The sequence below is a fragment of the Diadema setosum genome, chromosome 5, assembly GCF_964275005.1.
Source record: "Diadema setosum chromosome 5, eeDiaSeto1, whole genome shotgun sequence".
Lineage (NCBI taxonomy): Eukaryota > Metazoa > Echinodermata > Echinoidea > Diadematoida > Diadematidae > Diadema > Diadema setosum.
The window spans coordinates 10,660,269-10,732,357 of record NC_092689.1 but is presented as its reverse complement, the minus strand read 5'-3'; the positions used below and the strand labels follow the sequence as shown (position 1 = coordinate 10,732,357).

The window sequence follows — 72,089 nt, the reverse complement described above, 5'->3', positions numbered from 1 at the left end:
AGAATACAGTAGATTAGATTTGTGTTCAGGTCACTGGGACACTTCAGAAAAGATAACATTATCATCTCATCTATACCAGTTTGATTGTGATTATGATTATAGGATTGTGTTTATGACCGGCATCATTGTCGCTAAGTGAGTGAAAAAGAATATCGGGCAAAGTGAGCTGTTTTGTTTTGTTTTGTTTCGTTTCGTTTTGTTTTGTTTTGTTTTTTGTTTTGTTTTGTTTTGGGTAATTTTAGCTTTTGCTCTAGAGACTATTTTTCTTTTTTCCCTCGGTTTTTTTTTTTTTTTTTTTGTATAGGATTCTAGATTGTATCGATGTCAACGCACGTTAGAAGGTATAGTCTAAATGGATCAGACGTCTTGTATTTTTGCTGGCATTGACTGCTGTTAAGAATGTTTTTTTTTTTTTTTTTTTTTTAGTGATGTCGAAATATGCCATATGACTTATGAAAAAGACAATGTTTTGTTCTGATCAATAAAATCCAGGAATAAAAAAGAAGCAGCTGCGCTGTATAACACTGTAGAAACAGAACTTAAAGAACAGTTTATTCTTGGTTGTACTTGACTGTTATAAGCAAACTGTAAATTCTTAGGAGCTTTTTAGAGAGTTGTGGCAGATGGGGGGGGGGGGGTAAGAAGAGGAAGGGGGTGGTAGAATGTGGTCATTTCGTTTTCCGTTTCCTTATTACACGTTTACCTCTATCAAGTTACTTGACAGTGGTCTGCACGACATCACCCAGTTTTAGCATTCGTGGTCACTGATATGTGGAGCCTTCGTCTATATTCTCATGGGATGAATCGGAGGTTGCTGGTTAAACAACGCTCGATTTCATCCACCTCTCAACCGACATCATTAACTGGAGGGGCGGGACTGGGAGGGAACCGTTCATTGCAACATAATCCGCCGGGGAAGTCCTGTACATGTCATGGTTCATTTGCATGGATGATTCTCCTTCAAAAAAACCTCCTCCCCGACCTTGTATACTCTTGATATTGATCTAACTGAACTCGTAAAACATCTTACAGAATTACCGAAGGGCGAGATGTGAGGTATATTTGGTAGAGTTTGGAAGAAGCAGGTCATGGGAGGAAATGTCTGTAATTTCATTTCGTCCAAAAACAACTTCGGCTGAGTATTGGCGACTCTAATTTCAAATATTGAGGTAATAAAGTGTGGTTTGTCGCGGACAAAGAGAATATGATATGTGTTTGTTGTCATTAACTGTCGCAAAACGTTATGATCCAAGGCTCTGACAAATCACAGATAACTTATTATTAATATCAACAGGTATATAAGATATCATGTATGTATGATTATATGTTTATATAGATGTATATATTGTATGTGTGTGTGTGTCTGTGTAATCTGATGAGTTATATTACTTACATAATTGTCATTCTTATCATAATTGTTATAATATCACATTTAGGATGCATAAACACTTGCCATAAATGGCAAAAGAAAGATAAAATGGGGCATATATTACAGTAATGTAAATAAAACATGAGAGTTCGAAAATCCTTTATAAAGGGGTTCCCTTGGGAGTGGTCATCGGAGGTATCGTCTCCGCTAACGATTATATGAATAAACAACCATCATACAACTGCCAACAACCAGCTGCTCACGTAGGCCTACATGATCACATCTTTCTTCAGCTAAGATGACAACAAAATAGATCATATCCCACGCGGCGCGAGCGTCCTATAATTTCTCTCAATTACGTCCAATCGACGACCCCCTTCGTCTTTTAATTCAGTAGAATCACCGTGACATGAGGATTACTAAAGGGTCTGATTTGAGGAGAGGAAATGTCCCGGCTAGACAACAACTTCCTGCTCTGGCCCACCAAAACTGACAACATTTGTCAGTGCATGGATATTCTCCGCCCTTCATTCAACTGGGCAGAGGTATATACACCATTACCATCTGTCATCACTCACCTGCTCCTTAACACTTACAGGTAAATCCAACCTGCCATTAAACAAAAAATATATTAAAAAACCAAGTACCTCGTTATGCACATTATTATTATTGTTTTATTATTATTATTATTATCATTATTATTATTATTATCATTATTATCATTATTATTATTATTATTATTATTATTATTATTATTATTATTATTATTATTATTATCATTATTATTATTATTATTATTATTATTATTATTATTATTATTATTATTATTATTATTATCATTATTATCATTATTATTATTGTCATTATTATTATTATTATTATTATTATCATCATTATTATCATTATCATTACTATTAGTAGTAGTAGTAGTGGTAGTAGGAGTAGTAGTATTGTTGTTGTTGTTGTTGTTGTTGTTGTTGTTGTTGTTGTTGTTGTTGTTTACTGGAGGAATTTATCCCTCATGTCATGTGCAAAAAAAAAAAAAGAAGGAGGAGGAGGAAGAAGTGAAATGGCATTCACAAAACACCTCGGTAAGACTGCGAATGCTTGGTGAACAGCAAACACCCTAGGATAAACCATTGAGCTACTAACGGCTCCATGGATAAACGATACCCAGCTACATGACCACAGAGGAGTAGCCGCCTTGTGAGATAGATATAGTGCTTGATTACAACATGCAATCATTTTTCTTTTATGAAGCGGTGTTAGATATTTGGTTTGGGTAACCATTGAATGGAAAGGGTTTAACATGAAAACCTCCCTCTCATTAAAATTTAATCCATATTAAAACAAGCGAATATAACATAGGTCATGTAAGTGGTAATGGACAGATAATAAATGCTATTGTGGAGAGGGATGTCACTGTTTTAGCAAAATCAAACAAACAAACAAACAAAAACAACGACAAAAGCAACAAATCAAGAACACATAATCAAAATAAGAGCAAATCGGTTGAGGTAGATAAAAGCGGTATTCGACTATACATCATACTATCATTCTTTATAAAACTTTAAAAACTATAGCAGTGGTGAGTTGTAAGGAAAGGGGGTTCTAGCGGTTATCATCGACTAAAAGTGAAAAAATATATGACGAAACTAAAAACTTGACTCCTTGGACTCAGGATAATCCTAGAAAATCCGAAGGAATTAGGCAGTGAGACTCTGTGCATAGTGTATGAGCACGACATCCATACTGATTTTAAAATGAACATATATGTATTGACTCCTGATTTCTTAACCGCAAACCACTTTACGTCGTTGCATATGGGACAATATTTATCACCGTATCAATTACAATGTGAGGAGCGTGACTCCGATTATTTTTTTCCAACAATAGTTCGTGATATTTTCTTGCGGCGGCTAATTGCACGGATGCCCAACATTTTGCTCAAGATGAAATTGAGACTGATCTACATCATTTAGTGTAATTGCAGCATTGCATGACATCAGAACACCGCGTTAAATGCTTGGTCTTGAAGACTATCTGTTCATCTCATATCACCATTCTTCCTAGCGGTTATTGAATTAGGTGTCATTTATAGACGTTTCATCTGAATTAGGCGGAAATTTGCTAAAATCACCAGGACGAAAATTCGCAAGATGTCCAGAAGTGAGTGCCAAGCTATGTCTGCACAGGCAATCGCGCAGACGACGCACTGCGACGATGTGATCGATTAAATTGTTATTGTTTTCCTTTTAGTTTTCTTGTTTTTTTCTCACTTTTTTTTAATTCTTCTTTTTTTTTGCGCGAAACTTTTCGCCCTCGGCTTATTATATGTAAAATTATTAATGTCGTTATGAGAGGTTGATAAATATTATGATGACTAGAATAAAATAACAAATACGACTTCATACATTATAGGATGAATAACGTTCCGTAACATGGGCCACTTTGTTTTGTTTTTGTTTTTGTTTTTGTTTTTGCTAACAAAAAAAAAGGAAGCGAAGATGGCTCCGAGGAAGAAAAGAACACACACACACACACACACACACGCACACACACACACACACAATAGAATTCCTATACGTTGAAAAATTCAAAAATCTCCGAGGTTTTTATTCCCCAGGACCCCCCCCCCACACACACACACACACACAGACACACATACACACTTTATTTTCCCCTCTTCCCTCTCCTCTTTCTCTTTCTCTCTCTCTCTCTCCTTCTCTGTCTGTTTGTCTGTCTGTCTGTCTCTCCCTCTCTCTCCCCACCTTCTCCCGGCGTTGATGCCCCTGGATCCTAAATAGGAACAGAGACGAGTCCCTGCATTTATCCCCTGACACTGTCAAAAGGTCATGTAGATCCTACATTATCTGTTACTTTTAGTTCATTGTGTATATTAGATGTTCATGTATAAAGCCACCTTATTTCTAGGCAATGCTATTTATAGGTGCATATAAAGGTTTCTACCCCATCCCCCCAACCCCCACTGCACTGGTCTATCTTTGATACTGAAATTATCTGTTACTTAAGTATAAGATGTTCGAGTATAAAGCCGTCTTATTTCTAGGTTTATAGCAGTAGTAACGTTTCTACTCATCCCCCCACATCCCACTGTACTGGTCCTCTAGTTGATACTGAATGGCGATTCTATGGTATGATAGACAGCACAACAAGTGCGACAATAAACAGCCAGAATAAGTTATCGTAACTACTAGCATCATGGAATCATTTACTTAAAGGGAATGAAACCCAATACACGTGGATTGAGTGAATGCAGCAATATTAGTAGAACACATCAGTGTCAAGGGAATGTGTACTTGTCGTGAGAAAAAGAAAGTTTAATGGTATGGAATTCTCCTTGTATATTCTGTTGATATTTCTGGTTATATTATGTTTAACTATGTCCCTTTGGACCGAGTTAAATTTTATGACTAAAGGTCATTAGTCATACAAAGTTAATGATAATGATAGGACTCTTGAAGAACGCTGAAATATGACCCTTAGGTGAAGAAGATCCTATCATTATCGCGCACATACAATTATTTTGACCTTATATAAGGTATAGTTGTTTGTATGCACTCTTCAGTATCACTTCGACTGTACACTTCGCGTATATAGCATCGACAGTATACAGGTAGTAAGTGGAACACATAATGCTAGTTGTGTATACACCTCAGACCTACTCAATGTATTAAAATCGAATGTAACTAAAAGGAAAAAATAGTGTAATGCCGTGCGGTTTCAGCTCAGAAATAGGTGTGGCACATATTTTGAATAGGAAAGCTGGTTATTCTTATTGTGCGGACTGTTGATTGCTTCAGATTTCTTTTGTCTGATGTTACGCCCGATTAAATACACACCGTGGGTATTCATATAAGTAAGGTCGAAACCTCGTCCCTGCTTGAATGTATTGAATATCCGTCGAGTATATAGTTGTTCAGGAGCATTCGTGAGTTATAGTCGCATAGACGTATACGCTGTATAATTCATTAAACAGTACACGTGGAAACAAAGGTGCCGGCAGTGGATTTCGACTTTTGCCAACGAGGTGATATGGGCGTAGGGCCTACAAGGCAAGTAGTGAAAGTATCATTAATTACGAGTGGAATAAACCACTTTTAGCATGCCGCACCCAGACCTGTTGTGTCCAAAACTTAAAGAGAACAATTTGAATATAACGGGTTGCATATTTTTGCTTCGTTGAACATATAGGGCCTATAAATGCGATGTAATGACTGACCCATCTTAAAATTATTTCATTTGCATTTGTTTTTGTTTTATTCTATTTTCATTTACAGTCAGTCCGCAGCATGTATGCTAATGAGCCGATCCGGCAAGATTTATTCAGCACTCTCGTTGACGAACTTTGCGTTCGAAAGGTGTCTCGTCGTGCGAGATTTTGCGAGACTTTGATAGGGCTATGGTTTTCACAGTGTAGCGACTTGTACATACATTCGTCATGGCTACAAGTCACTGTAAATTGTTCTCCAGACTTTGATCTTTATTTTGATACTAAATTTGCGTATAATATCGGATCTTATCATGACTATATAATCAGTTGAATTTGCGTAAATTTTACCTGCTTTTCACGGAAGATTTTGTCGTCTAAAGTTCTTTTTTGGTTCCTGACCGGATTAAGAAACTGTTGTTTCTGATTTTGGCTTTTTCGTAGAGAGGAAACTTAGATGCTAATCATATATTGGAGTCAAGGAGACGCAAGCATGATTTATACTAGTTTTTCCGCTTTGAAATGTCTGTAAAATTCACTCCTAATCCGGAAGTATGCTCCACACAAAGTGTACAGTGGCGCGAAAGAGCTCTCTCATTGGACAGTGCTTGCATTCAGCGCTTGAACTACACGCGTGCCTAGAAACCGCAAGTGGCATGAAACCGTTATGTAGCAGCGTAATGACGTAATGCAAGCGCTGAAGGCAAGCGCTGTCCAATGAGAGAGCTTACTCTTGAGATTGCACGGTTTCAAGCTGATCAGCACTGACATCGATGTATATTTTACTGGTTCCTGACCGGATTAAGCAACAAATTGTCAAGATTTTTACATGGATACAAAGATTAGGAGATGGACTACCAAATAAAGCATTTTCATTGAGACGCAAGGTGAATTTGGTATTTTTTGACGTTTTGAACGTTTACTGCACGAATTACTTTTTTCATCAGTTTTCAAGCTCAAATTACGCTATGATATTTTTCATTTACAATAATTTGAGTCACATGTGACAATAGTTTACATATTTTCCTTGAATTCGATACCAAATTTGTGAACATAAGGTGTATTTTTGTTGTCGAAAGCCCAAGGACAAAACCCCCTTACGCAGCTCATTACGTATGCAAGCCTAGAGCGGGCTTGCATACGAGTTGAATAAATACGAGCGAATTATCGGGTGCTGCGGACTGACTGTTTATTTATTGATTTATTTTTAACCCCGTCTCATCAGACGACATAATAATTGTGTGTACATGATTTCATTTGAGGGTGGAGAAACTATAGGGGACAAAATATATAGAGGACGGAAAATGAACTTGCTGAAGTATCGACCCAAATCTTGATCTATAAAGTTTTTGTTTACAAATCTATGAAAGGGTTATGAGGTGTTGATGTCGTCACCTCCACTAATTTGCAAATAATGTCGCTGAGACCTATATTAGGCCTCTTTTGTTTACGAAAACATATGGAACTTTGTAATCCTATACATCTTGCTTAGTAATACATTGTATGTCCAATTCAGAAAAAAAAAAACCTTTGACCATTTGGTGCTGTTTTACTTCATAGAATGCATTCTATGTGTTGCAGTCGAGCGTAGAGCATTACCCCGTGCCATCCTAAACGTCCCCCCAAGTTGTATACATTCTCATAGGCACGACATAGCTGCCCACTCGTAGTCTCTCATTGTCCGTTTCCGTTCATTTTTCTGAAGGGATAGAGTATTGCGTCATCAACTGTGGGACAAAACACTAGGTCCAGAAAAGGACGTTCGCCCGGCTAGCGTCCGATACCGGACGGGTGGCTCGGAAAGATTATTATTACCCGAAGGTCTAGCAGAATCACGTGACCCCCCTGATACCATACTATTTTTTCCTGATGGTGACAGACAGCCCGTTATGATTCTCTTTACAATCATGACTTCAATTAAGAATTCACTGGGGATCATCATTTTCTATAGAGAGGTTAAACACAAGAATGACAGCAATTTGAAAGGATGTTATCCATCTTTTGCCAAACATTACGTGGGGGATAATATCATAATGTATTAAAAATCATGATGATCATTATGGATTCAGGTAAGATATAATAATAATATTGGTGGAAAATGTTATTAGTGGCCGAAATTAATTGTATGGATGAAAATTTGGGTTCGTAACAGAATGTGTTCGTCTGAACATGGTTGACCAGTTGGACGGTCAGAGAAATTAATATCAGAAGTAAAAATGCCAGAGACAATGACGTCATAGATAGAAATGTCATGAGAGGTTAATCATATTTTGTGCTAATTTATACACAGAGCTAACTTTTCAACAATGTTAATGTAATCAAAGGCGGTACGAATGAAATTCAGATTCTACAGTAACTGGTATTTGTATCGATACTTATGTTATCTGCCATTTCTATTCCTGTTTGTCATTTTATACCCTTAGCATCGTATACTTTTGACATTTTCATTTTTCACCTGGGATGAATAGTTTTACCTCGGTTATTTTTCCCTCTGACATTTATTTACTCCAGACAATTTTGCCTTTGACACCTTTACCCGTGACATGTCTGCTAGTGATCTTTGGCAGCCTTTGACAGTTTTACCTCGGACAACAATTTGGCACAAATCTGTATAATCTGAATCAAATCATTCATTCAACGAACCAAATCGATTTTCAAAATTCATGCATATCACGCCGGGTGTGAATGTATGTAAGTGAATATATTCATCCGCTTCCGTTTACCTCAGACTGGGTAGGCCTACAGATGTTATATTCTTTTAACGGGGGGCTCCACTAAATATAGGGCCAGACACTTCTTACTCTCAAGCACCGTCAAGAAGAAGTTTAAAGATGGATTCGCTGAACAGCGGTGGTATGAATGCACTTAGGCCATCACCATACAGCTGTTTCTAAAAGAATCACATCACCCCATGTTCAAATCAACTTCGTAATACAAATAGAGAGAGAATGAAGTTAAACAAATAGAACAAATGAAGTTTCATCGAAGTCGAACAGAATATTAGAAAATTCTAGACATTTCACTCATTAAATACTTTGATAAAACTGATAGTTGGAACGACCCTATACCCGCATTAAATGAGAATGGTATAATTATAACCTTGTACGATTCTCGTACAAATCTGTCGTTTAAAATGTAAAGAACACTTTTATTAATAGTTAACCCAAATCTTTCCCATTGCACAGTAATTACTTCTAAATCATGTAATTTCAGTGATAATTTCATCAGAGGAAATTTAGTGTGGATTGTCATGTTTAGTCACAGGAAGACATTTGAGACAATACTTATCCTTTGGCCAGATGTATGAATGTGACCACAGCACTATCTCGCGCATTTTACATCAAACATTCCTGCAGGAGTTTGGATCTCGTCCGAATTCAATGAAATGGTCACATGTATACTCTTTGAATTTCCGTTATCACTCAGAGTATACCTTAAGGAGTTTTACTTTAACGTGACCTAACTCATGAACTCTCTTTGCCGAGGCTTGTCATTTTGCAGCACGCGTACCTTGAAATAATTATGACTGTGTACTGTATACTGCCAGACATCATTAATATGTGGATCAGAGAAACACTGTATACAGTTGTCAGTTTCTGTGATGTTAAATGACTAATTTGATGGAAGACCAATTATGAAGGCTGAAAATTCCCTCTCTCGTCCTCTATCAACGCAATATCTTTCACTCTCTCTGACTCACACTCACACTGACGCATATACAAAAGAAACAAAAACAAAAACAACCCCCACATATTTATATACACATCCTTTTAAAGTCCACCTTCTTCAATTAACCAAAACACTTTAAAAGTGTCGTGTGGTAAATAGTCTGGCATTTTAGTCACTTATCGGCATAGGCATCGTGCAACTTATTCGTATATCCTCTCTTTAGTGCTTTATTGAATACATGCAGTGATGACTGTTTTCAACTACATTGCTTTTGAATGGTGGCGTAGCTCGATCGGTATAGAAATGTCTTGGTCTATATAGTGTAAGAGAAGACTTATGTATAAATATTTCTCTCTCTATTCTTTCGACTATTTCAAACAACGAAGAATCTTAAATGTAAAGATAGATACACCTCATCGCACAAACATTTCCTCAATACAGATATTACTCTAAGAAAGATAATGTGAATGTTTCGTTCCAATACCTGATGGGAACACGCGTATGTTGCTTTTGTGAACTCTCAAACCTTATTGACCTTCAATGGGAGGGGGCACTATATACCTACCCCCCCCCCCCCGACATTTTCACGTTTATTTTTGAGCGAAAAGAAAAATTCCACGCTGAAATTTCATGACTTCAAAAAAAAAAAAATATATATATATATATATATATACAAATAGTGAATGGTCACGAGTGCAATGGTACGAGATTTCGCACGAGGTGAAAGATAGAGGCGCTCTAGCTATTCAACGAGGCGAAGCCGAGTTGAATAGTGCGCCTCATCTTTCACCGAGTGCGAAATCTCGTTCCATTGCACGAGTAAAGACCATACACTATTTGTTTTATACAACGTCCAAGTAGATCTTTGTTATTTGGTTGGAGGATTGTTGGGTACGACTAAGTAGGCCTAGAAGTCTATATAATATTATGTATGAAAAATATAGCCATACTTACATCCACTGCGATTCTCTTTCTGGCTTGTGCAATCAGTGTAGATACAGGTCACAGCTAGCGCTCGTACACTAGCACTACGTAGGCCTACATACGCGCATCCGCATGCATGTACCGCACACGTACACTGCGCTAGCTGCATGCGATCCTCAATATGCGACACACAGTACATACAGTACCGCACAGTGTTTCTCGAACCGTGGAATAGAGCGAAAAAAATCGAACCAAGTTGCCCACAAAAATAGAACCAAAATTGCACGGCGCGTTGAATGGAGTACTTATTGAATATCACGTCACCAACAATCCTCCAATCAAATTACAAGGATCTACTTGGACGTTGTATAAAGTACTTATTGAATATCGCGTCACCAACAATCCTCCAATCAAATTACAAGGATCTACTTGGACGTTGTATAATAGTTGCTATAACCTCTCATACAGTTCTATCCAACACAATTGAAAGGGCGAGGGAGAGATCTTAACGAATCTGGAGCACACACAATAAAGTTGCAAATTACAAAAAATGGAAGAATCTTCCCATGCGAGATGGCGATTTCTCTCTCTTTTGTACTTTATCAGGTCTTACTCAAGATGTTTGTACTCCTTCAGACCAATGTTTCCAAGAGTGACGCGAAGTGAATAATGTGAGTAGGATGTTGACATCAGGGCCTGCGTCCCGGCGAGAGGGCACTGGGCGTCTATGACCAGGATAGGAGGCGCGCGGGCCTTCCCGACTCCAATCACCACTTTGATGAAATCAATATGAAATCAAATTATCTTTTATGGCATGTCAACACGCTCCCTCCCTTTCCTGCCCATGTCGAATCATGTAAGTCATTCATGTCGTTTGTTTGTGACAAATCGAATTCAAATTGCAGCGTTTAACTGTGATTAAATGAACACCAGATTGTTTCTTTTGTCGATGAGTTTTTCCCGCGCACGCTTATGACATATTCTACCCCTTTCTGTGCCAGTGAGGCAAATGTGAACAAATTCCACACGCATACCTTTGGACAGTGAATTGATGTGTCAGGCAGAGGGTTAAAGAGCCGTTTTCGCCTCTATGGCATTCGATGACCTTTCACCCGCCGAATACGGATATGCAGTCAAATCCCTTGAGTAGACGGGTTTGTGTCATACAACGAAGAACGAATACAGACAAAAGCGTCAAATAATTGAGGCGGCATGTCTCAAACTATTATTTTTACTTCTTTTGTTTTTTTACTTTGTTGAATACACATAAAACTACTTTTCGCTATGAATTGTGTTAAGAATTAATCTAATGATGTCAACTGGTACTTATGGAGGGTAACAACCTTTAAAGCATAGAACCTGAATATCTGCGTGCATTATTGCTGATCAAAATATGATAAACATACCCAGCTCATTCAGTTATTGATTGATTTTGATTAGAGTTTCCACATGACTCTTTCGTTTCTGTCGTAGTTTGCCAATAATCGCGGACGGTGCGGACAATGAAACAAGATAACAATGAAAGATATAAATATTCATAGAATGCGCATTCATTTTATCTGGTTTGTAAACATTGATGAAACATAGCAAACATCAGCATTGAGTAAATGAAGTCATAACGACCAATTTAATTCAATACCCGCTATCTATCCTGAAAGACTTTAACAGTTTATTGGGACATATTGGGAACTCTTTGATGAAGTAATATTCGTTTCTGCCAATATATTTCACACTGTACATTTTCTATGTCAGTTGTCTCTGCTAAAATCATCAGCTCAACGCACTGAAACCCAAAGCAAAACATTTGTGTAATACGTAATAATCATAAGGTCTATAATCAACTACTGAAGAATGATTACGATTTCTCAAAGGACGTTAACTGACCCTTTCAATTTATATAACTTTCATATCCCTTATGCAAGTTTCATGAAGCTGTTTTGACTCTCTACATGACTTTAGTGTTTCATATGCTTTAAAATCAACTTGAAGAAGATCTCCCTTTAAACCAATGTTTATATCATAAATATAAAGAGGGCCAATGACCAGATATTGCCTCGACACACCCACCACAGACGTATAACACGCTATTGCCTTACACCACGTGGTCAACCGCACTCCGCCCTGCGGTATCAACGCCTTCACGCCATTAGCACGTTAACACAAATCTTTCATTCATAACTGCAGGATTTAACGCCGAGCCGATAAACACTCATCAACTCAAATAAAATAGCCGAATGTGTCCCTGAAAGCACGGAGCTATATACTGACTAGCTCCATGCTGAAAGTGTACCTGTATTTGAAGGACATGACAAAGAAGAAGTAGAAAGACAAATTAGGTATATCTCAACACGAACAGCATTCATCTAAATTGCCATCAAAATCTCGGGATTTCAAGGCAAACAAATCATATGCGTCAGTTTTGAAAGCACGAGTGCGCCAAAGCTGTCAAAACTAAAATGTTGGCCTGACTAGGAGTTCCCGTGAACATCACTACACGTATCGAACGCGATGAGACGGTTTTGACATACAGTACCATTGATAGACTTATGAGTCCCGGATGCAATGGAAATCTCGAATGTTGATTTTCGTCACAGAAGTAGCCCTACATCAATGACAGCATGACGATAGTGAATGTAATGATTTTAACCATGGTTTGAACCAAAAAGAAAATAAAAGAAAAAAAGAATACTTACTGATCATTTCTGGAATCAATTGCCGAGAATTTGGAAGGATTTGGCTCTTTCCTGCGCGAGTTTCCCGCCCTCACGGTGTCAGTTTCACGCCAGGGGAATAGGCGTGGTCTGGCGTGTCAATTCGGTGCAAGCTATGGTCAAGAACGTGCTCCTAGTGTGCTGGGAGCGACATTTGTTGGCTGTGGGAGACCCCGGTAATCCTGTTATTGCCGGGGTATATCGTGGAGTGACAAACTTTTATTGCACACTCGGGGAAACACTTGATACGGGCGCGCTGATGTAAAAGAGAGATGCCATCGTCACGTAAGGCTGTTCGTCGAAAGGAAGAAGAAAATCACAGATATTTATTCATAAATCTTTGGACGTTTGCAGCCCAAGAAATCGGTTCCACAGGTTAGGGAAGATTCTGTAATAAAATAGAAACCGGTAACAACGGTACTAGGTAGGAAGAGGAGATGACAAATAACCGACTTTTTTTCATGGAAAAAAGAAATAACACAAATCTATGAACCATTCTTGACTCTTCATCAGTCATAAAACTGCATAACTGCAGGAAAAGATTTTAACGTCAAAGCAAGTACAGCTGTATCACTATGTAGTCAAAATTCAAGAAATCTTTCCTGTTCAAACTTTCAAGCTGAAGTCGCAGTAGTAGAAAAGATAACTAATCTGCTAACCCGCAAATAAAAAATGGGGAGTCGCGCACCTTACGCACACTAATGAATTACTTCCTATATACGGTGATCCTCCTGCGAAATAAGTTGGTCAACAAAAAAAGACATGACTATGGTAGTGCATAAGCAAAATAAATGGGACATAAATAGTAGCTTTGTGGCGCTTCGACGGCAGTAGGCTTGCATTCTTACTGCTACTCTGACGAAAGTTTTTGTAAAGTCACTCGAAATCGAATTTCCTAGCAACATATTTGTCTGCCAAATGTATAGTCATTATTACATTGATGACAAGCGATGAATTTAACGTTATACCTAGTAACGTGAATCGTACTTGTAAAGATATTTCCTATATGAATGCATTACATGCATAGATACGTATCTGTATCATTGTTTACATTCATCCATATCATATTTACTGCTTGAAAATGCCACACGTTTACAGAAATGTTGATAAGTTGCCATGGCAGTGTTTTTGGAATTCTCACAACTCAAAAGAATCTCTACAAAATTCCACTTTTTTTTTTAATAGAAGGAAGACGCACTTAAGACGTTTCATGATTGTGGATCAGCAAGATAGAGCAAAATCAATAATGTGTTGCGTACGTGTGGTACAAAGGACAAGGATTCAATGCTACGCCTCGCATAAACAGTTATCCATTCGTCTAATATTCATTCGCAAGTTCATCCATCAGTTCAGTTACTAATTTTTCAACTGCACAAAGGTCCTTAGCTTGAAATGCAAAGTGCAAGGATAAACTGGACTATAAAGCAAATAGGTTGGGTACCTATGACACCTTCACATAACATACATTTTATTTGTAATAAACAAGATTACTTCATTATTTTGTTCCCAAGCAAGTTTCACGATATTCATACCCTTGTAACAAAGGCGTCGATTTCTTACACTCTTCTTTTTTGGTTGTTTCTTTTGGGGAGAGACGTTTCAAGTTGTGTTATGATTACACTAATTATTTTTCTTACCGGACAAGCCCCCAGATTTTGACAAATTGGACATAATATATTAAGTCCCTCGGAACGATATTCGGGTATCAGTTGATAAAGCAACTTTTTTTTTTCCCCGATGAGAGTGGTACCTGACATGGCAACAACTGATGGATGCAAATTGTAAGTATCGAAATGCATTCAATAGGAACATGTCAATTGAATCGGTCATTGTCAGGTCATCACGGAGTATTCGTGTCAATAATATTCAATGCAGGTTTTGACTGATGAGCTATTGGACTATATACATGTTGAACGTAATCAGACCTGGCGAGTTGAATCGCTGAAGCAAGTAAAAAATCTTCTCACTGTCAAGAGTGATAAGTTTCCCCTATTGCTACATGCAAATGTGTACAGAAAAATAAAACAGTGCTACCAGGAGGTGCGCATTAAAAAGGTTTTGCTATCAGAATTATGTTAATGGGAAGCAGGAAATTTGCCCTTCAAGACAAGCTGTTTCCCGGCCATGCCACAAAAATACTCTCAACAAATTACCCGAGACGATGATAATAATATGTCGTAGGCTAAATCATGTTACCCGACACAGTGTGCGACGGTCCAGTTTCGCTCATTGTTCAAAGAAATTAAACGATGAAAATTATGGCATCCTTCTCTTATCAGCCAAAACATGTGTGCCTGGGTGCGACTGCTGGCAGTCAGGCTTCAATACCACTGCTCAAGAAGAAACTGGAACGTGCAAATTATCGATGCCAACTAACCGTGAACGAAGGGGATAACCGCCCCCCTCTGGCCTGGCAAAGGGGCGAACGGTACTTTTACTCTTTCCTCACGGCCTCATTTTTTGATTCCTGTCAGGGCGTTTGTTTTCTCTCCCCGTGAAAAAACGAACGACGCAAGAATGTGATTTGCGCAGAGCGTGTAGTAACTCGCCCTACCCCCGCGTCATTCCCAAAAGGGGGACTAAAATGTTCCTCATTGTCATTCCGGGCGTACCTGGGAATATGTGAAAGAAATTACATTGTATGTAGGAAAGAGAAGCGCCAGGACGTACACGCCCTGGCGTACCCTATAGACGCGTCCAGTTTGGCCTTTCCTTTGGGTATCAGAGGAGGGACATCTGATCTTCGTTCAAGTTAAGTGAGATAAATACGATAACTACCAAACAAACATATCAGTGAATGTTACGTCAAAAGAGAAAAAGTGTCTCTTTTTATTAGTGAAACATGGCGCTGTCAGTCACAATCATAATATCCTTATTTGATGAGCCGCTGATGCCAGGGCCTCATAGTTCTCACGTTGTTTCTTATGAAAAGGTATTATTCATAAATAGCATTTGGGTAATAAGTAAGTATGGAAACCTTTTAATAAACCCATTGCTTTTTGCCGCATGTTACTTTCGACAACTTGACAACTTCTGAATCAGTTACCTTGAAAATGAATTCGAATAAGGGCAGAAATTATAGGTAACGTTATTGTGGGTAAAGATGTGAGATGAAAAGATCATTGCCATATCCCATTTTCGTAGCATTATGCTTAGTGATCAATATCACAGTTTTCTCAAAACAAGTGGCATTTTGAATTTTGCCGTTCTATCAGTTTTTGTTCAAGAGTGATGGCACTTATCTGTTTGACTAATTAGTTTTGATATATTATTTACATACGTTTCGCATGTGAAGCGGCGTTTTCCTTTAATGAGCTTAGATAATCTGAGGAATAAACAACAACAACAACAACCCAAACTGAACCCTTCAGTCGCGAATTCATTGTAGTTTGTTGTCAGATGCAGATATTAAAGTATTACATGCTATCTTGCGTTGGTGATCATGGAGGCTTTCCTGGAAAAATTTTATCCGTCATATCCATTTTAATCTAACCAATGACTTTAAACTACAATGCAATGAGTCTTTTTTTTTTGTCAAGTACTTCAAGAATGGGTGTAGATGATAGGTTGACACGCATGCATAATGTCAAAATATGTAAATCTCACTTTAGCAAAGTCAAACGTTTTACGTTAATTAATACGTGACATATACCATCACGTGACATTATTTACTGTAATCGATGAAATCAATAACATATTACATACCACGAATATAATATTAATAATACATAAACCAGGTTCACCATTAGCGGCCCGGGGCCACTAAAAATTAATGTCGGGCCATCAAATTTATCTTTTAGTGGCCCAATCGGGCAGTTAAAATCCCAAACTTTTTTCGATATTTCCTACTATTTCTAGCCACCAAACTTTCGAATTCAAAGATTTAAGTGGCTCATACGGGCCACCAGAGAAAATAAGTTAGTGTCGAGTATAATCTAACTATATATATATATATATATATATATATATATATGAAGAGTTTGTTTGCAAAAACCGATAAGTCCATATTTGCCAAAATGGAGATATTTGCGATTAAAGGTCAAGAAAAATAAAGAGAATAATAAGAAAATTTTTGCTTCTTTTGACCATAACTTCAAAAATATACCTTTATAATGTAGTGAACAATATATCATTTAAAAGGTATTATTTTGTATTTTTTGACAGAGATTGTACTTCAAAATCTTCAAAAATGGACTTATCGGTTTTTGCAAACAAACCCTTCATATATATATATATATATATATATATATATATATATATATATATATATATATATATATATATATATATATATATATATATATATACTGTATTTATACTGTATAAATCACTCGTCAGCTCGGGTAGTGTTGCATTAATTTCTGCACGATTCCAACGCGGGTCTGAGACTTTTCTTGGAAAAACTCCCAGGGAAAATCGTCATCCTCCATGTAGTAGCCCTAGGACAATATATTAACCTTGACCAAACGGGAGGAGGACGATGAAAGTGGGTGAGGAATTATCCAGAAGGTCTTTTCCGGGTTAATTATTCCGGCAACTTCTTTGGATATTGCCATGTCACGGTCAAAACTCTCATCAAATAAAGAATAATCTTTCGCAAATAATGAGAAACGAAACCTTTATGTTATAATCCTATGACAAAGAAACAAAAGTGTTACCAGTATATGAAATCACGTTTGAGTAATTACTCAAACGATATTTTACCTGATTTAAAAAGCAGAACTACTGCTCCGATCATCAAGCTGACCTACTTAGATGCTCAAAGCTTCTAGACGTGTATACAGCATTGCTTCTGATGTGACAAAAATTTTGTCAAACACTGTAATTACAAGATACAATATTGGCCTGTCTAATTTTGCATATGACTATACATGTTCTGTTTTTGTTCTGTTGGGTTTTTTTTTTTCTTATTCTTTTTTAAGTAATCATGGGCAGTAATCGTCGTTATAGGCCTAAATAGCAACAAAAGGAGGAACTAATATGACGACAAATAAAGTCCGTGCCTGCGTTGCTATGTAGGCACCTCAAAGCCTGCACGGAAACAGTGAAGCGTTAATGGATGAACGCATTCTGAATTGCCCAGTTTACTTTGTGTTGTTTTTAGTCAGATTGGGCTAACAATTTACGTACACTTTACCTGCTTTCCTCGTCATATCATACAACCCCCTCCCCCCCCCCCCCCCCCCCAAAAAAAAAAAAAAAAAAAAAAAAAACAACAACAACAACAACAACAACACAACAAAAAAACACACACACATTGTTTTGTTGTAGTTTTCTCTAGTTATATACTTGCGAAGAAAACATGAGACCAAAAACTCAGGCATCATTCTTCCACATCAATTTTAATTGTCCGTGTATTGGAGAGGAGGCGATAAAAGAAGTACCTGGGTATAGGCGGAAATCTAATTACGTCAGATCGGAATATCTCTAATTGGCCTATATCTGCGCGCATCGGGGGTTCGTCTGGTCAACTGCTGGAGAGGCAAAATCATATCATTTCATTAAAAAACAAGCAATTCATCAATTTGTGTGAATGGCACGACAATGCCCAGCTCCGGTTAAGATGTGAATGCGAATATGCAATCTGATTACACCGGTATATAATTCAATGAATGATACTAGTATTATACACAACTCTTTGAAGCGTTTAACGACAATTTCATCTGGATTGGCACAGTAAGCCAGCTCACAGTCTCCAATAACCTCTGATTCACAGACTTGTCAAAAATGGATTCATCTTTTGATTATGTTAGAAGAGCAGTTCAAAACACCTAAACAAAACGTGGTAGTCTACATTAAAGTGCTGGCATGAATGGCTTTTGTTAATGTTGTTGAAACGAAGACACGTTCAGCTGCTAAGGATAATGTATGTGCACAAAGGGCATATACATGAATATTAAATATGTTTGTCGTGAAAACCTATCTAGTTTTTCAAATACCTCAGTTACAAGTCAATTTCAAAAGAAGGTCTGCGTGACCAATGAGTCTTCACATGCCCAGATTTTAACTGTGCACTGGCTCATACCAGCAGATGTTGTACTGACATTAGGACTATCCAGGTATTCTATGGAATTGATATAGATGTGCACTGATAAATGAACATTTTTGCTGCAAAGACTTTGTTCAACTAGAGACATTACCGAAAGGGGCTAAATGTTCCTTATACTCTGTATACATTATTTACGATGCATAAGTTATCTGGCCTTGCACTGTGCATACATTTATTTTATGTATTTTGTCAACATGGATAATATGTATATTTTTGTGTGGTGTTTGTTGTAGTGTAACAGGTTATCTAATAAAAAAAAAGAACTTGTTCAACGTCGGTGATACAGCAAGAATCGCTGATCCTACCTGTCGTTGTCTCCTATATGTTATTTCCGTATCACCCTATCATTCCATCCTTTGAAGACTTGTTCATTTCTCATGCAAGATGAACGAACAAACGCTATGTACTGTACACTGTAAAAACATCGGTGTTAGATTTAACACCATGGGTGTTAAATCTAACACCGATCAAACTTCAATAGAGGACCACACCCACAGGTGTTGAAAATGTATTGTGACGGTGTTAAAAAGTGTTCGCCTGGCACTTCGTGGTGTTAATTTGACACTGTGGCTGGTGATATCTTTGACACTGCGCTAGAGTTAATTCAATAATGACACCGCATGGTGTTGATTTGATATTGGTGGTGTTAATTTCAATGGCATAACACCCGTCCAGCTTCAATAGGGGACCACACCAACTGGTGTTACTGTGGTGTAAATGTGTTCACACATTTTTTTTTCAAAAATCAAGTACTTTATCGGAAAATTCTTTATCGTCTTGTTGAAGTTCAAAATCAACAAGAAGTGCAGTAACTAAGAAACTATTCAAAAAACAATTTTAAATTTTGAAATGACACCCGGAGGTGTTAATCTAACACCATGAATGAGCACCGGAAATTCAACACCAGCTCGGTGTTTCATATTTAACACCGTACTTTTTGCAGTGTATGAGCATTCAAGAAAGAAAAATGATTTTGATCCATTTCTTAATTTGCTGTCTTTTTTTCCGCACAGGGAGTCCAGTCTTCTACAAAGCGAGGATCTGGTAGTAATCTGCCCGTCATGGCGAAGCCACTCACATTCATAACGAAACTCGTCATGGAGTTTGACGGGATAAAAGGTAAAAGGGGGTCCTTGAGTTAGGGATAGAATAAAGTTAATTTTGTTTTGATTTCAATCTTAGCGTTTGTATGGTAGTTTAGCATCGTGGTGAAGTGGATTAGGCTCTGGATTATATAAGAGAGGTCCTGGGTTTGGATCCCTTTTGTTTCTCTCATCAAAGCCATCAGAGTCTAATACGCCTCAACAGAGCAAGATGGTGTGCGCTATAATGCCCCTCTTTATCCAGGCGCATAAAATGGTGTCCTGATAATACTGTGGTATGAGGACTGTAATAATAATTGTATAGGGTCTTCTAATAGACCGGTTACCTGCATGACTTCAAACAGATCATTACTGATATTATTTTCATGATTATTACTTTGCAATTATTATTGCTTTTATCAATAGCATTCATGTTTCAAAACCATCAATATCAATGAAAAATTTAAGTACTGTACAAATATGTGTGTTTTAATGACAACTCGGTCAGATCATTCTTGTTTCGTGCATTTCGAAAGGAAATGCAAAGTGGACTTATTTATCATTTTGGCTTATTTTCGCTAGTTTCCAAGATGAAAACGCTAACGATCGTGCATGTATTTTTTTAAACTCCCACTCTCCCTTTGCACATTGTCATCACTAACTAATAAAGTATTGTTTACAGAGTGTTGATATAAATGCTTAATCAGTCAGTGTATAGATCAGAACACTGACGGTATATGGCACATCCTGTTCGACACTGCGCTGAAAACCCGGGTCCGGGATGATAAAAGTATTATAAAGCATTTTTATATTGTCAACTGTTGGCATCGCCATGGATAAAATTAAGTTACATGAGAATTGGACATGATATTGCGGTTCAAACAATTACCTAATTGTATACATGATTATGCATATGGTGTGCGCATGTATGTAAGTGTGTGCATGTGTAATGATAGAGTCAGATAAACAGACAGAATCACTCATTGTTGTTTATTACTTCATGCCTACAGACACAGACTTGTTCATTGGTGAAGACGCCTCGGCCAATTCTGACGTCTTCCATGATACCTTGAGAAGGGTCGCCCGCGACACGGAGCCCAGCTTGGGTAGCTCATCCACCGGATCGTCGTGGTTGCCGAACCTCAGTCCCGCCGCTGTCGTCGGCACCATCGTCGGCAGCACCGTGGCCCTCTTCATCATCGTGGTCCTGGCCGCCATCATCTGCTCATACAAGAACTACCCGTCGGCCGACGTGCGCCGACGAGCCAACGACGTGTACGAGAATGACCACCGACGCCAGGCCGAGCTTAGGATGTGAGACTTGTGTTCAGATTAAACACAAAACAAAAAAGACAAAGAACTTCATGAAACGGTTTTGGACCAAGATTATTATTATTTGGAAAGGGACCAAGATCAGACTCGTGTGGAGAATCCCCATCAACGGTGGATAACCCATAGCACATAAACGGTCACATTACCACCATCAAGTTCGTACGATGCAAACCCCAGACTTCCGCATCCTGCCGAGAATGATGCATAAAATGAGTAAATGAGTGCACCTAATGAAGAATTTGAATCCAAAATGAGATAAAGAAAAAGAAAACGCCTCATGTGCAAATATATAGCAGAGTCGACAGGTAATGAATGATATGGCAACTTATCGTAAGCAACGCACTTGCTATTCAGCGTTGCCTGATTCAGTTTCCTTATTCTGACATTTTTTTTTAATCTATCCTTGGCAATTTTGGATCATGTTTCTGTTTGGGATAAAAATGCGCTTAACATGCAGTTAAATCCGTGTCGCAAGTCCTTTTTTTTGGGGGGGGGGGGGCATTGTGGTTTAATACTTTACAGTCTATATGAAGTCTAAAATCTGATGAGTGCGCTGTTGATTGCTTCAGTCCAGAAAAATAGGATTATGACTAAACGCCATCCTCCATGTTGTTGGAATTCTAACAAGGCGATGCATTCTCATATTTAACGGGTTTCCCCCTCTATTCATTACATTTCACTTGTTTGTACAAAATACATTTTTGTATTAGTACATTGTTGACATTCGTGCTTATTTCATTTTGGTTTTCAGCACAGCGTGAAACGTAGCAAAACATAGATACGGTTCAAATTTAACTGCGAAGAAGGTCGATTGGAAAGTGATAGATGCATGTCTGCTTCCTCGTGATACCAACCGACTGATGACTGAATAATATTCTGATGGTGTGTTTGGGAGTAAACAATCATGTTTATTTCTGTAATTCATACAAAAGAAAAAAAAAAAAGAAGTGTGCTTTGCGACTACATATCGCTCTTGAATGCAGTCTCGAATCTTATAGACTGTTCAATCTGCGATATCATGAGGGCAGACAAGATTTTTTTTTTTTTTTTGACAATTAGGAATGAATGGACTTGATATTTTTAATCGTGCAATTCTTTGAAATTCGTTGATGTGTTTGTATGTGTATTATTATATCCGTGTGTATGTTGATAAACTGCAATTTGCAATAAGATTTTGGGTTTTAGACAAACAAAATAAGGGTTCTCTGTTTCTCTCATTCTTTTATATTTCATATCATTTTATTCCTATAGTTCACTTTACTCAGTTTTCATGATAGAAACCATTCATAACATGTTTGTATGCAGCTTAAGTCATGTGCCAATCGACACGAATGAAGTTTGTATGTTTGTTTGTTTGTTTGATTCTCTCACGTTGAAAAATATGTCACTCTTGTGTTATGATATGATATGATATGAGATGACATCTTTGTCCGCCATATTGCAATATGACAAGAGTGTTTTTAAAGAATCCGTCTATACGAACTGCAATGATTACTCCGTATTTCTGTCAGTTATTTTGATCAAATGAATTGGTCCGACTGGTTTTTCAAACAGTATAGCGATTTGTGCATATCTTTATCACAGACTAAAACTTTGATTTGTGTTCGTATTTCCACCAATATTATCATTAGGTAGTTTGTGTATATAAAGCATATATACCAATCAGTATTAATTAATGTTGACTTCAAACAATGTGTGCAAACATGGCATCATGTCCCTGTGGTTTTTGTAATATATCACTTTCAAATCTATATGTATGTGTATTCCTGGAAACTGTTTGCTTACACGTCGAAAATTGCATTCTGTGTGACGTTTGTAATTAAATATGCGAAATTATAAATGTAAATATACACAATTTTCATAAGAAAACTTGGCTCTTTTCTGTAATTTCTTTATCCAGCAAGTCTGTTTTGTCTTCGAAAGTCACTATCAGAATGATCGATTAGTGCACGTTTTTTTTCTGCATGTTTTGTCAAATCCAAGTAAATCTGACTAATCGTTTCTTTGTGCAGACACGTTGTTGCACCACAGTACAGCAACAGTGCACAAAGCAATTTTGACGTATGCGCCCTCTGTTGGCCAGTGATGCATAATCAACAGGCTGACGATGAAAGATAAAGATTGAAGGAAGAGATAGAAGATAAGGAAGAAAGAAAAACATACAAGGTGAGAGAGAGAAGGAGAGAGGGGAAAATGAAAGACGAAGAGAAAGTGACGTGTTATAAGAGATGTACTATCATTTTCACGTTTGAAATTTACACGTAAGCATATTGTTTGGATATGAAAATAAAAGGAATGAAGGAATGAATGTGTATATGTGTGTGTGTGTGTGTGTGTGTGTGTGTGTGTGTTTGTGCGTGAGTGTGTGTGTGTGAGGGTGTGCGAGAATATATTGTATGCAAGTTAACAAGACAACCTCTCATTTTAGGCGTCGTTAGATATCCCATAATTCCACATCATAACCATCTCGATAAAAAGGTGGGTGTTTTTTTTTTTTAGAATATGAATTATATATGAATGTATTTTCAGAATATTAGAAAGTTTACAATTTTTATTGACTCAATCACTCCAATAGAGGAATGCGAGTTCAAAAGCAACATATGTACAAAATATGGTAACACACATAAACATGATTCTATGTACAGAACAACCACCGCCTGCGAGCACTAAAACACGATCTCGTATATACTGTAGATACAATTTATACAAAATGTTCTAATACCAGAAAACTATGTTCGCGATTGTGGTGTAATTAGAATGTTATCAGCAATGCTCCTAATCAACAGCTGCAAGATTTTCAACTACTTAAGGCTCAAGTGCGGTGTTCAGACTGGATTACAATTGCCTCCCTGAGAAGTAAATGCTGTAAGGTTTGAATTAAGAAGCCACATCATCATCAAGCTGAGGAGGAAATGAAGAGTGCTCTCTTCTTTTCATTTCTCTGAACGGAACCTTTGATTGTCCCTTTCATTTTCTAATTCTCTGTTTTGTTTGTTTGCTTGTTTGCTTAAGCGTCCTGTTTTTAGTCTGTCTTGTGGGAGTACAGTAAGATTGTGTTCACACTTTTCCTAACTCTTACCATGAATACCTCACAATCTCCTATATAGCAAGCTCAAATGCAATACGTTTAATTCATTTAACCTTACGTGCTGATAAAATCATTCTCCATGCGACGCAGAGATTGACATACAATCTTTTCCGATTGTGTTTATATGAGAGTTTTTCTAAACACAAACACAAAAATTTATTCAAAACATGGTGCTTGCTCTGATAAACCCATTTTGGCAGTCTGCGCTCTCTAGTTTTCCACACTCACACTCATTCTTTGCACCAAAATATAACGTCGACAGCAGGGGCGGATCCAGGAATTCCGTATATAAAGGGGAGGTGCCTTTACAAAATTAAAGGGGGCTTACACGTCCCCCTTATTTCTTTTTATTTTGTTTGTTTTAACAAAGAAATAAATAAAGAGGGGGTTCGCTCCCGGTGCACCCATCTACTGGATCCGCCACTGGACACATTCACTCACTCGACAACCGTCAAAGATACACACTCTCGTCACCGACTTTCGTCACCATAACTTAAATAATGTATACTCCCTCTACCCCTCTCAAATCACCCAAATCGAACTCGGTTTCCTCGAAACTTGGTAGGATATGATCCTGAGGGCGAGTGAGACAGCTGCGAGGCGAACGACGCCGAATGAGAAGAAAAGTGACACTAGAGAAGACGTCGCCGTGACTCGAAAGACCAACAAATAGCTCGCGCTCTCACTACAAAGTCACTCCAGGCAGTCGTCTGTAACGTCCAAAAACAAACAAACAAACAAACAAACAAAAAAGGCGACAACTCATTCGCCCGGAAGACGCGCCGATTTCTAAAAGACTTCTATGGTAAGCCGTTATAGGGGTTTTCTCGGTTGCGGAGACGTCTCCGCGACGTCTCCACATCGTTGCCGGTGTTTATAAGGTCACCATGCAACTGCCATGGGTCTCCGCAAGGTTGCGGAGACTTTTAACCAGTCGAGGACAAAATGGAGACGGAATCGAGACGGAATGGCCGCAACTGATGGAGACGTCGCAGAGACGTTGCGGAGAGGTCTTCGAGACCAGCAATTAGTACTGGAAAAAAGTCTCCGAAATAGTCGTTTCTCCCGCAACTCCGACCCCTTCCCCCCGACCCGTCTCCAAGTTGTCGCGGAGACGTCTCCGCATCCAGTGGAGACTCGAGTCTGTTGTCTTCACGCCAATAAGATACCAACTTACAATCATGTTAAAAGACTTCACAAAGTGATTTATGATATGGAGATGGAAGCTAGATGTGTGGGGGAATGAGGAGGAGGAAAGGAGAATTGAAAGTTTATTTTGAAGTGGATCATGGAAGGGAGGAAAATGGAGTTGAAGCTAGATGAGCTCGCTAGACTCAATGCGTGGTGGAGAGAGGAGTGTTGGAGATATGAAATTATTATGTAGACTGGAAAGGCGGTTGCCGGCACGCAGACGACAGGGCCAAAATGATGTGAAGAAGAGGAAGTAGGCCCTACCGAGAAAAAAAAAAAAGAAGGAGGAGGAGGAAGAGAAGGAGGAGGAGGAGGAAGAGGAGGAGGAGGAGGAGGAAGAGGAGGAGGAGGAGGAGAAAAAGAAGAAGAAGAAGAAGAAGAAGAAGAAGAAGAAGAAGAAGAAGAAGAAGAAGATGGTGATGATGATGATGATGACGACGATGTTGATGAAGAAGATGAAGAAGAAGAAGAAGAAAAAAAAAAAGGATTGTGGTATGTGTTAGGCAAGAGGAAAGTAACCGGCGGTAGTAACAATACTTATCATAAAAAAATTGTAGAATGTCCAAGACCATCATGATAAGCCCAGATGAAGACAAGAAGGAGGATGTAGAAAAGCGTCTTCTTTTGGGGAAAGTATTCCTGTTGGTTACCAATCAAATATAATCCTGGTTATGGTCGGATGGGGAGTGTTGTAACTATTGAGTTGTCATGGTTCAAACAGTCCCCCCCCCCCCCCCCCCACACACACACAAACCCGTTTGCACTACTCTGAGTACCGGTACTCTTGGGGGCAATCATGCACTTTGCGGCCCTATATCATTTGGGGCTCATAACAGCAAAAGTAGGTACCATTCATGACAAGATACATCTCTGTACAACCTCGACAATCACAGAAGACTGGCAAATGCAGTGTGTAGGTACCACCTCCCTGGTGTGAGCGTGCACCTGCTAAATGTTCGTTGCGTCATTGGTCCCGTTTTATGGAATACTTTAGAACTGAGCAAATTTAATATACAGTTTAATAATATTTTCAAAAGACAGTACTAGAAAATGTTGATGAGTAAGTATTCATTTATATTATATATATAATATATATATATATATATATATATATATATATATATATATGTTGATAAGGTAGTCCACGTGTTGGCAAGATAAAAAGATAAGTAACAAAGCTGCAACAAAGTTCATGCTGTATTCACCAACGGTTTATTTCTTCACACAAATTTTCGAGCGTCTCGCCGCCCTTGAGAAAGGGCGGCGAGACGCTCGAAAATTTGTGTGAAGAAATAAACCGTTGGTGAATACAGCATGAACTTTGTTGCAGCTTTGTTACTTATCTTTATATATATATATATATATATATATATATATATTATATATATATATATATATATATATATATATATATATATATATATATATATTGGTTTGAAATGGGTATGTTGGCCTTTCTTCTATTTGTATTATGGTGTTTAATTTTTTGTTGTTGTTATGATTAACTTCATATATTTAATTTTTTGAATTATTTTTAATGTGATTATAACGCGGGGTATGTGCAACATAACAAACCTATTCTGGCTTTCTAGCGTACCAGGTATACCATTTTCCGATCAACCAAACACACAATGATAATGAGTTTCTGTTCTTTATGTACTGGCTGTGATATTTGTTTTCCCCATGATGTGTTTTTTATTCTTTTGTCTTTATCATAATCTTGCATTGTTTTGTTGACATTTCCATTGTGGTTTTTTTATTTTTGCACAATTTTCTCAATTTCACATGTATTTTTATATTCATAATATTGATTCGGAAATAAAGATTGAATTGAATTGAATTGAATTGAATTGAATTGAATTGAATTGAATTGAATTGAATTGAATTGAATTGAATTGAATTGAATTGAATTGAATTGAATTGAATTGAATTGAATTGAATTGAATTGAATTGAATTGAATTGAATTGAATTGAATTGAATTGAATTGAATTGAATTGAATTGAATTGAATTGAATTGATTGTCTAATCCGAAGACCACGAATACACCGGGCAGCCGGGCACGAACACTCCCATCATGCATGCTATACACCTAACACCGGGGCACGTACCGTGTTGGTACCACTGTTGGGATCGCTGGTGTGGTTAGCGGTACACCATACATGACTGTGTAGTGCGGTACATGTATAGTGTATTGAGCTTCGGAGCTGCAACATGGCGACAGCCGAGGTTGAAAGTCTACCTATCGTGAACACGAATACGTGTGAAACCAGTGGATGTGGTAAAGAGGCCAAATTGCAATGTCCTACATGCATAAAACTTCAGATTTCGGGATCATACTTTTGTTCACAGGTAGGCAACTATGCCATAATCGTAAGATGACTGATGTCGAACAAGTTAGATGTGTACGGCATTTTTGCTCAGTCCCATTTATTGCATTTTGTGTAGGTCATATTCTGTCCATGCTCTCCCTGTGGCAGTGCAGTGCCAGTGACGTGACTAACGTTAGTCTAGACAGAAAGATCCGTCTGTCCGGAGCTCGGAGGACTCTTTTATAATTTGCCATTAACGCTGTCCTCCATATACGGAGGGGATCCGTAAAGCCAGACGCAGTCTCCGCGGAACATTCCCCGACGGACAGATACAGACCGATCTTTCGGTCAATGACGTGATAGCGTGTCCAGCGTCGCGCAACGAAGTGAAATTTGTGTAACGTTACGTTAGGCTTTTCTTAGGGCGTGAACTATAAGGAGCATGCACATATTGTTGTTGTTGCTGTTTTTTTGGTTTTAATGCCGTTTATTAAATTTACTTGGGATTGAGTAGAGTTCTATTTGTTGTATGTATTTAATATACGTGCATCATATACATACCACCAGCTGATCAGTCACTCGGGCACTAGACCGGATTGAGTAAATTTGAATTTAACGTTAGGGTAAGGGCACCAGTATTCGGTCAGGCACCGGTATTCGGTCACTTATCACTAGTCACCAGCCAGTAAGTTCAACTGTCACAACACACGCAAATCACACTAATTCACACACTTGCACACTCATTCACAACAGGAAACTCTCTTAGCCCCCTCCAAAAATCCATCCAAAATCCCAAATTTTACTGTCAAAAGTGCAGAATCGGCGCTACTTTCCAAAAGCGCGCGCGGATAAGGCCCAGTTTTAAGAGTACGGGTCGCCGAAAAAGCGCTAAAAATCGAGAAATACGCCGTTCTCTCGCAAGATTTTTCGCTTATCGCAAGCTTGGAGTGTAATGGTATCCTCAAAAACGCAAAAGAAAAACAAAATGTCCGTACGTGCTGATACAGTGTCCCAATGTACAAGGGTTGAATGCAAGTGCCGAGGCCCCAGTATTCGGTCACCAACGGTCGCCGCAGCGTCCCCGATGCAATTTTGCGCCAACAAGGTAGCGCGCGCGCGCGTTTTTCAGCTGCCTTGAACACGCATTGACTTTGAACGCGCACATCGCGTGACCGAATACTGGAGCCGATGACCGTATACTGGGGAATTTTCAAGGTAAAATATTTCGCAATTTTGTGAAAGTTGAGATTACAGAAATTTGATATATTTCACATACATTGCTGTAGATATGATGTATGTATTATTTTAGTTTGAAAAATATTGCAAAAAAGCTTAAGTGACCGAATACTGGGGATGTTACCCTAGAGTTATTTACGCCAGTTAGACGTCTTCTTGTATCAATGGTTATGTCTAGTAAGTAGTCTCTCTCCGTAGGGACCATATCCATGTTATAGACTATCTAAGCCATTCGCGGCTGACCGCAGCATGATTGATTAGACTTCTATGACTAGATCTAGGGTCTATGTGCTTAACTGGTGACACTGACAGTCCTAGTCCTGTCAAGTAGTATGCAATGTCTAGTAAACATTAAATTTAGACTTTAGTCTAACACTAATAGTGTTAAATTCAAATTTACTGTCAACCCCAGGTCGAGGATTGCCAAAACCAGGGTCTATGCAGTATCAGTACCGTAGAGTTAAAGATAGATCTACCTAAACTCTACAAAAATTCGGTCATTTAAGCATTTCTGCAATATTTTTAAAACTAAAATAATAGTACCAAGGTAAACTAACACATAGCGGGGAGTACATATGGAACTCTTGCCAATTCGGCCCCTTGATTGCACCCTGATTTACATTTACAAGTCATGGCCGGCGGAGCCGTGGGGGCTCGGGGCCCCCACACTTTTTGTGCATCATACAAAGGAATATATAAGGTGTCGTCACTTTGGGCCCCCACACTTTTATTTTAACCCGGAAGTACGTAAGTGGCACTAAATAGAAATACATTGTAGATAGAGATCTTGGAAGTGTGAGCGTGGTAAGGTAATGTTTTTCTACTTAAGACCTTTTCAGCTGAAGAAACCCCGGAAGTGGAAGGGGAGAGATGAGCTGAGGACCTTTTTTTTTTTTTTTTTTGCTTGTCAGCTGAAGAAAGAAAACGCTCCGCCGGCCCTGCAAGTGGCCACTCCAATTTACCAGTTTACCCATTAAATACATAAAATACATGTACAATATCATAACTGTTAGTGTTACAAGAGTACAACAATGTAGACCCCTGTTACAATGTAAATTTTATGTGTATCAAAGTTCTTTTATCTCATCATCAGAATACCGGTACATAAGAATTTCAGAAAATCCCCAAATATATCTCAATGATAATCGGCATCTGGTCAGCATGATCAGAATTCAGTCAGGTGATAGTGCATGCATTCAATATCAATGAGCAGGCACGTACAAGGCCACTGAAAAATGCGCTGCGCCATACCTTGCTGCCACAAGGTTGCATCAGGGACATTGTGGTGCCTATTGGTGACCGAATTCTGGCAAGTTGGCACAGTTTGCATTCAACCCCTGTACATTTAGTCACTGCGTCGGGATTTTATGGAGATTTTGTTGTTGTTTTACATAATTTGTGTGGTTACCATCACACTCTGAGCTTGCGATAAGCAAAAAATCTTGCAAGAAAACGGTGTATTTCTTGATATTTTGTGCTTTTTCAGTGACCCTGATTCTTAATACTGGACTTAATTCCTGCACACCTTGGAAAAATTGTGCCAATTCTTTATATATGATGGCGAAATTTGAGATTTTTGATGGATTTTTGTAGGTGACTAAGGGACTTTCCTGTTCTGAATGACAGTGCCAGTATGTGAAATGTAATTTGCATGTTTGGTGTGACAATAGAATTTGCTGGCTTGTGATTAATGATGAGTGACCATATTCTGCTATGTGATCGAATGCTGGTAGGCTTGAATACCCTATTGTTAAATCTTTCTGATGACAGTAGTGGTGTATGTATGAGGGCAGTGTGAAGCTCGACAGTAAATTAGATCTAAGTAATAGGTGTAGTCTACATGTTATAGGCCCTACACCATGATTAATGTAGAACTAGAACTCTTGACTTGCATGGGGGAAAAAAAGCACTTTCTTGATCTCTTGTAGTACAGTGTACTATGCTGAGTTGACTTTTGATGTGCTTGCCATAGGAGCACTTATATTCTCCCAAAGTGTATCATGCCATACCAAGTCAAAAGTGAACCACTTCCTGATGTGCTCCAAAAACGTACCATAATTGTAAATTTTACCAGAAGTTGGCATTAATGAAATGTGCATTACATGCATGAGAATTAAATGGTCTTCATCAGTTATAATACAAAGAGTCAATTCTCTTCATTCGGGACCCCTGTTGTAGCATAGCCGTAAGCCCTCTGTAATTAATAAGTACATGTAATTGACAATTTTAATGCAATTAGTTGATGTGAAGTAATTGTTAGGGGTAAATAATCATCTCTGCCAAAAACTTCATACACTATATTCCTACATGTACCTTGAGAGTGAAATATGCAAAAGTTTTGTTCAAGCAAGAGTTCTGCATGATGGTGACCCACTTTTTACCAATCACCAATTTTTTTGAAGTCACCACAATATTGTGTCCTTTCTCTTTCACACAGGAATGCTTCAAAGGCAGCTGGGGTGAGCACAAGAAGGTCCATAAAAAAGCCAAGGAAGCACAAAGCACAGAGATAAAGCCATACAACCCATGGCCGGGTTTCTTCTTTACAGGAAAACTTCGCCCATATCCTCGGGTACTGTTCCTTCATGTTTATGTCTTAATAGCCTTTCCTATCCCTTACCCACTCCTCCCCACAATGATATACTGTACTTGTTAAATTCAATATGAAGCTATTTCTGCTGTCAGTATGATGTTGTACAAAGAGTAAGGTTTCATGTATTAAATTAATATCCGTAACAATGAAATAGGAAGGTAATGTGGAATTATGATACCAGTACAGGTAGTAATCAGGTCTCGGAAATAATCTGTTTCCAAGCACCTAAGTTACTTGTAACGTGTCTGAAACTGACAACAGCAAATGCAAAGACGAAGATATTAAAGAAGTAGAGGAACCCAAGTGATGTCATGGAGGTCTGTGTGATTATTCTGTTTAAGATGAAGAGTACTTGGATGTTTTGTCTCTCATCTACTAGAAACATAGTTGATTATGGTGACGTTCAATTCGTACAATGTATTTCTTATCTGAACAGGGTCCACTGAGAGATGTTCCTGTAAATATGGAAAGACCAGACTATGCAGATCATCCAGATGGTATGTTGTGGTTGTACGAGTCCCTTCTCTAATCCTGAGCCATGGGTACTGAATTAGACACCAGCGTATGTCAAGTGATGTTCCATTTATTTGCTCACTGCTAAGACTCGCACCCCGCGTTCACATTGGTCCCCCCGACGCGGGGAAAGTTCCGAGCTGTGGGACTTTCTCCTCAAAAACCCTAATGTGAACGCTCGCTGGGACTTGTCCCCTCGTCCCCGCGAAGCAAGTCAGGTACGGGGACAAGATTTGGAGGGGAGAGTGACCTTGGGGCGCAATTGATAGCGTCCAGCGGTGGTCATCAAATGTGCGCATGCGCCATGCCTGGATTCAAGTGGCAGAGCTCGCTCCAAGCCCCAAAATGCCCCCACAGCTCGGGGACAGATGAGATACCAATGTGAACGGTCAGTCGTAAAAAAGATAAGATCTCTTGTGGCTGTCCCTGCGTTGCAGGGACCAATGTGAACGCGGGGTGTGTGGTTGGTGTGGTGTCATTTCTTGGTTTTCTTACAGGTTGAGAGTTGATGTGATGATGTCGTCTGTCCTCTAAATGCTTCAATCTTCTTAACATCAATTAAAAAAAAAAGTGATTGAATGAAATTTTCAATCTATTCTGCTTTTTTTATCAGCTTATTTCTGAAAACCTATTTAGTGATGTGTTTGATGACAGATTGAAACAGCTGTTTAATAAGTGTATTTGCTCAAATCAGGGTAGCTTTTTTTTTTCTTTTTCTTTTTCTTCATAAGTACCGGACAATACTACTTCCTGCAAAAAAGAAAAATGTCACTTTGGTGCCAAACATGAAAGTGTGCCTAGGAGTTAAATGTTGCATGAAATCAGAATGGGCCTTCTGCCATAATGTATGAATGAGGTGTGAACATTTGACTGATACATGTATGTTGAATACATGTTTGTTGTCATTCAATATTATTTATTTGTGCACACGTCCAAAACATTACGTTGCAATCTCTTGTCAGGTGTACCTCTGAGTGAGATGGCAGTACGAGGCAATAGTTACATCAAGCAGCTCACTAAAGACGAAATTGAAGGACTAAGAGTCGCCTGTAAGGTAAGCAGGCTTTTGCTGATTAACAGCATAGTAGTTTACCTAGTCATTGATATATGATGCCCCTCATCATTTATGGCTAAGTTGTGAAAATAGTTGGATTCACTTTGATTTTAATATCCACTGTCCAGTTTTATGTATATGTAACCTGTTGAGGACAAGTCCCGAGTGCACTTAGGCAAGTGTCTATGGGAAATGCTTGTTGTAGCAAAATCAGCCCGTCCTCGGGGGTTAGGTAATATGGTACCCCCTTCGGAGAAATGTTTGATAGTAATGTTCTTTAATTTGAATATTTGATGTTTGACATTTATTTATTTCTGCATTTTCATGACAAGCATAATATACTGTACAAACAAATACATTTTTCTTTTGTACAAACCATAGGATATTCATTATGTATCTGTGTCTAGGTGTGTGGATACAACATATGTGGGACTACAATCTATTTGTTGACTTAAAGTATTTTGCAAGTCATGAAGAATGGGCAGGTGGCTTTGAAGTTAATTTTTTATTCTCCATCTGATAATTTGTGACCGTCAGTATGGCAGGGAAGTCCTCGACGTCGCTGCGGCCATGATCAAACCCGGGGTCACGACGGACGACATCGATGCTGCAGTACACCAAGCTTGTCTAGATAGGAACTGCTACCCCTCCCCACTTAACTACAGGGGCTTTCCTAAGTCTTGCTGCACGTGAGTGTCTATAGATTTGGTCGCCTTGGGGCAAGTGGGAAAATGTTTTGCAGCATTGCAGCACATAGAAATTTGTGAGAATAGGAGTGTTCCACTTATGACAAGACATATTTACAAACATCTGCCTTTTGACATTGTCACAGTTGTTTTTATCAAAATTTCTTTATTTCTATCAGTATTTATTATTATGTGATTATTTATGTATTTATGTATGTATTATTATTATTGTTATTATTATTATTGTTATTATTATTATTATTATTATTATTATTATTATTATTATTATTATTATTATTATTATTATTATTATTATTATTATTATTATTATTATCATCGTCACTTATCATTGTTGATGATAATAATAGTAATAATGATAAGGATAATAATAATAATAATGTTATTATTATTATTATCAGTATCATCATTGTTATTATTGTCATTATTATTATTATCATCATCATCATCATCATCATCATCATCATCATCGTCATTACCTCCCAGCCATCCATATCCTGCTGCAAACCCAGTGGATGGACACTTTCAGTGCTATCACAGTGTAATTTGAAATTGATGTTTAAATTGTCTCTGATTCCAACGAACAAGATGCCACAAGGATTAATCAAAACTGGACTTTGAAGTGAGAAAGTTGTTGAATTTTCAATTTTTGTGTACATGCACAAAGCAGTGACATCATCACCTTGGCTAATGCACATTTTGTCAACCAAATTTATTTCTCCTCGATGACAAGTTAATTAAGACCCGAACCAGTATACAATCCAGAATGAATCGAAGTTTGTTTAGTCCACTTTTCTGATCAAAAAAGCTCCGAGCTTTTCCTCCAGGTTTGCAGCTCACATTTTGTCTTCCCGGTTTGCAGGTCAGTGAATGAGGTTATATGCCATGGCATTCCAGACAAGAGACCATTACAAGATGGGGATATAGTCAATGGTAAGTCAGGCAAGCAGTGAGAAACAGTACTCATGGTTGATATGTTTAGATGGTTGTAGTAAAATCTATTATCTGTGTAAGGCATATTAGCGCCACATTAAAAATGTGTATTTTTGTCTGTTTAATTTTCATGTACAATAACAGAGCATATTTAAGGTAACACACGAGCTGGTGTATTAATTCCCCTTAGGCTGCTGTAATAAATGGCTGTGAAATAATGCACCATTATTTTGTCTCATCTGTTGCGCGAAGGCTCTGCTGAGTTTGTAAACGCTTGCTAGAAGTGCAGGTCACTACTTGTTTGGTGTAGTCTTCTCATATTATAATGACTAGGACCTACTTTCAACAGTTATTGCCTTTTCTAGATAATGATTATAGATAATGACAATAATATTTGATGGCTTTGTTTCTTGGAATAGCAGGGAATGTTGCACTTTTTAGGGCCAAGATTGTGCTCATTTCTCGATTCTTGGTATCCCATTCAATATTATACAAATAATGAATGTTTATGAGTGCAGTGGACAGAATATTTCATGAGGTGAAAGGTGAAATGATCCATTCAATGAGGGGCAGCCAAGTTGAATGGATCAAACATTTCATCTTTCACAGAATGAAATATTCTTTTCATTGCACGAATGAAAAACATTTATTATTTGTTTTATATAATGCCTAAAATAGATCCTTGTCATTTGATGTTTTATCAATTTAGAAACAAGAGAGAATCTGAGATCGCGAGAGTGCTCACTGAGCGCTTTACATGAGCGCGCTGTCGCATACACACACTGCAAACGCAAGCACAGTCTCTCAGCAAGCGTGCAATGGAGCAAATCGTATGGATCCAAAATTGCACGGTAAATGGAGCAACAATTGCACGGATGATGACGTCATAGTGAAATGGGCCGAATGATCAATGTCAAACAACCAATCAAATAACAAGGATCTCTTCGGGCGTTTAGAAAATATGATTACTCAAAGGGGCTCATAGTCGGCATTTTGCCCGCTTTGGTGTGATGCATGCCAAGCAATTTGCATTTATTTACTGCCAGTACATTGAACCAAATATGGCAGCAGTTGAGATTTTAATTACAATGTGTGTTCTCCACATGACTTTAAGTTTCATATTGAGTCAGTGTATCTATCTTTTCTGCCTCTGCTGAAAAGGGTGCCAGAGGTATTATGTTTTCAAGTTGTCCATCAGTATGTCTAGCGTGGTTTCGCTTTGTACAGATAGTTATGCATGACTACAATCTTTTAAACCTGTCTAGGGCACAATGTCTGCAAGGATGAAGTGACTTGTGGATAATTCACCACGCACATTCTTGAATTGCCTTTCGCAGTTGACATTACAGTATACCATGGCGGTTTCCACGGTGACCTGAACGAGACGTTCTTTGTGGGCAAGGTGGATGAGAGGATACAGGAGCTTGTCAGGGTCACGTACGAGAGCATGATGCAGGCCATCGACATAGGTTAGCGCTTTTTGCTCATCACTCAGACAGCCGGATATATCCAAAACATACAAACGGGCGGATATATCCAAAACATGCAGACAGGCGGATATATCCAGTATGTACAGACAGGCGGATATCCAAAACATACCATTATACTGTTATTGGCACCTGAACCTATATTGTGTGAGATTTTGATTTGTTACTGATAAAAACCAGAACATGGAGCTGTCTTAAATGAATTTGATATTTTCAGGTGAAAAGCCAATTTCATTTCCAAGTGATAGAGGCCCCCAGGAATGTACTGAATATTCATAAGGATCCCTAAAAGGATTTCCACTGATATAACTATTGTTGTATTGCCTTCTCCACAACTCCTTGCAGTGAAGCCAGGGGTGAAATATCGTGAGGTCGGGGCTGTGATCCAGAAGCACTGCCAGGCACACGGATTCTCCGTCGTCAAAACATACTGCGGTCACGGGATTCATCGACTCTTCCATACCGCCCCCAATGTCCCCTTCTATGCCAGTGAGTGTAGCTCTGTGCATTTATGAGGCCAGATTCTCTCATTCCATTTCCTTTTGAGAACATTTGTTTTCCTCTCAAAACATTTACTTTGAAAAGTGGACTGAACAAGTTTTCAGAGAGCTAGAAGGTCAATTATGTAAAATGTGAACATTTAAGGAGACAAGACAGGTGGACAAAGAACAAGAATGGTGCTAATGTGATAATGCTGTTTGAGAATATTGTAAAAGTGCAGTCGACCAATTCTCATTGAACAAGAAGGATATTACCGTGAAAATGTAACTTTTTATGTATTGCGGAAGTTGACATGAAAAATATATATAGAGCAAGCAAAGCTCTAATGCACGACTTACTTTGTAAATACAGTATGATTTTAGGAGATTGATTTGCCTAGAGCAAGAAGGGTGCAGTCTAGAACTATATTTTTTTTTCTGCATTTTGGAAATTGACAAAATATGATTTGATGTAAAGATGGTAAATGTGCACATTGCAGAAAGTACCATTTAGAGACATTTATATCAATTTCGCTGCATTTTGCAGTTTTCTTGTGTTTTGTTATGTTGTAAATGGATTGTGTCTAGTATACAGTGTATCATGCACGGTGAGTTTTTATCTAGATATACAGTAGTATGAAACATTACATGTTCATTTCTGTTGGCTGCCTTGAATTATTGGTTGTGACTAAAGCATGAGTCATTTGTGTCTTGTCTTGCAGAAAACAAGGCAGTCGGAGTGATGAAACCTGGCCACGCCTTCACGATAGAACCCATGGTCAATGTGGGTAAGTAGTTTGCAGGGGTCTTGAACCCATGACAGCCATTCTCACTTCACACTCTTGTCATCGAAAAATATACCAGCTGTATAAATTGGTCAGGTTTTACATTTTGTGTGTGTGTTTGTGTGTGTGTGTGTGTCTGTGTCTGTCTGTGTGTTTGCGTGACATTGAGAAACAGAAGGCATTAGCTGTTCAGACTTGACACGGTGCCAACATCTACCAGGATCAAGTTCTTCTTTGTAATTTTCTTCACAAAGATAGAAATTCTACGTACTGTATACGCCATATATTTCGCGAGTCTAAATTTTTGGTGAATCGGGAATTCCCGACGATTTCGCGAGTGGTTCAATTCGCGATCTAGGAGTTGTGGTGGACTGAACGGAGAAATGTACATGCGTAAGTCACATTCACATGGGGAGCAGAGTCAATATTTTTGTGTGTCTTTAGTTTTGCGAATAGCACCCAACTCAGGAAATTCGCGAAAATAAAAACCTCGCGAAATATTCTGTGTATACAGTATATCCTGCAAAATGGGATTTTTTTTTTTTCTAGATTAATTTTTTTAACTTGAGCATGATTTTGAGCTGTAGTGAATATTGGAATTGTGAGGGCAGGTTGTGAGCAGCAGAACACAGGTAATCGGTTTGATGACCAAAAAAAAAAAAAAAAAAAAAAAAATTAAAAATAAAGAAAACAAGGAAAAGAAAACACATGTATATTTATAGCATGCATCTTAACCAGGTGTTGCAGCATGGTTAAAGGTCCAGTATATCTTTGGGACCAGTGATTTAGAAAATGCTCAAGGTATCACATTTGATGCATATGTGTAGGTTTGTTGTGTCACAAAACATCCTACCATACAAAATTTTTGCAATAAAGCCTAAAATATAATGAGATTTCAGTATTTTTGTCATTAAACCATAACTGGAGACAGTTGAGTCTGGAAACATTTTTATTATGCCTCCGCCACGAAGTGGTGCCGGAGGCATTATGTTTTCGGGTTGTCCGTCCGTCCGTACGTACGTCCGTACGTCTGCACGTCCGTACGTCCGTCCGCTTTCGTTTACGCGATAACTTGAGTAATATTTACTGGAATTTTACCAAACTTGGTCCAAGTATGAAGTATGATGGGGCAACGATTTGATAAGATTTTGGGTGAAATCGGCTAAAGGTCAAAGGTCAAAGGTCAAGGTCAAATCATGAAATTGTATCCGTTTACGCGATAACTCAAGACTGTATGGAGCAAATTTCACCAAACTTTGTTGGAGGATGATGTATGATGGGACAATTACTTGATTAGTTTTTCAGTGAAATCAGACAGAGGTCAAAGGTCAAAGTTCAAGGTCAAATCCTAAAATTTATCTGTTTATGTGATAACTCAAAACTGGATGAAGCAGCTTTCACCAAACTTGGTCCAGGGATGATGTATGATGGGACAATTAGTTGAGTAGATTCTAGTGACATTGACAAGAGGTCAAAGGTCAAAAGGTCAAGGTCAAATGCTAAAAATGTTGCTATTTCCCCCATATCTATGCAATGCCCGCAGTTATTTTCTTGAAACTTAGTGTAGACATGTACTACTGCGTAAGGATTCTCCAGAGAGAGTTTCATGTCATAAGGTCAAAGGTCAAAAGGTCAAAGGTTAGGTGAAAATGTTTCAATATCACTTTTCTCGCAAATGGTTCAATGTATCTTCATGGAATATGGTACATATGCATGTACTGACTGGCAGGGATTATCTAGGGAATTTAGGGGTCATGGGTCAATAGTCAGGGGTTCAAAGGTCAAGGTCAACTCCTCAAAATGTTACTGCTGTATTTCCCTCATACATGTATACTAGTATATGCAATGATTGCATTATTAGTTTTAAAAGTGTTTGATATATGTACATGTATTACTTGATGGAGATTCTCTTGGAAATGTCCAGCCAGAAGGTCAAAGGTTAAGGGTCAAAGGTCAGGTTTAAATGAAAAAAAAAATATTTTGTACTGTAATTACACTCTTCATACCTTGAAAATTATACTCAATGCATAAACTTATAATAAGGTCGGTCAGAAGTCAAGTAAAAATTTTCAATTCCCCAAATATGTGTACCTGCACTCTTTAATAGACAATTATAGCAAACCCAGTTCGTGGAAAGTGAACATTCAAGATATTTCTGACAAACCTGTTATTTCGATATTTTGCCAGTTATGTGAAACTGTCATCACACATTGTCAAGACATTGTACTATACACCTATTGGGAGAATCATGCATTATGGCGGAGGCATCAGTCGCCGTAGCGACATTTCTAGTTATAACTATTGTTCACATTTTGTGCATTCAGCAATACTTGACATTGATTGTAAAAGATTCAAATTTTTACCTTGGTTGTTTCTATCCTTAATTCACATTTTAGAACTATTTGAAAGCACTAATGCTGGGTTTTTGTTTCTTCTACAAATGAAAAATTATGCCTTTAAATTTTGACATGTGCACTCTTGTGCAAATTAACATTTAAAGTGTATCTGTACTCACTTTTCTAACACTGTAGTTTATTGTATTGCTAATATATCTGAGAAATCTTAGAGTGTAAGGAAGCTCCTATACAGAGATTTCATATCACAAAAATCCATCCCTAAATGCCTAAAAACACAGGTGCCTTGATCTAAGACTAATCGTCTTACGTTATCATTTGCATTCAATGTCATAGTTGGATAACTTTCTGTACAAACACTGATGTACGGTATCGCTTTTCCAACTCTCAGATGCACGTATGGTTACGTACACAGCTGGGTGCTGACAGGCAACGGCACCGTCCAATCAGTGGCGCGGCAGCATGTGTTGTCATGCAGATGCAGCAGCGACTCGAGAGCCAGCGCTTCTAGCACGTCAAATCTAAATTCTAGGGTACAGATACACTTTAAATGCTTGTTCACATAACACCAGTGCATTTATTCATATATAGAAAATGACTGGAATGAAATTAATTCATGGGGGGGGGGGCATTTTTGCACTAGTTCTATCCCTTGCAAAGTGTGCAGTAGTTTTACACCCCAAAATATTCCACATTTACAGCCGATAGACTGTTTCTGTAATGTATTCAAATTCCATGCCCACATTTTTTTTTACAAAAGATTGCCTAAACTACAATAAAGCTTGCTGGAGGCTTGCCATACCTAGCAACCACTAGTTAATGGTACTGTAAAAGTGGATATTTTCGCGCTATGTAGAGTAAGACCGTATTTCACAAGTTTTTAATTGCCCGGTATCAAGACATTACATATGAAAAGCAAATGCAATTGCATGCTTTTATTTTTGCGCTAGTTAAAGGACAAGTTCACCTTCATATACATATGGATTGAGATAATGCAGCAATAGAAGTGGAACACATCAGTGAAAGTTTGAGGGAAACTGGATATTCTGTTCAAAAATTATGAATTTTTAAAATTTCTGTGCAGTCACTGCTTGGTGAAAACAGGGAGGTGGTTACTGCAGTTGATGATGTCACATGCGTAGAACGACATAAGGAAAATATAAAGAGAATTCCACAAAATTTTATTTTTGATAAAAAAGTACACATTCCCTCAACTTGTAACTGACATATATTGAGGGTAATATTACTCCCACTGCCTTCTGAAAGAGGCAAGTCATGTGCTCTTTTATTATGCGAGAAAAGTGAAAATATGTTGAATTTCCTTTATAGTTTCTTTATATCGTTGTACACATGTGACATCACAAGCTGTAGTAGTCTTCACATCCAGCGATCGCGGAATCAAAGCTTCCAAAACCCATAACTTTTGAACGGATTGTTCAATTTTTCAAAAACTTTCATCTATGTTTTCTACTAATATTGCTGCATTCACTCAATCCACATGTTTATGAAGGTGGACTTGTCCTTTAAGGGAAATGGGCTAAAAACTTCACAAAAATTTCCACTTTTACAGTTTTCAGTGAATTCCTACCTGAGTGGAGGGAGCAGGTGAATGAAATGGTTCGTTGCTAGGCTGCAGGAAAACATACACCCATGAATTTGAATACATCACAGAAACGATCTTTAACACTTTTCGTATCCGTGCAGGCTCATGGAAGGACAACCTCTGGCCGGACGACTGGACGGCGGTTACCACGGACGGCAAGTGGTCCGCGCAGTTTGAGCACACCATGATCGTCACGGACACCGGCGTGGAGGTCCTGACGGCCAGGGGTCCAGGGCACGGCAGACCGCACTTTATGGACCAGGTGGCGTCCTAGCTGATGGAATCTCACAGGCAAAATGTCTGCCGACATTTCACAGTTAGACTGCCACTGAAATGCCCAGACCCTTATTTAGTACTGACCAGGGTTGTTGTTGTGTTTTTCTTTCCCGAAGATTGCTTCAAGGGGGAGTCTTGATGAGGAAGAAAAGTGACATATCTTTGCCTTTATACCCTTCACGAAAGATGATGCATTAGGTAAATTGTTTGCCCAAATATATTTTATTAGTTATGTTCAAATCATACGTGGGAGGAAACTAAGGTGCCATGTCCTTTTTAGTTTGTAGCTGTTCAGATGTGAAAGAGCCATTTATAAAATCATTTTATCATGTCTGTTAGCATATCTCTGATGAACAGAACTTGATGGGGACCATGCTTGATGGATTTTAGATGGAGAAAAACTATTTTAACCCATGGAGGACAAGTCCCGAGTATACTTGGGCAAGCATCTATGAGAAATGCATGTTGTAACAAAATCAAATCCTCCTCAACGAGTTAAGTGTTCCTACCTTCACAATGCTTGTACTCACTATTCTCTTTCTCACAGGCGGTTTTATTACATCTTCTTCCCTTAGTAAGGGTTTATACATCTTTTCCATTCATATGTATGTAATTGAACTTGATTTTATGGTTTAATGCACTACAGTGGAAACTCGATATAAAGAGATTTGATGTTACAAACTACCTGATATAACAAACTAATTTCTCCGGTTCCAATGAATGTATTTCCTTTGTTATGTATTTCATCTTGACCACTGATATAACAAAATATCTTATATAAAGAACAAATTGTCTTGGTCCCAAGGATCTCATTATGCTGAGTTTCCACTGTAATGCGAGTGAAGAAAACCAGTGAAAATGTTTGAGAGGGTACTTTGTAGTTTGTGGGATTTGTTTTAACCCCCTGGCGACTGAGGTTGTGTCACATACATTCAGGCCAGAACCTCGGTGTCATTTGAAAATATGTACATGGTACTGCTTATCCATAGCTTCATAAGTAGAGGTCTGCGAAAATATGTAGAAAGAATTGTACCTTCCATCAAAGTTTTATACTTTTTTTTTAGTCCATTATGGTTTTTTTTTCATGTACATGTATGTACTGCCCCAATATATCAAGCGGTTGTCATTTGTGTAATGGCTTTATACCTTTCTCTTGGGATGCATTGACAGGTAGTTTTTGTGGCAAAGGTTCCATCTAAGATTATGGATCACAAAGATTTTCATGCACCACCCGCAACAGAGGAAAAGAACATTTCTATCCTTCAATGTAGATTTGTCATTCTAAAACTTCCCAAACCTGTGAAATAGATTTATTGGTACATGCGCTCTTCTATTCATGGGGAAAAGAGTACCTGGATAGTAACAAAGGAAGATATATGTAGGTTTTGATGTCTGGAAAGGAACATGACATAAAATGGTAGATGCTGAAACAGAGATATCGTTGACAAGTCTCCCAATATGCTCATTTTTTTTTTTTTTTTTTTTAAAGATCTGCGAGATTGTGATAAAATCATCACAGTTGGGCAGTTTATTTCAGCTCCGTTTTGTAGAGTGGATGGGAACATATGTGATCCAAAGGTTTTTGTAGTTTGCATCCCACTCCAAAAAGGATGTTTTGGACTAACTGTTGTGCAATAACTTTATACATGAACTCTACACACAATTTAACATCAGGGTTCAGCATATCAGTGAGCTTCTCAAGACACCCGCCCCCTCCATAAATGAAATACTGAAAAGATATTTTTATTTGATATTGTGGGAAGACAACATTTCACAAGTGCAAGGTGTGTGGTGTAGTATAAAAATTGTTGAAAAGAGATATTTTGTTTGCATATATCACTCACAGTAGAGTGTCCCATGCATTGTGGTCATGCTTGACTACATTTTTATGGATTTTTGTGCTTTTATTTATCAGAATATTACTGTATTAATATCAGTAGGGGAGAGCCTCTTTAATCTTAGCACGCCTCTTGCAGAGGGCTCCACTAATGTCATTTCACCAGCATTGGCAGGTATCCAAGGTTATCTTTAATCAGGCCGATCTTTTTTGGCTATGCCAAAACCAGAGGGGGGTCGATTCTGCCCCCTTCATCCCGCCCCATTTTGGGGTGACATGCAGTTACAAAAATGGGCGTAACTTTGTATAAGTATGTGCGGACGTTACAAATGTGGTCGCAAAAGTTGCGAGAGACTTGAACAAAGAAAGTCAAGAAGGTTTATTACAAGGCCTTCCCGCGTAACAGAATTAAAAAAAAACGTTAAGGGGGCAGAATCGCCTCCGCCCTTTTAATGTCAAAGGGAAACATAATTGATCCACTCTGGGCCACCTCCAGATCTCCTTTTTACGAGTCCCAAAATTTGTCCACTGTTGTGTGACTTACAGAAAATCAGCAGCTTTCTACAATTACAATTCTGAAAGCGGTATTTACAGAAAGTAGTGTTGTGCTAGAAGGATCAATTATTTGAAGTACAATTATTGTTGCCAGCTCAAGAGGATGTACAATTGTACAATAGATGTCTGTTCTTAATGTGTTAATAATGCTGCAGAAATTGAGCACACTTTGTGGCACTTTTTACCAAATGTGGTGTAAATGGTATTCTTGTTCCTCCCAAACAAATGAGCTAGTGGTACCCATTACTCTATTCCCTTTGAGATTTTCGGCAGTGGTCGCGAGTTATAAGAATTTGGATCCTTGTTTTACATCGCCTTAATTACGGGGAAGCAGTTAAATGCTTACAAGCAGGTAAACACATGATGGAGAATTTTACATCCTCCTCTATAGATGTTGCAACGAGGATGAAGTACCCTATTTATGAGAACTTCCTAACACATCTAAAAGTTATGGGATTTGAACCAGGGGCCTCATGGTTGAGGGACTGTTGTCTTAACTGCTGAGAAGTTTACATGTGAAATCTAATGCAACAAGAAAGAAAAATGTGACTTTTGTTTCTTACAAAGTTATTCATTTATGTCTGCTTTCTGGTATAAGATGATGACAAGTATATCAATACCAAGACACGCTTAAGTGGAAGAAAGAAATATGCACCCGTATAGAGACCCAAAAGGAAAATATGAAGCACTTGGGGTTTTTTTAAAAAGATTTTGTCGCAGATCAATGCAAGAATTTGATGAACAGAAAAACTCAGGAGTCCAGCACAGCTGAACAGCCGCTTTGTGCTTTTGTAGGATACCAAAAAGGATGGGTGAGACAATCATAAAAGTTTCCATGGACATCGATCTGTAGTATAGAGAATTGACATAATGGATGAAGAAGTACTTTACATGGTAGTGTCATTACAAACCGACAGTGTGTCTAGATAGAGCAACCCTGATGAAAATCAGAGTGAAAATGTCTACATTTTCTTATGAATTTCAGAATTGTCTTGTGGGATTCTTGTAACCAAATAGATGAAAATAAATCAGTTATGCATTATTGATACTAGGCCCATCTTTGTAACATAGGACTCCCCTTGTACAATTTTTTTTTCCATGTGACAATAAAGATGGATCTTCTAGTAAACAGAGTGCATGTCTGATTATTTTATTCATGGCATCTGTTGGATGGGATGCATGACACATATGTTGTGTCATCGCTGTGTAAAAAAAGATCTGTGTTTGATATATTCAGGAAGAATATTGGCGCATACGCTTACCCTTGTTCTGGTGGAGTTTGTCGGGTGAAATCCTCTGAAGTCATTGGTCTCAAAATTCCATTACAGTTGTACATGATAGATGGCATTCATTTGGGTTTGTCAGGATTAAATTTTCAGAAGTCTACTGGACTTATCTTTACCAATCTGTTGATTTTTTTTTTTTTTTAAGCGGGGAAGTCATTAAACAGTTTTAATGACGTGTGCAATTTGAACCTTATGGCATTCCACCGACTTTATGGTCAGCACCAGTTATACCCTAACAAAGTTGTCGCACCTGCATTTAAATTGATCCATGGCTTCATGTTATAGGAGTAAACATGAGCCGCCAGTATGACTTCAGTGGAAAATATGTGTGTAAATGTGACCCACCTTTGCAAAAGTCTAATGAAGCCTATACATTAATATTGAATGTGGTATTTTTACATCTCCTAGTTGCTAAGCATAGCAATGGTAATTTTTTTTTTGTTTGACCCATTTGTAAACACTAAGGCCAGAATTCACGAAGGTGGTACAATCTTTGTCCATAGTTACGAAATCAGTAATTTCGTTGACGAAATGGCCACTTCGTCAACAAATGTAAACATTTCCTAACAAAATGAACATTTCATCGACAAAATGATTGATTTTGTAATGAAATAGGCCATGCAACACTTGGCAACCCATACAAAACTACGGTCTTTGTCCATGGTTTATACATGGTTTATTCACGAATTCAGGCCAATAGGTCAGTTGACATTTCCATGGTAATATGCTTCATAAAAGCAGGTTCAAAATTAAAGATGTCCTTCAACTTCATGGCATGAAAGGAGATGTCTAAGACATCAAACTCTTTATGAAAAATATCAAATATTTCTTCTTTTTTTGTCAAGCAAACAGCAACACACAACAGCAGCACACACCAATAATACAACAACGCACAACCACACATACCCAAACACACATAATCGTGCACTAACCACAAATGCCAAAATATAATACAGTGTACTCCTGTTATAATGAACACAATTAAAATGAAATTCCGGTTACAATAAAGTAAATATTCAGACTGCAAAATTATTAGCTCTAATTTTTTTATTGTTCATTTGTCCGGTTATAATGAAATTTTGATACCGTGGACTCTCATAACAAAGTCCCCGAACCGGCAGTTTTCTTTCGTTATATCGAAATTTCGTTGTAACTGAAGAAATAAACAATAACAAAACATAGAGCCGATAATTTTGCGATCTGGATTTTTATTTCGTTTTTATTGGAATTTTGTTATAACCGTGTTCGTTAAAACAGGAGTGCAATTTATACCAACAGAAAACTGTTAATCCCAAGGACTTCATCATAACGGGAGTCCACTGCATCTACATACAAACCTTCCAAACACACCCCAACACAAACACCAACGAAAATCAGAAACTGAATCCTCACATAAGCACAAAAAAGAAGGAAAAAAACCTGCAATATGATGCATGTGTGTGTGTGTGTGTGTGTGTGTGTGTGTGTGTGTGTGTGTGTGTGTGTGTAGAGACACATCTATTTGTAGAGAGAAAAAAAATGTACATGTATTTCACTTCTAGCAAACAATTTACACTTATGTTCAAGCGTGCTGCTTGTACTACAGTCAATTCTACATAAGTCAAGTCTTCCAAGTTGAAGGTGCCTTAATCCCACCTCTGGTCAGAAGTTGGGGTAAAATATCAGACCGCACTAAAAAACACCCGTGTTCTCATCTATTTTTACAGAGGTCATGTTTATTGTCTAGTCTGTAAATATGACTTCTGGAAAGATAGCTTCCTGTTGAAGTGAAACACGACTCAAATTTGAGGAGGGTGCTTTTACAAGGAGTGCTGCTAAAAAGAAAAGAAAAAAAAAAAGAAAACAGATTTTTAGGGGTTTTAAAAAATTAAGATGGCATGCTGTAAAGCATGTCAGCAGAGAATAACTGTGAAATGAAAGGCAAACTCAGTATTTATATGCATTCAGTTTACTTCCATCTGAGAATTTATTAGTCGATGATAGTACACAAAGCAGAGACAATGATGACTCCACAAAAACAAGGTAGGCACTTAAATTGACAGGGAAAAGTCATTCAGAAATTAAAAAAGCTCTCCACTGAAAATTGGTCTCGCGTTTTGTGTTCAAACTTGCATGTATTTTGAATACATGTTCACTAAAGAAGTACTCATATGCTCAAGTTACCATGGGAGTGACTGTTTTTAAGTCCCCTCTTGAAGGATCAGGTAATGAGAATGACGAGAATGGAGTGCCTTGCCTAAGGGCACGACAACTGCTGGCAGTGGACATGAACAAGGGACCTTACAATTGAGAGTCTGTGGTCGGATCCACTAAGCCATAGAGGCTGCCAATAATCTTGACAAAACTGTAAGGATCATTGAAAAATTTACAACCAAAAAGAGGTCTCAGAAGGAAAAAACTTCATCATTCCTACCATCGTCATTATGACTTCATGGTGACATTGCAAAATGACTGAAAGGTTATGGAATTACACACATTGTAATGGAAAACTCGTCATGACTTCTCACACTTCTCATCGTCCCAAAAATATCCAATTTTCCAATAAAAACACAATTTCTTCCACCACACTGCAGACCTTCATAAGGAACTGCATAACATATCGGGTATAAAACTTGATTCAAAACAGATATGGAACAGTACATATACGTCAAGTACGTCATAGACGCAGACAATTAAGTTTCGCAATGATGACAATATCTGATAGTAAAATATCTCTGAAGTTAGCGCCCATGAATCACAGATGTCTATCGCTCCGGATGGGGATTAGTATGGCACGTCATCGTCAAAGGTGTGTGGCCGTCTTGCTACAAGACACAGGAAGATGAACCTGACTGGTCCTGATCACACACTCGCCCTGCATGTATCTAGAAGTTCACGACGGAACGAATGCTGCATTGGGCGAGAAAGGAGAACAAGCGAGGCGCACTGCTTAAAACAACGCTGCTCAATGCATAGTGCTTAAAAGACATCCAGTATGAGCACCTTACAGAGTTTTTTGCCATAATTCTGAGCTGAGCAGTTCCAAGAAATGCAAAGTCAAAAACCATGAACTGATTGCTTCTTTTGATAATAACTTGATATACAAGCACCCCAATCTCTCAACATACTATGCAAAGAGACATATAAAAGCCTCAATCCACTCATTAAGGAAAGGAAGTTACAAGTTGTATGGACAACGAAAAATGAAATGATTCCACTTCATCAGGCATATATTGCAAGACACTGGGACAACGCAAGGAGTATGTACATAGTTGATCTTTTGAAAGACGCCTCCCACATCAATCTTTAAAATATAGGCATATTTTACATCTTGCATCACATATCAATCAATTTTAAAGGAATGGACGAGCTCTTGATAGTGTAAAACACCAACAGACTCGCAAAAGAATTCAGTTCAAAAACCCAAATAGGAAAGGTAGCCAGGACAGTTCATCCATTGTGTAAGCTTGGAATCAAAGATGTTTACATGAAGCTGCAGGTTTTTTTTACATACACTTTGTAAGAACACCAGATTGATCTAGACCTTATAAAAGTGTATGAAATTGTTACACAGGTGAAAAAAAAAAAGACACACACACACACACAAACATGCTTTGAAGGCAATATGAGCAGAAATTATAGATATATCTTCTTTAGCCGAGCAAAAAGGGCTAAATCTCACAGCATAATACCCTATTACTAACAAAATCTCCTATCAAAAACAAACTAACAAATTATGCCAAATGCGAGCTGAAGTCCTGAAAAAAAAATGATACAGAGTTTAAAGTCACAAACATAAGAAACAAATCAGGAGGCTAAGTGAAGCTGGGGGTTGGGGGAATGACAAAGGAATCAGAGAAACCTTGTGGGAGGGTGCAAATTTTCCTTTAATATCCCCATCTCCCCTTCCCATGCACTCTGCCCATAATTACATATCTTTACTTTCCCTTGGTAGAAAGCCAAGTCTCCTATGCTTTCTATAAAACCCTATTCCCAGAACAGTGAGGCTCACCTCAGACCGTCGTGCATGAGCTGGAATGCCTCGCTGATCTTGTCCAGGCCCATGGTGTGGGTCACAAACTCGTCAACTTTCACAGTGCCTGCCAGGTAATCTTCCACCAGCTGTGGAACGCCATCGCGGGACTTGAACCCTGGTGGAGAGAAGCACCACACAACCAAGCTAGGCAATGAAGGAGTTGGGCATTGTGCAGGCTAATTTCTTGCTTTTCACAACTGCCATGGAGCAAGTCAAAATATCATCTGGCCAGACTCAACATTCTGCAAGTGGACAGACTGTTTTCTGTGCAGTTGGGCATCGGTGAAATACAGGACACGCCAAATAATTGGTTAGTTTGGTCAGTGTCCCCAGAGAACTTTGACTGAACCATATGATCTTGAATTTTCTTGATGACAATATACAGTGTCCACACCAGCAAGGTTTTAACCTCTCTTGAAAGAATTTCAAAACACTCCCTTCAGAACACTGTATGTTCTTTCCCTTGTCAGTCCTTCATACTGTGACCATAAAGGAGACCTCCGGATGATTTTCAGACTTTTACATTTGAACAACTATAAATTAGTTATACCGAGTATAGAGTTTCAGAATTTATAGTGATTGGGATGAGGAACAAGCATGTTTTCATAATTCATAACAAATTGCAATGAACAAGGACGATGACATGGCTGCCTCACAATAAGAATGCATGAGTAGGGGCTCATGGAAGCAGAACAAAAGAAGCATAGCTACTGCACAGGTGAACTTGTTAAGCAAGCGGTATTGTAATGGAATTACACTGCTAGATTTCTGAAATATGTGAGGCTCCTAGGTCATCAACACTTTTCAGTGAATTATGTTTAAAATTTTTTAGAGTACTGGTTTCTCTGCTCAGGGACCACAATAAATTCCACAAATCTATACATGGAGCTGTTGATTTATGTACTACATGATGCGAAATTATGAAAACTGTCTGGAATGCCCCTTTAAAAGTACTACAATCCCCTGATGCCAAAGGTCACTGAATAGCCCTCCCAGACACCACCGCCCTTACCTCCAAAGGCGCTACCCTTCCAGACACGCCCGGTGACAAGCTGGAATGGACGGGTGGAAATCTCCTGCCCTGCTGCAGCCACCCCGATGATTGTGGACACACCCCAGCCCTTGTGGCAGCTCTCCAGGGCCTGGCGCTATGGGTCCAAGAGCAAAGGGAGGAAAAGATACACACAAAACATCATGGTCTCTTCTGACTAATCTTTTGGACATGAAGTATCTAAACTGAGCTAACATATATAAACTTTCTTGTCATAATAACGTACACAGCCACATTACATGACCACAAAGATTGCGCAAAGTGATTGTCCATATCTCATTGAGAGCGCTCTCCAAATATAAGTGCAGCAGACATAAGTTTCTGTTGCACTTCACAGCTATCTTGTTTTCCAAATTTTAAGACATGATGTTTCAGTCATATTTCTACACATCACCTTCAATCTGTACCTAAAAGAGATAATCATCTCTGAATGACAATATATGTACTTCTACTGTAAGTTAGAGCACCTCCTTTTACATGTTTTTGACTTGTGAAACTCAATCGTAGTCACATACTGGAGTCTGCTACACTCCTGGACTCGTTCCACCGGCAAAAATAGTTTGAAGTACATATAATGCCACACACAACAGTGTGGCTACACATGTGCACATTTGAATGGCCTTGGAGTTTCATTATAGGGGTAATTTGTCACCAATATATCAAGAGAATAATGACGAAATTAACAATCATTACAATGTTATGAAAAAAATAATTGCAAGGGTACTCTTGCACACTAGGAGTATCATCACATCAGGATACTTAGTAATGGTGATAAAAACAGACAAACACTATTACGATGGTGATGATGACAACAATGATGATGAGTGTTACCACAACCATGATGTGTCTCATAAGAGAATATTGATGATGATGATGATGATGATGATGATAACTGACAATGATGAGAGTTGTCCTTGTGATGAAAATGGCAAAGCTGCCTTACCATGGTGTGGATATTTCCGATGCACTCAAAGGTAAAGTCCAGGCCTCCGTCTGTCATCTCAGAAAGGACTTGCTGGATGGGCTTGTCCATGGCCTTGGGGTTCACAAACTCAGTGGCACCAAAGTCTCTTGCTGAGGACACAACAGACAAAGATTATTGCCTTTGACTGCACAGAAGTCTCAGTACGTGTTTGAGTCTCGTCTTAATCACAAGTCACAGAGTCTTTGAGCTGGATTTTATTCTCTTGTTATGAACCGATAAGCTTTTGATGTATTCATTCTTCTTTGTCATAGACAACTGATAATGTCATGGAGAAATGCCAAAACAAACAAGGAAAAGTAGAAATTACGTGGTGCGTAATATATGTCCCCGCCGGAAGTAGCATTTTGTAGCAAAATGTACAATATAGGTAAAAAATCAAGGTCAAAGGTCAAAGAAGTCAAAGGTCAAAATTCTGTGTAGAAGTTTTGAAGCCCTCACCTAGTGCCATCACATAAAGCAAACGGAATCGAAATCGGGTTAGAAATGGCGAAGGAATAGCATTTTGTAGCAAAATGTACAATATAGGTCAAAAATCAAGGTCAAAGGTCAAAATTCTGTGTAGAAGTTTTGAAGCCCTCACCTAGTGCCATCACATAAAGCAAACGAAATCGAAATCGGGTTAGAAATGGCGAAGGAGTAGCATTTTGTAGCAAAGTGTACAATACAGGTCAAAAAATCAAGGTCAAAGGTCAAAGAAGTCAAAGGGCAAAATTCTGCATAGAAGTTTTGAAGCCCTCAACTAGTGCCATCACATACAGCAAACGGAATTGAAATCGGGTTAGAAATGGCGAAGGAGTAGCATTTTGTAGCCAATGTACAATATAGGTCAAAAATCATGGTCAAAGGTCAAAGGAGTCAAAGGTCAAAATTCTGTGTAGAAGTTTTGAAGCCCTCACCTAGTGCCATCACATAAAGCAAACGGAATCGAAATCGGGTTAGAAATGGCGAAGGAGTAGCATTTTGTAGCAAAATGTACAATACAGGTCACAAAATCAAGGTCAAAGGTCAAAGAAGTCAAAGGTCAAAATTCTGTGTAGTAGTTTTGAAGCCCTCACCTAGTGCCATCACATAGAGCAAACGGAATCGAAATCCGGTTAAAAATGGCGAAGGAGTAGCATTTTGTAGCAAAATGTACAATATAGGTCAAAAATCAAGGTCAAAGGTCAAAGAAGTCAAAGGTCAAAATTCTATGTAGAAGTTTTGAAGCCCTCACCTAGTGCCATCACATAAAGCAAACGGAATTGAAATTGGGTTAGAAATGGCAAAGGAGTAGCATTTTGTAGCAAAATGTACAATACAGGTCAAAAAATCAAGGTCAAAGGTCAAAGAAGTCAAAGGTCAAAATTCTGCGTAGAAGTTTTGAAGCCCTCAACTAGTGCCATCACATAAAGCAAACAGAATCGAAATCGGGTTAGAAATGGCGGAGTAGCACTTTGTAGCAAAATGTACAATATTAAGGTCAAAGGTCAAGGTCAAAGGTCACAACTAAAATTCTGTGTAGAAGTTTCAAAGCTCCCATGTAGTGCTCTCATATAAAGCAAACAGAATCAAAATATGGCTCATAAATGACAGAGAAGTAGCAAATTGAACATTTTGATCACACACGCACGCACACACGGACACACACACGTACGGAGCCCGTTTCATACTCCCCTGCTCGAACTCGTTCGGCGGGGACAATAAAGGTAAAGGCACTTCAGGGGACCGTTTCATGAAACTTTTTGTCAGTGATTTACACTGACAACTGTTAAAAGCTACTGAAATCCTTGCGTCTGATTGGCTGATAGCAAATTTGTCGGTGAAAACCTCCGACGAACTCGTTGATGAAACGCCCCCCCAGGTTTTCACTTCTTTCAGTTCAATTTCAAGAACATTTACTGGTCAGATGTTCATACTTCTTTCCTCTTCGTGTTTCTCATTTTCTCTAGGTTCCTCCGGCACTAATAACTTCTTACGTTGAGTTTTTGCACTTACACGATAGCATTGCTGAGAGAGAGTCTTAACTCTCTGTGACAGAGGCGGCCTTTCTTCAAGAGTCATTCCTGCATGTACCCCAGAAAGGTCTACTTTCAACTCCACATTACAGATATGCACCACTGGCAATGACCATTGTGAACAGAGTGAACCCACTCTCGAGGTCTCCTTTTGAATTCATGCAGATTTCAGAAACGGCATGGGTACTGAACTATCCCTTAAAATGAAATCCTGCTTTCCGTCCTTGCACAAAATGGTGAACATGTTATGCTTCAGCCCAATTTGTCTTTCATATCAACCAGCAACTTTTACGCACTTGTCACAAATTCTATAATAGCGCCATGGTCCCCACAGGGTTAACAAAGGTGCTGCTTTACAAGATGTCACGGGGTGGGGGGGGGGGGGGAGGGAAGATGCCAGCAGCCTACTTCTTGACTTTGACTTTACTCACCTATCTTCTCCTTGGAGGGGTTGATGTCGATGGCGATGATGCGGGAGGCCTCGGCAGCTTTGCATCCCATGATCACAGCCAGACCGACGCAGCCAATGCCCCAGACCGCACAGGTGGACCCTTTGTCAACCTGTCGATCACCAAATGATGGACAACACTATAATTTCACATGCCTCTTTTCAATACCTTCACTTTCACAGGTTAAGGGAACTCTGTCAAAGAATAATCATAATAATAACTAGAAATGCTGCTATGGCAACTGATACCTCAACTAAGTTGCACAATTCTCTGAATAATTCTATAGTATATCTTGACATTGTGAGATACCAGTTTCACATGATTCAAAAGAAATTGAAATGTATACATATAGATTTAAAATTTTAATGACACAATCCCACACGTGTTGAGAGGTTATACATAAATACATTCCTTGAACAAAGTTTCATTTGACATGGACCCACGGCCTTTGACCCCATGGCTAACACCTTTCTCCAAACAATCACTTCCTGGTAATATAGACCAAATTTCATGATAAACGAACGTCCATAAATTGTAATACATTACAGAAACGGTCTATTGTCTTACTGTGCAATCCCCAATTATCCCAAAACATCATGCACGCAAATATAATCAGTTACTAAAAATTTGCATCAAAATATTAACAGGGTAGAAAGCCTCAAGGACTTTGCATTTGTTTGAGATCCAATCAGGTTTCGGCATATACAGGATATATCAATGCTGAATATTTGCAGGGAACTGATTAATAGTGGTGTAGCAAAGGAAGCCACCAATTTGACTTACGTTGGCAGTGATGCGAGCCGCACCATACCCAGTCGTGATACCGCACCCAAGAAGACAAACCTTGTCAAGTGGGGCTTTGACATTTACCTGGAAACAGCAACAGGAAAATGCAAATACTTTATATTTCCTTGAAGCAATGTATATTGCTCTCAAGCATAAGCTTATAGGATACAGCCTTTTTCTGCAATTGCTCCCTTTAGATTGTACACTTGAATTATTTTTCTGTATTATTAATGTAAATGTGTAATTTGTATTAAATAATTGTCAATATCATGTATTCATCAAGTATATCAATTCTTCTTCAAAAATCCTGATTTGTACAAGAGAAAAATGTATTTGTATACTACATTTTTCATGAAATTGCAGAAATAAATAAAAATAAATATCAAATATCAAGATATCGAAATATCAAATATATGCAGTATATTTAGCGAGTTTAATTTTTTTGCAAATCGGGACTTCCCAACAATTTCATGAGTGTTTAGATTTGCGATCATGGAGTACAGTAATGAAGGGAGACATGTAATCCTGCATGTCACATTTATGTCAAGGTCAGTTTAATAATTTTGCATGTTGTTAGATTTGCGACTGGCACCCCACGCGAGAAGTTTGCAAAAAATAAAATTCTTGCAAAATATATGGTGTATACAGTATTACATTCAGTCTGACCTGAGATTAAACATAGCACCAATATCAATATCAACATCAATATCATCTACGTTGTCATTTTTCATGGATTTATTCGTTTTAGTAATAGTGGACATCGCATTCGAAACAGGCCTTCAACAACTAGGGCATCAGTGTTGTCTGTAAAAATCCAAATACTCCTGGAATCGGTCTTAACTTTGCTTATCAAAATGAAAAATCACCCATAGAAGAAAGGAAAGGCACTGCATACAGAATAAAGTGTACACTGTACTGATTGTGACATTTCCCTTTAGTGAGACAGGAATAACACGGAAGAAACACATGACCTATTGAGGGCTAGCTGATTTTGCTATAACACACGTTTCCCACAGACTCCTGCCATAGTATATTCGCGACTGGTCTTGAACAGGTCAAAAGATCACAAAAGAGCCCTCAGATTGAACAATCCCTCTTACTCTATAGAAACTACAGATTGTGCCCTTGATAACTGACATTAACATTGGATGGCATGGTACCTATAGATATTATTGACTTTTAAACCCTCTTCGGGTCAAAGAAGGTGAAACTAGAAATGTCGCTATGGCGACTGATGCCTCCGCCATAATGCATGATTCTCCCAATAGGTGTATAGTACAATGCCTTCACAATGTGTGATGACAGTTTCACATAACTGGCAAAATATTGAAATGACAGGTTTGTCAGAAATATCTTGAATGTTCACTTTCCTTGAACTGGGTTTGCTATAATTGTCTAAGAGTGCAGGTACACATATTTGGGAATTGAGAATTTTTACTTGACTTCTGACCGACCCTTTTATGAGTGTATGCATTGAGTAATTTCCAAGTATGAATAGTATTCAATTACAGTACAAAATAGATTGGGGGGGGGGGGGCATTGAAACCTGGCCTTTGACCCTTAACCTCTGACCTTTGACCTTCTGGCTGGAAATTTCCCAGAGAATCTCCATTAGGTAATGCATGTATATATCAAGTTTTAAAACTAATAATGCAAGCATTGCATATATACTAGTATATATGAGGGAAATAGTAAAATTCTGAGTAGTTGATGTTGACGTTGACCTCTGACCCCCTGACTATTGACCCATAACCCCTAAATTCCCTAGATAATCCCTGCCAGTCACTACATGCGTATGTACCAAGTTCCATGAAGATACATTGAACCATTTGCGAGAAAAGTGATATTGCAACATTTTCACCTAACCTTTGACCTTTGACCTTTGACCTTATGACATGAAACTCTCTCTGGAGAATCTTTACGCAGTAGTACATATCTACACTAAGTTTCAAGAAAATACCTTTGGGCATTGCATAGATATGTGGGAAATAGCAACATTTTTAGCATTTGACCATGACCTTTTGACCTTTGACCTCTTGCCAATGTCACTAAAATCTACTTAACTAATTGCCCCATCATACATTATCCTTGGACCAAGTTTGGTGAAAGCTGCTTCATCCAGTTTTGAGTTATCACGTAATAAGATAAATTTTAGGATTTGACCTGGATCTTTGACCTTTGACCTCTGTCCGATTTCACTAAAAAACTAATCAAGTAATTGTCCCACCATACATTATCCTCCAAGAAATTTTGATGAAATTTGCTTGATCCAGTCTTGAGTTATCGCGTAAACGGATACAATTTCATGATTTGACCTTGACCTTTGGCCGATTTCACCCAAAATCTAATCAAGTACTTGCCCCATCGGACGTACGTACGGACGGACGGACAACCCGAAAACATAATGCCTCCGGCACCACTCCGTGGCGGAGGCATAAAAATCTCAACAGAAAAAAGAGAAATATTTCACTGAATGGGGAGACTGACTACTCACTGTCACCCATTTCTAACTGATCTTGAGACAGCAGACAGCAAGAAAAAACAACAACAACAACAACAAGAAGTGTGAATAATCATACAGCCTGAGAAAGCATGCCTATTAAACTAAGGACTGGTAGAAGCTTAAACTACCTGCCTGGATTCGTTTTCTTTTGGACATTTCAACTTTGACTTGTATGTAAAAATATACCCCCTTCATACACAATTCCATCTAGCAAAGATATCAAAACTAGTTCAAAAGGTACTTAGTACATGGACATGCCATTATGATTATTATAAAAGTGAATTTGAAATGATTGCATTAAAAAAAGGAATACTGTACATTGATATTATTGATAGCAACTGACATGTATGCTTTCTTTCCTTGTGTATGAAACATAATGTAAACTCTCTAACAGGTATATAAGCGATAACAGAGTCTCTGGGCTCTAGAAGAACATAATAATAAATCTGGTTGGAAATAAAAACAGTATCTCGTCTTGCAGAGAGTTATATAGCTCAACTAGAAATGTCGCTATGGCGACTGATGCCTCCGCCATAATGCATGATTCTCCCAATAGGTGTATGGTACAATGTCTTCACAATGTGTTATGACAGTTTCACAAAACTGACAAAATATTGAAATGACAGGTTGTCAGAAATATCTTGAATGTTCACTTTCCTTGAACTAGGTTTGCTATAATTGTCTAAGAGTGCAGGTACCTGTATTTGGGGAATTGAGAACTTTTACTTGACTTCTGACCTACCCTTTTATAAGTTTATGCATTGAGTAATTTTCAAGGTATGAAGAAAGAGTGTAATTACAGTATAATATATATATATATTTGCATTTAAACCTGACCTTTGACCCTTAACCTTTGACCTTCTGGCTGGAAATTTCTCAGAGAATCTCCATTAGGGAATACATGTATATATCAAGTTTTAGTTTTAAAAATAATAATGTAAGCATTGCATATACTAGTATATGAGGGAAATAGTAACATTTTGAGGAGTTGACCTTGACCTTTGACCCCCTGACTAGTGACCCATGACCCCTATATTCCCTAGAAAATCTCTGCCAGTCAGTACATGTGTATGTACCAAGTTCCATGAAGATACATTGAACCATTTGCAAGAAAAGTGAAATTGTAACATATTCACCTAACCTTTGACCTTTTGACCTTTGACCTTATGATATGAAACTCTCTCTGGAGAATCTTTATGCAGTAGTACATGTCTACAATAAGTTTCAAGATAATACCTTCGGGCATTGCATGGATATGGGGGAAATAGCAATTTTTTTAGCATTTGACCTTGACCTTATGACCTTTGACCTCTTGCCAATGTCACTAAAATCTACTCAACTAATTGCCCCATCATACATCATCCTTGGACCAAGCTGGGGGAAAGCTGCTTCATCCAGTTTAGGATTTGACCTTGATCTTTGACCTTTGACCTCTGTCCAATTTCACTCAAAACCTAATCAAGTAATTGTCCCATCATACATCATCCTCAGACAAATTTTGGTGAAATTTGCTGAATCCAGTCTTGAGTTATCGCGTAAACAGATACAATTTAATGATTTGACCTTGACCTTGACCTTTGGCCGATTTCACCCAAAATCTAATCAATTAATTGCCCCGTCATACTTTATACTTGGACCAAGTTTGGTAAAATTCCAGTCAATATTACTCAAGTTATCGCGTAAACGAATGCGGACGGACGTACGTACAGACGGACGGACGGACAAGCCAAAAACATACATCGTAATGCCTCCGGCACCACTTCGTGGCGGAGGCATAAAAAAAAAAATAGTTCTCTGAAATATTATTGTACTGTGCCAAGGCTAGGACTTAATGAGTACATATATGCATGTGTGTCTGTGTGTGTCTGTGTGTGTGTGTATTTGTGTGTTTGCAGTGAAGTATTTGCATTCTAGCATTTACTCTGCACAAAATCAGTGGGAGTGGTATTAAAGGAGCACACACATGCACCAGTGTGCAGTCAATGCGGCATGATCCCTAGATCAAATACTGGCAGGGGTACGAAGGGCACCTTCAACACAGAAGCCCCTCATTGCGAGGATATTGCACAACCTAGGACTGATGAGCAAACATGTTAGATATGGGAACAAATCACACGTGCTTCAATGGTACGACATTCAAACAATGCGATGGCCAATATTCATTGAGAGCTGTCGAGTCACTTCTACATTTATGGTGGTTGAGCTACACAATGTATCATCACCGATCTTGAAAAATTATATTAAATTGATTGAACATATCACAAAAGGAGTTAGAGAAAAACAAAAATGTCTGTAGAATGGTACAATTTGTATTGATCTTTCACTGACATACATTGTGTCACTAGATATATTACATTCTTTTTTTTTCTTTTTTCTTTTTTTTACCAGAGGAAAAAGTACAGTCATATGAGTTTAAATTGTATTTCCATATATACTAAACCAATTTTATATTTTCTTAGCTTTAATTCGGAATTTGTTTTATCCGAAACATCTTTATAATCTGTGTTGTCCATGCAAAATGTTTGGAAATATATTTCATTACCGTACTTGATTTTGTACCAGCATATAAATTTTTGTACACTGTCACAACCATATGCCCATATATTTCATGTACTAAATGTATGCATGTGTGAATATATAGACAGAAGCATCAATCAGTCGGAAGTAGCATCATTAAAATAAAGCCACATACACTTCAAGAGAATTGCTAAAATCTCTTTGGGATTTAAATGAGTGTACTAACACTGCAAAGGTCACTGCCTTTTCAGCACAGAGTTTGCTACAAAGTTAGAGTTACCTTTGCTATGGAGATTTCAGCCACGACAGTGTACTCGCTGAACGTGGAGGTCCCCATGAAGTGGTAGAGGGTCTTCCCCTTGCAAGTGAAGCGAGACGTGCCGTCCGGCATCACCCCCTTTCCTTGGGTGGACCTGGATGATTTTACAGAGAGGAGAGAGGAATGAGAAAGTAGAGAAGGGATGGGATCGGGTGACAGAAAGAGAGAGTTTGTGTGCGTGTGTGTGAGAGAGAATATATATACATAAAGACAGAGAAATATAGAAAGAGATACAGATTGCGGAAGGGGGGGGGGAAGAAGGTGTGGATGAGAGGGGAGAAGAAGGGTAAAGAGACAATGTGGGGAACATGGAAGGCAGGAAGAGATGAAAGACAGAAGAATAACAGAAAGAGAGATGGCAAAACAAATCTTATTTGGATATCTTACTCTATTATGTTTCTACCAAGCAATGGGCCAAGTTAGTTACTAACTCAAAACCTATCATATGGTCATGAGCTCTGATACATGCAATGGGTGTGCATGGAGCCCTATATCCAGTTGGGTGTTGAACCTCTACGAACCCAGCCATTCATTTCCAGACATACGTCCCAATCAGAGAGGAAAGCACTCCAACTTGCATAACAAAGCACATTAAGGGGCAAGGACATACACTGCCGAAGTCACACACCTTTCCTGCTCAAAAGAAGGAAATAAAAGCACCAAATACAAACCACAAAGATATCTAGCATTCAAAGTCACAATTTTTGAGGTTTGATTTGACATAATGTTCTGCATAGCTATCACTTAGAATGTGGCAAATACACACAGATACTGTACAACCAGAAATTTTCACATATTTCACAATGAGTCAAGATTTGCGAAAGTAAACTGCATGTGAAAAGTTTTGTCTACATAATGCACTAAATGCTAGTGGCAACTGGCATACGTTTCATGCTGCAAAAAAAGGCAGTCAGCTCCAATTTGTGTCAATTTCATGTCACAAATATTTCTCAATTTACAGTAGGCTGGTATGGGGCATTATAATTAGGCCTAGTCAAGAACCAAGATTATAAGGTCAACTGAGCAACAGGTCAGTCGGTTTCTAGCATCCAATTTTACATGTATAACAGATCTTTGCAAAGGTTGTAGTGCTGATCACACCACAGGTGTAACGTAATTGAGCCAAGAACAAAACAACAAAACGAACAAAAAAAAAAAAATGCCGCAAAAAAGGTCTCACCTGATGACGCTGCACAGGTTGGTTTTCTTACTATCGCAAAACTTGCAGTTGTAGCACTGTGGAATGTAGAGGGGTACGACGTGGTCCCCTGGCTGGACAGATGTGACTCCCTCTCCGATGCTTTCTACTACTCCACCCCCCTCATGACCCAAGATGCAGGGGAACATCCCTTCGGAATCTGCCCCGCTGAGGGTGTAGGCGTCCGTGTGGCATACTCCTGTTGCCACCACCTATGGTATGAACAGCATGGTAATACCAGGTGAAAAATTGATCTGTGCTGGAAGAACTTTACAAATACTTCTTTGTATGTGAGTGTACTCCTGTTAAGGATGAGTGTTATAACAAAGTCCTTGGGATTTGCAATTTTCTTTCGTTATATCAAAATGTTTTTATACATATTGAGTGTATATCTGAATAAATAAACAATAAAGAAGAATAGAGAGGATAATGTTGCGGCCTGAATTTTTATTTCGTTGAAGCCGGAATTTTGTTACAACCATGTTCGTTATAACGGGAGTGCACTGTAGTTCTTCGTATTTATAAGTAAGATATGAGACTCATACAATATCCATACTCACATTTGTCATAAAAACCTCATCAATACCATGCCACTTCAACTGCTTGATCTCTTAATGATTATCTGGCAGATCACTACTAAAATATCAAAATTCCTCAAACTGGTGACAAGCATGCGAGTTGGGAGTCCTTAAGTAGCCAAAATTTTCCAAAGAGAAATTTTCAGCAATTTTCATACTTCGGAAAAGTCCCTACAAATGTATTCATAGCTTGTTACAAATAGGAAAGAAAAAGTTGTGGTTGAGTGCACAAGTTTGTAAACAAAATCCCAACAACGTGAAACTTCAATAATCTGAAAGTGTAATGAATTCATGTTCATTGAGCCATTCAAATCCCCTTCTTGGCTCAGAGATTTGCACAGCGAGGTGTTGGAAAGATGATCAGTTTTATTCCTTGTCCCAATACACCTTACACTACACAAGTGTCACTAGACTGGTCAACACCATGAGGAGCTGGTGCCAGGCAGTCACTGACCTGCGTGATAGAAACGTTGACACAACATTTGCTTGTGCAACAATTACTCTGGTCTTATTTTCTCCAGGAACTTAGGGAACGGGTAAAGGTTGTGAGAGGAGTATAGGGAATAGCGTTAGTTTGATATGAGGATTAGGAGTAGGGTTTAGGGTTGTTTGTGGGTAGAATTTAATATGTTTGGCTTAGCGAGCAGATTTTCGTGTCTACATTGTACCTTACTCTTGAAAGGGGACTTATTTGTTGGTATTGCATTTTTTATGGCTTGAAGTAGTAACTTCAAGGATAGAACTTACATTCAATCAATAATGGATCCATTCAGTTTTATTGATGCCAGCAATTTGGCATTAAATTGTATTAATTACCACACATATACAAAAGAAAATGTACGACTGTAAATAAAGGAAAATAGTGCTATATTTTCATTAATTCACAACAATTATAACCTATGTATGATAACAATTAAAAGTTTATGGCGTGAAGTAAATGTGATCTGCAAGCGTTTCAGATTAAGTGTTGTTTGCTCAGACATTTGTCTTCATGATATATCATGTTATTGTCTTATGACTGATTTGTAACAAGACAGTCTATTGTATGTTCCAAAGTCTCCTTTTTGTTGAAATATCATGACATACATCTGCTCTCATAAATATTTCATTTGTGACATGGATAATGAATATCCCAGAGGAAGACAAAAAAAAAAAAAAAAGTTGCTGTGACTACCGTATAAGCTTCAGTTCCTCTAAACATACTCTCATCAGGCCTAAGTTTAATGGGTGGGGGGGGGGGGGGGTTGATATTTGTATCAATTCATGAGATAATGTGTAAAGGGGCACATTTTGATTTTATTCCCCCACTAGTTCTGCCACTACCAATGGAGAAAAGAAAAAACATATCAAACACAAGAAAATTACAAAATCATGAAGTATTGAAAATCAAAGATGACATTGCATAAAGGGGCACAATATTTTAGTTTTTGTTTTGTTTTCTTTATTCCTGCTTAGCATCACCAACAGAGGAAAGTAGAAAAAAAAAGACCCTTGCTTGTCTTGACAACAGCATGGGTCTGTAGGAGTGACTAACACACCTTGATACGAACTTCGCCTGCCCGAGGAGGAGCAACCTCGACTGTTTCGATGGTGAGTTCCTTTTTCGGTTCCCATGCAACAGCAGCACGGCAGGTGATGACCTACCCAAGAATACAATGGGAGAGAAGGTGAACTTGACAAATTTGCAGAAATTGCAAGTAAATAAAATATATAATTAGCAAATAAAGTAAGGAAGAAATAGTAAAATAAAGTAGAACATGATGTCAATAAGTATACTGATTAATGAAAATAAGACAGTATAAATATGATAATCACCATTGTCATCACTCATAGTCTATATCTACACAAGCATACTTTTCTGCTCCTTTTGTATAATCTACCATATCATGGCTTCAAGTATGCCTGATAAGGATAACAGAATCACTTTCACAAATGAGTGTTCAAAGCTGTCAAATGAATCTTGTTTGGGTGTTGAAGGCAACGATTGACATTAATCAAGTTATTGTGCTTGTGTCTATAAATGTCGATGTTGCTTTTCACAGTGTGCGCATTGTTACATCATTCATTCATCATTCCTTGCACCTTCTGAAATGTTTTGTACCTTAGTAGTGTAGGCAATTTCTGCAAGGTGCAAGGAGCAGAGTCCTACAGTTTGTACATTGTTCATTTACACATGACAAGGTTTGATATACAGTGGAATCTTGCTGAAAGTGGGAGGGCATTACAAGACTACTGTCTTTCCAGAAGCCTGACAAGACAGGTGAATACAGGTGAATGCTTTACCACGTTTCACTGTGAACTAGTATAATGTTAGAGTATTATTGTAGATCTACTAGGTACTGTCTACAGTAATTTCTTACAAAGAAAATTTCTAGAGTACTTTGTAGATCTGCATCATTACATCGATATGGGAGTATTGATATGCACAAAACAAAAGGAGGAACAGAGCACATTTTAAAATAGAATTATAGCGATATGATTACGAATTTATGATGCTATTAAAGGACAAGTTCACCTTCATAAACATAAGGATCGAGAGAATTCAGAAATATTAGTAGAACACATCAGTAAAAGTTTGAGGAAAATTGGACAATCGATGCAAAATCTTATGAATTTTTAAAATTTTTGTGTTGGAACCGCTGGACGAGGAGACTACTAAGGCTCGAGGAGACTACTAAGGCTTGGGCAACTCGAACCGAGGCCAGTGAGGGAGATTTATTTGGTTTGATATGATATATTAATTTTGAATTATTTGCAATAAAATGAAAATATATAGGGTAAAATTTGGAAATTTATAGAAATTTTATGAATATAGATTTGGCGTAAATATTCCTCGAGGAACGATAAACGCCAAATAAATTCAAATAACAACAACAACAACAACGTCATATGAGTACAACAGTATAAAGAAAATGTAAAGAAAATTCAACATATTTTCACTTTTTTCGCATAATAAAAGAGCACTCGACTTGCCTCTTTCTAAAGGCAATGGGAATAATATTACCCATAACATATGTCAGTAACGAGTTGAGGGAATGTGTACTTTTTTCAAAAGATGAAATTTTGTGAAATTCTCTTTATATTTTCCTTATATTGTTGTAGTATTGTACGCATGTGACATCATACACTGCAGTAGTCTTTTCATCCAGCGGTGACTGCACAAAAACTTCAAAAATTCATAACTTTTGCACGGATTGTCCGATTTTCCTCAAACTTTCAATGATGTGTTCTACTAATATTGCTACATTCTCTCAATCCTTATGTTAATGAAGGTGAACTTGTCCTTTAGCTTGATAAATTAATTTATTCTGCCATTCTCAAATATGACCATTCTGATTCATGTGATCCTAACGACTAGATCTAAATCTAACAAACATGCTTCAAACCCCGTGGAACAGAAGATTAGCGTTACATTGCAGCAATGGTAAACTTATTTAAAGTATTACTGTATCTCTCTATCCCATATGAATAGTGGCGCTCGCTCCAAATAAGTAGAAACTATACAATGAGATCGTCACTGGTTTGACCCCGGCCCAGTGAACAAGCAAACACGTGAGTTCTGTTATGAGTCCATTACGAATACGAAACCTTTCGAAACAGAGTCCACTCATCTGCTCATGAATGGTCTCACTCGCTCTCCCTTACCATAAACTGCTTACAATTAGAGACAGTGCGGACAATTTTACCTTTCCAACAGTTTCGGACATTTCGATTCCAGGTGTCAACCACAATGAGCCAATGAGAATCTGCTTTTGACGGCAATATCTTCCTTCACATTCGGCAGGTAGGAGTCACCATCCGAGCTCCACAACGATCGGCTGTCGTAAAGACGGCTACAGGCGCGGCGTACAAACACAAGCTGGAACTGACTGGGTGGCAGGTGGACTACGTACCGTACTGTACCGTACTTGTACTTGCACACTGCGGCTGTCCATACCGCCATGCTTTTTGCACCCGGCCGAGTCTGCTGCTGCTTGAGGTGTGTCGCCCCGCCCCCTGCAATAACGTGCCGTGCTCAAAATTCCCAGGTCCGGTCTACAGAACAATTCACCACAAGATAGCATCTGTGTGTAGCTTGATATTGGATTTCGAGATACAAGCAATAGCTGCATCATATACCTTCGAAATATGTCATGTAATGGTTTACAGTAGATAACTGTGAACTGACTGAATACGTAGTCAAAATAACAGATCCCTGGTCAGGTCACAGGAAAAGGAAACAACAAAGTACTTGTAGCTTCGCACCCGACCTCACCGGTACGATGTACCAACCACAATTTTTGAAGATACGGGCATCCGCTGTAATAGCACATTCTGGTAGGCAGATATTCAGTAGTGAGGATTAGTGAAACTAATATGTTTACTGAGCAGGAACCCAGCACGAATATGAGGTAACTTCTGGACGCTATGACGTGTCTACAATTCTCCTTTGCACCATGTTTGTACGCCACGAACACCGAAGTAAAGATCGCGCAGTGCAAACACGCAAGAACAGGAGGTTTTTGCCAACAAACCGGAAGTCACGGTCATAACAATTACTGAGCGCGCGTGCTCAATTTGTCAATTAGCAATAATGCAGTAAAAGGCCTACAGGTGTCAAACCTCATTGATATAGACGTAAACAAAGTCGGATTTGCATTAGTGTAACTGCTAAGGAAAGGAAAGTAAGTATTTTGTATAAAAAATACTATCATAATAAGAAATATATGATGTTCTGTTTTGTATTCATGAATAATCACTTGTAGTCGTCAGATGACACTTATAGAAATTACTGAATATTCTATTATCAATTTTGAACTACACATGCATGTTAACAATCCAATCATGTCGGCGTAGCAAGTTTCATAAATAACTTACAGGGCAATCCCGGACCAATTTGAAGTTATTCTAAAAAGAAAGAGTGAAATTTCACAATAGTGAAATTGGGTGAAAGGTCGGATGAAAACTAGAGAAGTTGCAAATTTGTGAAGTTTCGAAAATTTTGGCTAACGGTATAGTACTGTGAATATTACATTGTTATCGAACAATTATGAATATGCACATGAGGGAGCTAATGTCATCATCTCACAATATTCCATTCGTTATGAAAAAAAAAAAAGTTCCAACCACAATCAAACAAACAAATGCTGGGAATGTCAATATTTTTCGTAGGCCTACACACTATATGAATAAGAATATGCTATGTTTTGGTGTTTATTCGTGAAATCCTTTTTTTTTTTGCTTGACAGCACCACAGTAACAAAGTGTTCCGAACCTACAGTACTTGCAATGATAATAGAAGAAAGCGATGCCAAAATAATGGATGCTTCGCCAAATTGGGATGAATTTCTGGCAAGTCTTATGTATGTCTCATATCATAAATACTTTCGTTTCGACGAGTACACTGCAATTTATGTTATGCTTGGTTTGAAACATTCAGAAATTTGAAATATCTTTTTTAATGTGCAATATCAGAGTTTATTAGTGTTAACAGATTATGTTTGGTAAATGATTTCAACAATCCCCTCACTGGGATATTTATTATTCTACATCAGACATATGTTCATATGTACACGTAATACATCATAATATTTCAAATACAATACTTTGAAAAGCAAAACAACAAATAAATATCGTGACTCATGCCATCATATCATACATATCAAGTAAACAGGTGTCTAAACAGACACCTGTAAACAGGTAAACAGGTAGACACATGTAAACAGGTGTCTAAACAGACACAGACAGATTTCAACAAAATGATTAATAAAATATATTAACGTGGTTTACATTTTGACTGTCACAGCACTTGCAAACCATCTTTCGCAACGTACACACACTCCAAACACACACACGTACACACACGTACACACACACAAACAAATAAACAAACAAAAACAAAGTCAAGCATAGGGTCAAACAGAAATATTGTCTACCCCCATGGCCCCAGCACGTGACAACTCCAGTGTGAAGTGCACAGTTATTTCAGGGAGGTCCCTGGTTATTTGTTACGATTCCTAACAAAAGAGTACCAAAGTGTGATGCCAGAGCCATTCATCGCAATGGAAATTGGTTCTAAACAACCTCAGAAAAGCAGGAGTGTTTTGAATGCGCGCAACTGGTTCCAACCCAATGAAGCTGCAATATATCTGTCGATCCGATGTTTGGTTATTCTGTACAGATTTCAGTATACTTTGTCCTCAAGGAAAAAGTATCTGCTTTTACAAATAAGTCAGAATGAAAAGGTCGGTATATAATTAGTCTCTCATCTAAACTGTAGGCCCGAATTCACGAAGGTGGCACAAATGAAACCATGGTTTAAACCATGGACAAAAACCATGTAAGAGTGCCAAGTGTCGCATGGAATATTGTTTTCGTTACGAAATCAGTCATTTCGTCGATGAAATGATTATTATGTAACAAAATGACAACATTTTGTAACTAAATGAACATTTTAGTCCACGATATGATAATTTTGTTTAACAAAACGGTCATTTTGTCGACGAAATGATCAATTTCGTAAGGAAATATTCCGTGCGAGACTTGGCGCTCCATGGTTTTTGTCCATGGTTTCATTTGTACTACCTTCGTGAATTCGGGCCATCCGTGTGTGTGTGTGGGGGGGGGGGGGGTGGGGGGGGGGGAGGGACACGCAATGGTAAAGATGATAAAGTAACTCTTAGACGAATTCTATAGGGCAATTATGCTCTATTGGTCAGTTTATGAAGCTTGATCAGCGATAAAAAAGAATAAAACTACAACGATACATATATAGATGTATTGAATAGTCACACATTAACAGAGCTTTCAAATGAATAGAAAACATAATGATGGGTGGGTAAATAAGAAAAAAAAAGTCTTGCTGGTCTTCCTAAAGGCTGTGCTTTGTGTACATAATTTAACATATTTGTAGGCCTATATTTTTATACAAATAAATAGGCATTATTTGCTTATAACATGATAATCCCATAACTTTAAACATCCACAACATAAAATACAGGGGTACACGATATAATATCAAATTCAAACAATGGCAGAGAAACATTGCTATGACACATCGGGTTCAACTGAGGTTGAAAACATAATATGGAAGGAAGGAGAGTATATAAATATGAAAACATATGAGAAGACATAGGAAGATGCATGTAAAAGACTGACGGAATGGGGCCTGATTATATAACAGCAGTTGTGATACTTTTAATGGCAAGGGGGAAAAGGTAGCCAGTATTGACTACTGAAATCAAAATAAGGTGTTATTGTACATATTCAGCTACATTTTCTAAGATATTGTTAAAATAATTAAGTTTTCTTCATAAGCAGCGCATGCTCGGACATGTGTGTTCCAGCGGGTGCTGTTCGTTATTCGGAAGGTTCGTTATTTTGAAGTTTCGTTAATACGAAACACACAAATTCCCTATAACTAGAGGTTCGTTAATCCGAACATTGTGGCGCTATTCCGAAGGTTCGCTATTCCGAAGGTTAGTTAATCCGAAAATGAAATATGGTTCGCTATTCCGAAGGCACGTTTATCCGAAAATGAAATAGGGTTTGTTATTCCGAATGTTCGTTGATCCGAAAATGAAATAGGGTCCGTATACCTTCGGAATAACGAGCCTTATTTCACTGTCGGATTAACAAACTTTCGGAATAACACCTTATTCCATTTTCGGATTAACGAACCTTCGGAATAACGAATCTTCGGAATGACGAACCTTCAGAATAACGAACCTTTGGAATAAAGATCCTTAGGAATAACGAATTAAACCTTCGGAATAATGAACTGTAACCGTTCCAGCCACCAGTCCACTGCATGGGCCCAAGTGCATTAATGACTTTTGGTAAAACGTTGTGCGGGATTTTGGTATACGTATATAATAATAGTTCTTGTTGTTGTTGTTGTTTTTATTTCTCATATTTTCCAGTCTTGACATTTCATCTACAAATACCACTCTGCGAATATTGATGAAGACTTGTTGTGAATACATTTGTACATTAAACAGCAAGAAGATCTTCAAAATATTTTGATGATCGTTTTCTTTGAAACAAGGAAATCAAACATCAAAATGGAAAAAAAAAGAGAGAACAATTGCACGTATGTGCTGTGCTCGCAAAAAGCCTAAAGAAGGATAGACAAGCGTGGCATATTAAGAAAAATGTGAAAATGATTATATTGACACACACACACACAAATTAAACACAATCTAAAGTTCACCCCATCGAGCGTGCATGTTTAACGGGCACACAATATGAACACGCCACGCTGTTGTGCAAGATACATTTTTGATCTTGAAGTTTGTGCGCTCCATTTCAAGCATAACAATAAATGACACTTGCCTACGAATATATGACCAATAACTTGACTTCATCTAAAAAAACAAAACAAAAATGAAATAAGATGGTGTCTTAGATCACGAAATAAATACACGACGGAACGTTAAAAATACCAATTGTTAATTGACATGAGAATCATGGACATTTTCGGTCAGTTGGTTTGGTCAATTTTGAGAAAAAAAATCCGTATAACCTAGAAAATTGGTCGGAAATATATTTTGACAACATGGTGATATAATACGCTATACACCATATCACCTATAATTGCCTCCATCACAGTCAAATTTCCGTTCTTGACTTCACACTGTCATCCCCTGTAAAACTTGCCATGGTCAATCCGGTATAACCTCAGCAAATAAAAACATAAAAGTTCAACGAAACCAGTCTTCCGATAGAAGGGTAAACTACTCAGATGCTCCTCTTTTGGAGGTCGAGAGACATGGGGTATAAGGTCAATCGACGTTTCTTCCTTCCTTCCCTCCAATCTACTCTGTTTCCTCATATAGCGTAAAAAGGGAGCTGAAGTTGCAATGTCAATGGCATTGTCTCCATTCAAGTTTACGTGCATGGGGTGCATGTATTCCATTTGTTTTGCCTATATAGGCCTACATGTAACTGCATCAAAAGAAGTGGGAATCAACCTCCATGGTATTAATGCATATACAGTAGTTTTTACAATGATGCAGGAGTTCAGTTAATGACCAAGGAAAGGGCAGACCGATGACACATACGACAAAAGACAGAAGTAGCTATTGATAATCCCTAAAATAGTATACATTTACATTGATTACTCCGTCGTGGTATACAAAAATCATCAGTAATACAAAACATACGGAAAAAATAAAAGCAAAGCAAAACAAAAAGAGACTAAGTGTATACATGACATTTGTTATGCTAGAGATACAGAAAAAAAACCAGGAAATGGGATCCCGTTGGAATCTCTTTCTCTCTCTCTCTCTCTCTCTCTCTTGTTTTTTGTTTTTTTGCTTATTTTTCAGTCTCTTGTATCTTATATAAGATCAAGATGAAAGAGAAAGAGAGAGAGGATGGGAGATAGGATGATGATGGAGACAATTTTGTTGATAATGCAGTGCGTGATCAATTACCCTTCATATAACACGAGTGAAAAGAACTAATAAAGTTAATATGTCATCTTTAATTTGGCTCTCGATCGAGAGCTAGATACACAATGACATCATCAATTATACACCATCCACTGAGACACCTCTTCAGTTTTTTTTTTTCTCGCTTAACCCGGTGAGATGAGGCGCATATAAGGAAAGTCTTATACCACGAACTAACAAGATGGAAACATACACCATTCTGTGAAATGAAGACAATCAATAGAAAATTGGTTGTTTTATTTAAGACATTAATATAAGAATTCACTGTTGAGCGTCTCTTCAAATTTAATGAGTCGAGTGAAAAGAACAATGATAAAAATAACAATGACGATAATAAGAATAGCAAGAATAATGCTAATTATGATAATGATAATGGTCATTAATAATAATAAGAAAGAGAAGAAAATAAAAGAGACGAAGAAGTTAAGATCACATCATATTCGGTGTAATTATCATTAATAAAATTTTGATACCGGTACTCATTTCAGAGTTACATCTGAAACGGATAGATGGAAAACAAATAATCCTCTCTAATAGCTTGTAGTTTCGATGTGAATCATGTAGGCCCTACCTCTGCTATATGCGAGGGTCATACAAGTTTGAGACGGT

The 72,089-nt window shown here is 38.1% G+C and overlaps 2 protein-coding genes across 2 annotated transcripts; one reads left to right on the top strand and one right to left on the bottom strand.

Moving 5' to 3' along the window:
* Nucleotides 1–27,858: 27,858 nt before the first annotated feature.
* On the top strand, nt 27,859–43,455 carry LOC140228586 (methionine aminopeptidase 1-like). The gene is made up of 10 exons (XM_072308816.1): nt 27,859–27,996; nt 31,630–31,764; nt 32,222–32,282; nt 33,261–33,352; nt 33,890–34,041; nt 34,919–34,989; nt 36,327–36,458; nt 36,822–36,965; nt 37,678–37,743; nt 41,799–43,455. The coding sequence occupies exons 1-10, from the start codon at nt 27,859–27,861 to the stop codon at nt 41,969–41,971; spliced, it is 1,164 nt and encodes a 387-aa protein (XP_072164917.1). The 3' UTR covers nt 41,972–43,455.
* Nucleotides 43,456–47,552: 4,097 nt separating this feature from the next.
* Nucleotides 47,553–65,979, bottom strand: LOC140228585 (alcohol dehydrogenase class-3-like). The gene is made up of 10 exons (XM_072308815.1): nt 65,733–65,979; nt 63,585–63,686; nt 61,451–61,680; nt 60,232–60,364; nt 54,929–55,015; nt 54,128–54,257; nt 51,661–51,791; nt 50,679–50,814; nt 49,643–49,781; nt 47,553–48,540 (listed from the first exon to the last, which is right to left on the bottom strand). The coding sequence occupies exons 1-10, from the start codon at nt 65,751–65,753 to the stop codon at nt 48,516–48,518; spliced, it is 1,134 nt and encodes a 377-aa protein (XP_072164916.1). The 5' UTR covers nt 65,754–65,979; the 3' UTR covers nt 47,553–48,515.
* Between the last annotated feature and the right edge of the window lie 6,110 nt (nt 65,980–72,089).

Coding starts and splice junctions, on each gene's coding strand:
- LOC140228585 (XM_072308815.1), bottom strand. CDS start 65,753: ATGTCCGAAACTGTTGGAAAG. Junction 61,681..63,584: donor CAGGCGAAGTTCGTATCAAG/GTGTGTTAGTCA, acceptor TTCATACCATAG/GTGGTGGCAACAGGAGTATG. Junction 50,815..51,660: donor TCGGAAATATCCACACCATG/GTAAGGCAGCTT, acceptor TTGGACCCATAG/CGCCAGGCCCTGGAGAGCTG.
- LOC140228586 (XM_072308816.1), top strand. CDS start 27,859: ATGGCGACAGCCGAGGTTGAAAGTCTACCTATCGTGAACACGAATACG. Junction 27,997..31,629: donor GATCATACTTTTGTTCACAG/GTAGGCAACTAT, acceptor TCTTTCACACAG/GAATGCTTCAAAGGCAGCTG. Junction 34,042..34,918: donor TTTCCTAAGTCTTGCTGCAC/GTGAGTGTCTAT, acceptor CCCGGTTTGCAG/GTCAGTGAATGAGGTTATAT.